Below are 72,089 nucleotides of genomic sequence, written 5' to 3'. Positions count from 1 at the left end.
ACAGCATGAGGCGATGCTAAGGCAAGGCAGGACCAGACACTTGATTAAAGGAGTCCTGTGAGGCGCATAAGTGCAAAGTATGCTGTTTATTTATCAACCAGGCAGTCAAACTTTATATGTTACAGTCAAAGTGCATCACAGGAAGGTTGATACAGTGATGGGAGAAAATGGGGGAAAGGGACTATTAAATACCGAGCAAGAGAAGGAATTCAAAAGGTAAACCGAGATTGATTATTAGGAAATGACAGACAAGTGGATTAAAATAAACTTTTAGATCAAGTAAAATATGAAAGAAGCACCAAAACTGATGTTAAAAGCCAGATACAAATAAATACTAAAAGTCACATTAGACCAATCTACTCTTGTACAGCTACTGTTTAATTACCTTTGTTGTTCTCAGTCACAAGTTTAAGGTCCCATTGACCTGCCGTCTGAAGTGAAAACGCAGACTTCGTGTGTTTTCGCTTCAGAAACGTCTCACGTTTACATGTCATACTTTTGAAAATGATGTCCGTTTACACGAAAACTGTGTTGTTCATTGTTCATCTACTCGGTGCAACGTTTCAAAGAGTTGTGTTTTCGGTGACTTTGAGCACCATTGTCGGGTAGCCCCAAAACACAATGGAAGTTTTCTCTTGAAAACGTTGTTTTGTAAAAAGGGACCTCAGTACAATGAACAAACCATTGAATTTTCATTATTTGGCTCATTTTAAGCAACTGTGTGCCGGTACTGATTGACAGCATGGCTGAGTGGCCTTGCCCCGAGCGGGCGCCTTTAACTCTTTTCCCTCTCAGTGTGCTAATGTCTGAGTGAATAATCGTGTACCTGCGCGGTGACTGAATGACAGAATGAGTGAGAGTGAGCCATCTCTTCATGCATATGCCGCTTCTGCGTGTTTCTTTTTTTTCTGTGCGTGCGTGCGTGTGGTCAACCCACTGGTGAATACCCCTGCATTAGCTAGGCCATTAGCGCATTTAGCTGTCTGTAATGCCCGAACGTTAGTGACACGTTTGGGTCCCCTCTCCACTTAAGGACTGCATTTGGTAGACGGGTCTGACATGCCAGGTGACAGTAATACCACTATGTGGCAGGGGTGCACAAGAGGTTTGGTGGTCTTAGATCTCGGAAAAAAAAACAAAAACAAAACAGCAACCTTCTCGGTTACTGTCGAATATAGTATCGTTCCAGGCCAATTTTCTCTCAATATTTCCACTGTGTACTTTCCCTAGCAAATCTTGCTTTATATGTAGATATACTCTGTTGTTTATGTGCTGCCTCCTCAGTAGTAGTTAATGTTGTACCAGAGAATTTGAAAGGCCAAGAAGTAGACATGCAGGTAGGAGTACGTGCCGGTGTCCTTTGTTAACCTCTGCCATGATTTGTGTTTTTCTTCTTTCGCAACGCTTTTGTTTTTGAAATTTTGTAGCAATTACTTTTTAATAGGTGCAGCATTAACCTTTAGCTTCAGTAACCGTCACTTTCTGATGCCAGCAAATGCCAAATTTCAGATTCGCCTCTAAGAGCTGCTTTCTTGAAACTTTTAGGAATTATGTGTCACGGGTAAACTGGAACTGAAATTGTGAGATCTCGGCGTCTGCTGACATGTGATGTAGATTTGTGTTCAATTTTTAACTCAAGCACCTCAAGTCTACATGTGGAGCAGAACATCAGAAGACGTCTTCTATAATGATGGAAGTTCTGTTCGGAATGGAGTCATTTCCACGCTATTCTTGGTGTTTAGAGGCAAACTGCTCAATCTTAAAATCATATTGTGTGTATGATTTAATATTTTTAAAGGATTCTTGATTTTAGGAGTCAAGAACAGTAAAGCAAAGTCAGTAAACCTACCGGTATATGAGTAAACCGTCACATAAAAGCCAGACTTGATGGTTTCTGGTATTTTTTACATATTTCTTTATTTTTATAACTGTAGACATTTTATAAATGGACTGTAGGTGTAGGGTGACTGGGTGTTAGAGTTGCGATCTTCTGGATAGATGAATGGGCTACTGGGTTTCAGGATAGTGCTACTGCATCACATTACATTGTGGCTATTATCAAACCATGATCATCTTTGCGCGGCTCTCTTCCGGGGTCGCCACAGCAGATGGTGAGCTGCGTGTTGGACTTGGCACAAGTTTCATGCAAAATGCTTTTCCTGACACAACCCTCAGTGGGATTCAGACCTCAACCTTTCTGCTCGCAAGCTTGCTGCTCCAACCTCTTGCCCACTATTATCGAACTCTCCATCCAGCCTTCATACTGCTTTTATCCAACCTAAGATCTCAGGGTTCCGGAGCCAATCCCACATGACAGTAAGATTAAAACTATTTCATTAAATAGGTTCAGGGTGGTACAGCAGTGCAGTGTTTAAGGTTGTTTTCTCAGAGTAGTAGAATGTTGCCAAGTCAAACCTGTCGTACATTTGTATGGTAGTTATCGTCTCAGATCAACATTTTTGTTGGTTTATAGTTTGTTAATGTTAAAAAAAAAAAAAAAAGAGAGAGACAAAAACAGGTTTTTTTTAGGCTTAGGCAGGTGTACTTTTCCTTTCTTCAGTGTGCCCATTTACAATTTAACTACGTTGGTTTTATCGGTTGTTAGTGAAGATTTGCTGTACGAGCTTGAAAGCTACAAATAATCGGCGATAAGACATAAATCGAGCCGTCTGCATTGTACTAAATCAACAGTTTACGATCATTTCAGACGAGATCAGCAGGTAAGTGGAGAGGGTTTTTTTTGCCTCTCTGCTTCTTTTTTTTTTTTTTTTTTACTTTGCTGAGCTGTTTCTCTGAAGACACTGCAAATGCACTTGTGGTTTGAGTGTTTCATTTCTTGGGAAAGTTTCACACACATGTGATCGCTATGGCGCTTTGTTTCCGGCATGAATCGATAAGTTTAAATCTTGGAGATAGCTGGAGACTCACCTGCTTTTTTTTTCCTTTCGTCAGCATGTTTCTGGCGGCAAACGTGTAATTCAAGTACCTGGGAAATGAGCAAGGCAGCGGCATACATTTTAAGCTTATTCAATTGAGCTCGATTTAATGGTAAGAATAGGCAATAATCTGCAGTAAGAGTACTACAGTTTGAGTGACTGAGAGGATAATTACATTTGTTACATGTCCAATTCCAAAGGCGCATTAGAAATAAAAAAACACATTTTCCTCTGTCTGACCACATGCTGTCACTGACACTGTCAGATTAATTCGTAAGTATAAATTCAAGTGAGGATGATGTGAAGTGCTCCTCAGTCTGAGCTCAATATACTGCAGACTGCCAGTTCACCATAAATGAGGCCATTTGATGAGCTAAGTTTGGACACAAGAGCCTAATGGCAGCATTAAAGAGGAGACCTGAGAGAATAGATGGCCGGACATCAGTCACTTTAATCACCTATTTCATTATTCAGTGGATGGGTGCCACCTGGTCATACATGAAGGGTGTCAATGGGATCTGGAGTCTAAAGAGGAGTGAGACATCCTAACAGAGAGCAACAGAGAGTCCAGTTCACACAAGCCCCCCCTTTTTTTTTTCTTCTTCTCCTTTTTTTTTTTCCCAGCAGAGGCGGGAATACATTTGTCTTGCTCGCCGGCTGTGTGTGCGCCTTTTGAAAGATAGGAAATAAAAGAAATTGATTGTATCTGTGTTGGTCCAATTCATCTTTAGAAATGAGGTCATTTTTTTAAATCTAATTCACTGGAGATTGCATCATTATGATGAAAATCCAAAGAAAGTGTGTTCACAGTGGTTGGAAGATGCGGCAGGATTACAATCTGTTACTGCAAGTCCTGCTTTGCTCTGTGCGCTCGGCTGATAGGAGGACCGGGGGCAGCCGCATGCAAACCTGAGTCCGGATTTTAATCAGTTAACACTACATCACCACTAAATGCTCAGAATCAGATTCAACAACTTTATTTTATCCACAAAGGAAATTCACTTTCAGTCGGCAGTCGTGTTGAATAAAATATATTATAAACATCCATACACCTTGTTAGAGACAACAAATCAGCTTGAGCGACCACAGCATCACTTCAGCAAACATATTTACCATCCATAGAAACTAAATGAGGGGCGACTTCAGCTCAGCGAGTCCAGCGGGTCATCTTCTAATCCCAGAGTTGACGGTTCGATCGCCCTTCATGGATCAAAGTGTCCTCAGGCAACACACTGAACCCCAAGTTGTTTCCAATAAGGTGCGAGCAGCTTGCGGTGTACAATGTGACCACACACTAAATTAAATATGGAACACGGATGCAGGCCACCAGCAGTGAGTCCTCAGATTCCGTTGAATAAAAGATTGCAGGTGAAGAGTTCTGTAGTCCAGGTCATTGGACTTAAGTGGGCAAGCCAAGGAATAAACACACATATGTTCAGTGATCTAAACAAATTTAGTACAGATGACTGGTTCATTAACACTGATGAGAAGAGAAACCATGACTGTATGACTGATTTTCATCCAACTATCCAACATATTATCTTTTTTGAGTACAGAAGTGAAGCAACGACATTAAATATTCATGTAAAGAAAAAAGAAGTGGCCCTGGCTTTCTGTTTTTATGGATTATAAGAAGGAGACGAAAGATTGACCGAAGCCCCAGATTTAACATTTGATTTCATGGTAAAGGCAGCAAAACAGGAAAGGTAACCCATGCCTATAGGATGATTCACGCCTTCACATCTTAATGCAGTCCCACCGTCCACTTTTCACAGACGCGCACCACAGAGGAGATAAGAGAGAGAATAAGCTGTCAGCAGGCCGAGTTCACCAGTCCCCTCTATATTCTTCACATTACTACAGAGGGAACAATGTGTCTGCGGTGGCAGGTGGCCATAGTTCATAATGTGCTGATGCTGACCAAGTGTCAGTTTGATCCATGGGATCGGTGAGTGGGACGGGGCTGTGGCTCCTGAATCCTTAAGCAAGCAACTGTGTGGCGCTCCTGTGGGGACGGTCGGAGACATGATACAGATGAGAGCGGCAACTATCTGCCTAATGGCAGACAGATACAAGGCAGAGAGTAAGAGGGAAAGAGAGATGAAGAGGGAGGAAGACAGTGCGCGGGACAGATGAAGTGTTGAGCATCACATTTGAAAAAGGCAGATACTGCACTCGTCTCTCCGTGTTATTTGTCATCACAGTCCAGTAAGTCCAACATTGACACTCTGAATCCGTCCTCGTGAAAGTAGAGGCCATGGGAAGGTGCTGTATTTGTATGGGCGTCTAAAAAAGAAGGGGGTAAAAGAAAGTCTTTAGCATTTTGTATATTGGAGAAATCTGTCCAATAATGATCCAAACATTCTTTTTTTCTCCAAATCTGCTCTTACCCTTCTGTTTTGGATTTAAAAAAAAATAAAAAATCGAATTTGGCCTCGAAGTGGACGTGCTTGCCCAAACGAAACCAGTTTTACTTTACATTATACGAGAGACTGCCAAGTTCTACAACACAAGAGCTTCTGTGATTTTTAGAAGATAAAAGAAGAAAAGAAATAAGTGAATCCTACATGTATATTTTGATGGAAACACTTTGTCTTTGGCCACTTCAAATGACAAAACTCTTAAGATAATACCGCAAAAGCAAACATGTTCACACAACATTGAAAGATCCCGACATTATGACATCACGCAGCACACTTGGTTGAATAAAGACAGGAATGCAAATTATAGCAGCTCGAAGTAAAAAGTAAAAAGTTGACTGTTTAAGTTATTATCACAGTCCAGTTTTTTACCTGCAAGTTCTTCAATGCACAAGTTTCCACGAGGGGAGGTGCGAGTCTCAGCACTCGGGTGAACTCACTTCTCCAACCTTCTCCAACCTAAACCCACATTAAGCTCTCTCTCTTTACAGGCAGTGACGGTAAATAAAGTAAAAAAATCACTTTGTCAAGTTAGGTATACATTTAACAATAACACTTTGTTTAAAGTAGCTTTGGCATCAAAGGGGTGTGAATGTGTGTTTAACATACCACCTGATGGTAAATTTATCATTTGTTGCCTTCAGTGCAAAAGTCTGAAAGAAACATACAAGATGCAAAAGGAATACATCTTTTTTTGATATTTCACTGTGTGTTGTATTATATAAGATAGTTTCTACCACTTGAGATCAATTCAAGTCTCATGGGGCCCAATTATAGTTTTGTACTCTCATAATTGTAACGTGTTTCATTATATTTACATTGCGAGTCAGTCCTAAAATGTGTTTCGCTCAAAATAAATGTTCTAATCTGATCTTCCCCGTTTTGTTTGTGTCAGAGATTACATGACTGTTGTTGTGTGCAGACCCTGAGAGCATTGTTTAGTTTTTGAAGTGGATTTAGTACAAACCACAGCAGCCTTGGTGAAGAAAGGTTCTCTCAGTCTTCAGTAGATACAAAAAAAACAAAAATTAAAAATGAACTTCATGAAGAGGACACAGTTAGGACACGACTGTTTACACAAACACGCACACTCCTTTAAGCAGGTTTTTGCACTGAGCGATGAGCTGAGTGAGCATGATCAAAGCTACAAAGCGCGGCAGATGAGACACACACACACACACACACACACACACACACACACACACACACATACACACACGCACACACACACTCAGGCAGAAAGAGTGTAACTCATGCACACATTGACAGAGCTACTTTATCAGTCCCGGGATCTGACTCAACCACATTTACATATTCAACAAACTGTCACATCCGCAAATGCACACAGGAGCCCAAGGCATTTGTTTGAAATAGATTAATATATTAAGTGATGCGTGAAGTGCGTACAATCGTGACAATATATTTGTTGGTGAGGTGTTTGGTAAGCTGTATCCTGCTCATGGGGTACCATAAAAGTGGATCGATAAAGACTTGTTAACGTCAATATTTCTCCAAATTTTGATGTGGTGGCCAAATTGGGAAATATAAGTTGTTTTGAATTTTTTTTTAAAAAGGTTGGGGGGGGGGATAGTTTCTCCTTGTGTTTTTAAATGTAATGTTTTCTGTGGGTTTACCCACTACAGCGCTCCTGACCTCAGCTCGTCCCCTCCTATCGTGGCCCCCGCACCCTCACTCCTCTCTCTCTCTCTCTCTCTCTCTCTCTCTCTCGCTCTCTCTCTCCCTCTCTTTTGGTCTCCCTGTGCGATTTATTGCGCGGGGCAGGCAGACAGCAGAGAAACCTCCCTGTATGGAACGATCTGTCATCTCAACATTATCAGCCAAACACACCGCCTTCCATATTGTGCTACAAGGGCTTGGGCAAATTGCTATTTTTATGGGACATGATAAAGGAAATGCTACCTTATGTTCACATTTTTTACTGCCCGATGTTAGAGCCGGACATGCAATGATTCACTATATTGGAAACTAGTTTGTGTAGTTTTGTGATGTGTGTTTGGAGGAGGAGGAGGAGGAGGAGACGGAGGTGAGGGAGAAAGAAAAATGTCTGTGAATATAGCTGTAAAATTATCAGCCATTAGACAGTTATACAGAGGTTTGATTCAATAGATCTCCAAGCGGTGTCAGTCATAACAGCAATGAGGCACACGAGTCTTGCACGGCTGGTTTTAATTAAAGAAAAAAAAAAGAAAAAACCAAGAGTGATAGATTAATCTCATTTACAAATGGAAACACCACTGTATTCCCAGCGTTTAATCTCGGCCGCACATGTAGAAATTATCACTCATTGATTTGATGCTGGCTGTCACGCATCAAGACATCCACAAGTCAGGGGAAAAAAGGCTAAAAGGGCAGAATGAAATGAGGACTAAAGAGAGGGTGAAAAAAAAAAAAGAAAAGCATTGAAGGCCAGACCATTACCATGTTCTGTGGGCAAGATGAGTGTATGTTGACTTCATCTGTCTGCTCTTTTTCCCTCCTCTCCTCTCGCTCTTCCCTTCTCCTGTCTTTTCCTCTCCTTCAATCCTTCTCTCCGCGAGCCCTCGGCGTGCCTGACAGCCAGCGCTGCACCAAACTGACAGGCCCTCAAACCGTGGCCAAGAAAGCGAGCATTAATTAAGTCATTGCCGGACTGTAATTTCCCGGAGAAGTAAAAAAAAATTTCTTCACACGCGAAAAGGTTACCAAGACCTTTTCTGTGTCAAAATTACCATGCGTCATGAATATTAATGCGCTTAATGAAGACAACCTTTGGTTCATCAAGAATGTTCCAGTAGCAGGTGCCAAGCTGATAAACTCACTCGGTGAAGGCTGTTTCTTTTTTTTTCTTTTTTTTTCCCCTCCTCACTTTTTCCTCTATCTCTTTCTTCTTCTTGCAGTTTTATGTCAGATCCTTAGAGAGTCAGTTATTTAAATCAGCATCTTCCTATCAGGATTTACGGGCTCACATGAAACACACACACACACACGCGCACACAGCAGCTAAACAGCCTTTGCTTTTGTTCACTTTCCGCTGTCCTTGGGCTCGTCTCTCAGGCCTGGTCTTCATATTCCCAGTAGAAGAGCTGGTTTACAAAATGTTGATTTCTCTCAATTTCTGTAAAAGGAACAAACACTTTTCACTCGAGTCACCAACAGTTCAAATGAATCAGTGGATAAACAACATCTGAGCAACATCTTTTGAGCCCATTTGAAAGAAAACGGCATGAATGATTGGTGAAACGTGTCAAAATGCACATGAAATTCATTAATTAATGAGGATTGGTTGTGTTTTCAGTTGAGGGATTTCTGACAATGAGTCCGAGGACACCATTTTTTTCCTATAAGCAAAATTGTGGTGAATGCAAGCCTCACAAGGTGATGTATGTTTGTATGAAGTAGATGTAGATGTAGCATGTCAGCCCCTCTCGCTGCGGCATGGCTTGAATGAGCCTTTTAGCATGTGAGCTCATTTAAAGGACTCCCTGAGTCTAACGTAGGGGACAAGTGAACTATTTGATTGGGAGTGATCCGGGTTCCAATCTATGGAACAGGTTGCCATCATTTGCTGCAGTGATCCCTCTGATAACGGGATCAAGTGAGTAGAACTTGCATATAATAAGGAAACATTGGAATTGCATTAAATTGGTGATACTATCAACAGAAATCAAATCATTGAGTCGGTGTGTCATTTCTATACGATTGTACTTCGTTCTCAGGACTTTTAAAAAAACACGACGCTGGACTAAAATCCTTTTTGTTGTTTTCTTTCTTTCTGTTTATTTATTTTATTTTTTTTAAGCAATCACTGGTGTTGCTGCTGCTCTTCCGTGAATATCGGCTCAACACCACTGAAACAGCAGATGTTGGGTAATTTTGAACTATTTCTCGAATGTGACGAGGGGAAAAACACATTTTCTCATATGTCTTGTCTTACAGTACTTTTTAATGGCGATCCTGTTAGTGCGGCCAAAGTTTCTCTGTCGTTCACATGTTTCTAGTGATACTGGCTAAGATAACATTCACACTAAGCATCACATGAATTTGTCATGTTGAGAAAGATTATTTGACACTTCGGAGGAGCTTTCTCGCCACTTACTAGTTTATCTTCGGACAGAAACACAGAAGATGTCCATCGACCTCCACGTTTGTGCTGTTAAACCAACATTACTTTTAACCTGCACATTCAGTGCAGTGAACAAGTGAGACTGATTCCACGAAAGGACGTGAAGTAACACAACAAGTATTTTCCGCGTCAATAACTGATTTGATTCTGTCCACAATGAAGAAATGAAGGTTTTATACAAAAATTGTGTCACACTGTGTTCACGACTAATCCTAAAGGCGAATAGTTGCCAAACAATATTTTGGGTCATCAAAGACTTCGTGTACACAGTTTGATGTAAAGGTTTGTGTATATGAGTCTATTTAGCTGATAAATCCTTTTTCTTTTCCCCTTAACCCTCTGTAACTGATCATTCTGGTGTCTCTCCTCTGGCTGAAGAGGGTTACTTGACCTCTGAGGAAATACAGTCATTTGCATGATTTGTTGATCCATTCCATTTCAGATAAATAGATATCTTCTTTGCGCACCCGCACACGTGAACGCATGAGCAAAAACATTCCGCGACAATGTGCAATGAGGTGTCGCCGTGCATCCGTCAACTCTCACTCTACCACTGAGTGGCCGCAGCAGCAACGCACATTCATTTCCACTTCTTACTCTGTGATTTGGAAAATACAGATGATTTATGGATTGAAGATGGCCACGCTGCATTTCACCAAGCAAAAAGAAGTCGGAGTGTCATCGATGGAGCATTTGATCTTTCAGCTCTGTAGATGAGCCGGCCTGCACTCCTCCTCCTCCTCCTCCTCCTCCTCCTCCTCCTCCTCCTCCTCCTCCTCCTCCTCCTCCTCTTTCTCTGCCACGCTGCTGCCTATTATTCCTGTTGTGTAATTGAGATGCAGAAACATTGACAGAACTCATTTACTGCGATGGAGAACTGTGTAATGTGGAAGGGAACACAGATTATTACATCAACACACACACACACACACACACACACACACACACACACACACACACACACACACACACACACACACACACACACACACACACACACACACACACACACACACACACACACAAACCAGCAGACAGACACACATGTTAGTGAAAGGGAATGTAATTTGGCACCATGTTTGAAGAGCTTCTTCAATTGTTCTGTGAGGATTTGCTCCCGTGGTCTCGTGCTGTGGGGGAGCCAGAGGTGTGGTCTGAATGTGTGCACAGGTGTTTATTATGAGAATCACACATCGGTATGAAAGGTGAGGGACTGCTTGTTTAAGTGGGACTGCTCAGTTTGGCTGATGCTCTCATTATACCAACAAATCTTGCAATGGGATGAGGGAATACCAAAAACAAGAAGCAGCCAATTTAAAGGTTTATGTGACCTAACAACTGAAACAATCTCTCCAATCTTTTTTGTCTTCAGCTCGAGTCATTTTCTGTCCCTTTTCCCCCTATCAGGGTGACAAAGAAGGTGGTTCATCCTCTTGAGACAAAGGGCCTCACTCACACACATGTGGACGCACTTACTAACACACACACACACACACACACACACACACACACACACACACACACACACACACACACACACATACACAAGAGCACTGAGGTCTCCTGTCATACACCTCTCATTAATTCCTACCTGTCAGCCGGCTCCCCCTACCGTATCGGCCCCCCGAAAGGTGACAGCTTTCCAATGACTGACAAAGGCTCTTTAGGTGATACAGAAGATCCCTAGCAACCGCTGGCTTCTGTAAAGTGCCCCTCAAATGTCACTTTTGCTGCTCTGAGACGTGCGCACTCACACACCCACACACAGTATTTTTAAAACAGAGGCCTGCTCTCAAGTCTTCAACCATCTTTGACATCTAGAGGCTATGGATGTCACAGAGGCCTCAGCTCTTAAAGCTTTTAACATCCGAGAGAGATGGCGTTGTTTGACAGCGCTATTGGTGGATGCTATTGTTGCGTGTCGTTCTTCTCCCACAAGTGCATGGGATTTGCTTGGGTGGGGGGGGTTTGTGTGTTTTGTTTTTTTTTTTTGCTTGTAAGAGGCAGATAAGGAAGAGCGAGAAACAGAACCAAACTTTCCCTCCGTGTCCATTCAGCTGTCATGAGTTGAGTGGCAACAGCGAGCAATATTGGTGTCCGCTCGCAATGGTTTGGGAAGGGGTCAAGTACAGAGAAACGCCGGCTCCTTCTCCTGACGTCATTCAGCTGTCGGGGCCGATTTCACCGTGCAGCCGTTTTCAGGGTCTTCTGTGCTGCACAGCTGATAATAGTCGTCGTAGTGGAGGCATGTAACACTTTGGACTCTGGTTAAACTTCACAACTGAAACAGCAGCAGGAGGAGGAGGAGGAGACAAACTAATACTGTCACTGAGTGAAAGAAAGCAAATCATGATCACTTGAGGGTTTTTTGTATTGTTTTTTTTATATTCTGTCGAATATATTTTCCTTTGTGGTTCTGACAGCCTGATGTTTGAAAACTAATCCCTTCCTTCAGATGAGAGAGCTCTCCATGAAGTCTCTCATAAGGACCAATCTATTAAAAACAACCTATTGAGAAATAATTGCCACTGTTGCCACGACCACTTTCTAATATATAACTATTAAGTCCCAGGGGACTATGGACTGGCAGTCATGCAACTCTGGAGGCCGTCATTCTTCTTATTGTCCGTATACTTGCAGTATCAGTGTTTCAGAAAAGTTGCATTTCCCCCCAGTTCCACTGGAGACCGTGTTGGAGCATTTTCCCCCAAAATTTGTGTTTTCGGGAGTCATTTTCAAAAGTTTTGTCTCCAGTGGGCCTGAGCGCCGAGGTTGAGTAGCCTCTACGTGTTTAATGTGTTGTGATTCAACAGTTCAAGTCAAGCCGCCTATACGTTTTAGCCAAAAGTCATTTAAAGAATAAAGTTTGATAGAAATCAGACACATAGCGGTACATGGCTTTTCCTCCTCCACACATTAAAGCGTGTGGGCTGGAACACATCTGGAATGGAAATTTGAAGAGATTTGTTATCATGCAGATAAGACCGAGTTCAGCTTTACACCGGTTGCTTCTGCTTAACGATAGAAAGGTGTGAGGGGGGGGGGGGGGGGGGGGGGTGAATGAGGGAGAGGCTGAGCTTATCAAATTAACAACTCTTACACACTGAGGCTCAAATGAAAATCACAACAGGGCGTCACTACTTAGGAACAAAAGCCTTTGCTGTGTTGATACATGCTTTTTTTTTTAACTAAACCAAACTGGATGGTTTGGTTCAGAGCTTATGGGTGATTCAGAAGGTGCTGTATGATGTTTACTGACTTATATATCTATAGATATATAAGTTCACATGACTTGATAAAGATCGACACACCAGATTACATAAATCAGATGAATAATCAGCTTGTTAGTTCTTAACTCATTTCAGAGCTTGTTTGAACAACTCGACTGAGTCGTCAGCCTGAAGTTGCTCCACAGAAAAAACCTCGGCAAGAAAAACACAGGGAAAGCAGGCGATGTTAACGTGGGAAAAGTGCCCCAGAAAGCAATTATCACACGAAATGGAGCAAAATGATTTTGCATTCTTATTCTCGCAGGGGGGATGTCATGCAGGTTGAAATTTACCCCATCAATAAACCAGATGATTACGTTCAAGTACAACCACAACCACAATGTGACAAGAGCTCAGAGCTAACAACCACCCGCTCCACCCGTTCAGTGGGATTCATCACGTGGTCGCGTGCGCTACTTCTGAATGCTGATAGTGACCGATAAGTGCAGGATCAACTACACCATGGTTTGTGAAAATAACAACATGAGAACTGTTTCCAGGCCTCAGCTGGACTTCTGGCTGTTCGATCAGATACGGTATTTGCATTAATTGTATCTCATGATTACATTAAATATTTCATTTTGAATTTGTGTTTCTCTCTATATCTGCAATTTTATCTACTAATGCATGAACTGATTCAAATGTAACCTTTTTTTTTTTTTCCAATTTAAAATGTAACTTTAAGGTGGAAGTAATAAGACTGATCGTTTAATGACAGAATGAATCAAACAGTTCTGACTTTCATTGCAATTATTCTTTAGGTTTTCTGCCTCGTGTTTTCATACGTGGGTGATGGAGTTTGTTCAAGTTACCGAAGCGCCCATCAGAATTTGTGTAGAAGGTTCGTTTAGACTCGTTTGCGACGGTGCAACTTATTGTGATTGTTAAGGAATTCAAAAAGTGTATGAACACTTCCAGTATCAAATGTTGTGCTTATAGGTGCTTCGTATAACATTTTTAGTCACGAGCCAAAACATTCTTATTGTAATGTAATGCCAAAGTCTCCCAGACTATATAACCAGCTCGCCGAATCCCAATCTTTTCTGTGATCCTACTTTGTGCCACAAGGTGGTGCAGTGAGTCATATTAGCTCTTCTCCTGGAGAAAAGGACATTTGACAAGCGTTGAAGCACTCGGCAACAACTAGTGACTCACTACTGCCACCTAGTGCACAAAAACAGCCAATAACCCATTAAAAACCCCACACACATAGATCAAGACACATGTTCTTGTCAGGTTTGTCGAGCTTTGGCAACCTCAGAAAAACTAATAATAATGCCATCACTACTGTTTTGGGGCATCGAGTCATTTCCTCTTATCTGGCTTGTGTTTTAGTATGTCTTACCAAAAATATTGATACGTTCCCAAATTCCGGCTGTTTGTAATTTACTGCTACGAGGGGAATAATGTTGAATTTTACACCTTGCTCGGAGCCGATAGTGGTGCTTCCCGTGGCGTTACAATATCCAAGCTCTCACCCTTTGAGAACCGGAGAAAGCGTTGAAAATATATGGCTCAGGGTTCCCTGCAGAAATTAATTATGTAACCTATTGTAGCATACCTCCAAAGTTCACGGTGCATGAAAAACTTAATATGCATGGCCTTCACCTTTACAGGCTCATAAAATTGTAGAGTTGTGCTTAATTCTTTCTTCTTCTTTTTTTTTATAATGTGACAGAAATAATTTATTAAGAGCGGCATATGTTAATAACACTCTACATGAGAGAGACTTTAAAAAGTTGGGTTTGATGTCCACTCCCACAACCACAGAAAGGTCAATAATACTTTTTAATACACCCCCTAATGATATTCATACTCTTAGTCATCACCTTTAAATTGGATTTTGTGGATAACAGTGGAATTAAATGTCTTTTGGTGCTTGTCTGTTTTTTATTGTAAGAAACCTTGTCATTATTCAGATATTTCTGTTCAGTAGACAGATCGAGGAAAGCGTCACAGACAACTATTCTCAGATATTGTTTACACTGTTTTGGTAAAAGCTAATTAGATTTTTTATTTTTTTTTTCTGTCACCTGCTGTTTTTCTCTCTTTGGGAACCCGTGAAATGTAAGATGGCATCTTTCATATAAAGCTGTGTTGACACATTTTTTAACAAACAGTTTGTAAGCATCCTCGTGACCATACAAGACAGGATAATGGTTTTAAAATGTAAAAAATGCCGCCAGAAATACAAAGCCGGTGGCCTTTAACCCTCTTATCACGAGACGAAATGTGCCATGAGTGATTGCTTAAACTTCTACTTTTAATAACTTGTAGGTATTCAGTACAATTTAGTACTTTTAATGGTGTTGAGAAGTTTTATTGGCTCAAGTCTCTGTTTGCTTCCTGGTAGATTTAGGATTTCGTCTAATAAGCAGCAATTGTCTAATATTTTTGATTAATATTAACTGACTTTAAAGCCGGCTAAAACGAAACAAAAATGTGTTCTTATACCAGAATTCGTGGACTTAATTCTCAGTTAGTATATTTGTCTGGAGCTGAACAGATCGCTCATGCTTCACTTTACTGCTTGACCTATATCTCCGCTGTGCTGTCCGTGTGAGGGGAGCATAAAGCGAACATGGAGGAAAGGTGAAACGGCCACTCTTTATGCACATGTATCACCTGGACTGATGAAGTCAGGGCCGTGCGTGTTCTCAGACCAGGGCAGGTCTGGCAGCCCTGACTACTACTTGATTAGGCCTCTTTGACAACCCGGCAGCCTGGTAAGGTCAAGCCCTACAGAGTGTCAGAGAGGTGGGATGATGATGTATCTCTCTGATGCCTCCATTTTTAACCTCTTGACTTTGTTGTTTTTCTCTTTTCTCTTTTTGCCCATCTGCCGGGGACACGTCTCCCATCAGAGTCCGACAGTTGGACTGTTAACCCTGCGTGCCGCCTGCTCCATTTTGTCTCCTTCAGAGTGTGTCTGCCTGCTCATCTTGCTGCTGCGAGCTCACTTTTATAGCGCTTGGGGAATTTTCGCAACTGCTTCAATCATCTCATACAACAGTTGTCATGTTAGCCACAGTATAGACAGTTATTTTAGCTGTGAAAGCACTTTTTTACCATTAATTTATCCAAATACAGAGCGGCTGCTAATGTGAGAAAATATCTGGACAATGTTTTCGTGTTTTTTAGCTGTCAGGTATTCAACGATAAAGCCTGATATTTTGTGTCATAAATGAATGGACTGTACTACTGTACTGTACTTATCATAAAGAAATGACATTAAAACCTTCTCAGATTTTTTTAAAAAAAATTCAAGTTGACCAAAGCAAGTTTGAAGCATAAAAAAATCCATTAGGCCAGTTTTATTATTAAACCTCACAATAGGCGCGCATAGTTCATGTGGTATTGAGAAAAATAAGCTCAACAGTTCACTCTAATATTGCAATAGAAGGCTTTAAATATTTAACTCATCTGTCACTCATTTTTGCAATTCATCTAAAACGTTTGAGGTCTGAACATTGCCATATAAAATGTCTATTTACCAGATTTTTCCAAACTTAGGGAGAAAGAGGCGACGTTTTTAAGCTGAAATCTGTGGGCTTATTGATTAAAAAGAGAACTATTTGACTAAAAGAGTAATAATTGACTGTCTATTACATAGTTTGTTTATTCCTACTTAGATTGTATTGCTAAAGTATTTCAGTGGATTTTTTTATTAGGTATCGCACCACTGGCCTCACTTGGTGCTTCTGAAGTGCTTCTGCTTTTGTGGGAAATGGGAAACAGCCAATTAGAGAAGTTCAAACCAGGCTAACTTTGCTGCCTCTGAACAGCTGAACACTTCCTGTGTGAAGTAAGTGTAAATATCGCTGAAACCGTTAAAATTGTAGATTTCTTATTCCCAGCATTTGAAACATGGAAAAGGAATGTTTGGACGATAAGTGACAAAACTGCAACTCTTTCTTCATCATTCAGAAGACAGACTGTTTATTCTCCATCAGAAAAGGTTCGCTCATCCTCAGTAACACATTTTAACAAGTTGAGAGCATCGTTCTGTGAGAGCAACTCTTCAGCAACATCTTCATCATTGTACTTCTTGACAATCTGTGTTCATGGCTTTGCAGCTTTAACATCTTACACACACACACACACACACACACACACACACACACACACACACACACACAGTATGCTCACATTGTTTATTTACTGTGTACATGCTTAACTTTTATCACAGAACAAAGAGGTGCACTGCTCTCCAGGTTGATTACAAGTGGCTTGTAGGTGACAACAGCTGCTGAGATCCAGATGTGCTCTTGCTGCTGCTGCCGCTGCGGCTGCCGCTGCCGCTGCCGCCGCTGCTGCCACTGCGGCTGCAGGCCCGTCTCTTCTTGTTAGCATGCAATAGTGGATATTTTAGCTGATAATGTTGCCGACGAGCAGAGGTCAGGAAGCCCGCGATTCTCAGTGTTGTACGTCTACATCATGTCTGAAAGAAAAAGGGGATGAATCCAGCGACAAAATGAGAATATAAGCTGTTTTTTGTGCTGCTAAATTGTGTGTGTGTGTTTCACAGGATGTGATTCGGAGCAGTACAATAGGATGCAGCTCTGTGCCAGACCTCGGTGTGTTGGTGTCTTTTCGTCTCCATATGAACAACAGGGGTGGGAGGAGGGGGAGAAGAAGTTTGTGTATGTGTGTGTGTGTGTGTGTTTGTGTGCTCAGGTGGCAGATACCCTCGGTAAATCATTTCAGATCCATTTATTCAGAAGCTGGTGTGCGGACGACACCTGCACAACGCTGCCAAAGAAGTGCCACAATGTCAGCGACTTCGTTTGCTGCTCTGACCCCCCTGCAGCTGTGCATGCTTGTGTGTGTGTGTGTGTGTGTGTGTGTGTGTGTGTGTGTGTGTTTGTACATATATGTGTGTGTGTGTGAGAGAGAGAGGATATATACAGTGTGCTGTGTCTTTATTTGTGTCTAGTAGTGTTCAGTGTTTGGTAGCTCAGTCAAATGTGGCTCATGCGGGGAGAGAAGTACCAGCCGAGGCAGGTCTTCTGTTCTGTGACTGTCTTTGTTGTTGCTCGGTGTTGCTTTCAATAACTCCTACTTTAAATCTGGCGTCACTCTTGAGGACGAGTAGTTAATTTAATTACTTTAATGAACAAACCGATGCTAAAAAAGAGCGATCTTTGGTTTTCTAAATAGCATATTAATTTTTCAAAACGCCTGAGATCAAATTAATGGTATTTTTAGTCGGGATTTATACTTTTTTTTTTTTTTTTTTGTTGATATGACAGCTGTCCTAATCTGTGTTCAAAATGAGCTCGTTTGCGTGCGTCATTTGCGCGCTGACAGTCAGTTGTGACAGTTGTAAAGTGTTCTTGAAAAAGCGCCCGACGTGGACACTCAAGGCAGCCAGACGAAAGATTTGCAGGCTGTGATGTCTGTGTGTCAAATTACTTATCTCGCTAAGCATATGCTGGCACTTCAGAATCATATACTTCAAACCCGGATCCTTCAAAAGCGTCAAAACGGACTGTCTTATTCAACACATCAGTCATGTAGCCACCAGCAAAATGAGCGAGATGTCATTTGCACTCAACCAAAAGCTTCGGGAGACATTTAAAGACGCTCTCGATGACTGTTTCAATTTGGGAAGACTGTTAATGATATCGTCTCCGCCGCCTTTTGTGCTTTTTCTATTTATTTTTTTATTTATTTTTTTGAAGATACAAGTGAACGACAAAGAGTACTTAGATGTGCACTTCAGCTAAAGCTTTGCCAATTATTAATTTGAGTCCCCGAGACAATTAGTAAATCACTGCGGCACCCATTATCCAGCTGTTGCCTTGGGTTTCAGCTGGGGTTTTTTTTTCCGACGAGGGAGCCAATCTCAGGGTCAATTTAGCCTGCCACTAACGACGAAACATAAAATAATGATTCGCCTCTATCTCGCTATCGCACATGTTTTTGTGCCAATAACAAAGCCATCTTTTGTTTGATGAGCCTGAAATAAAAATTCCACAAATAATATTGACCTAATAACGGGGGTAAAAAAAAAAAACAACAACAGAAATATCTTCACTAAACACCCGCCGAGCTACCTCATTCACTGATTTCTTTTCGTTTGAACCCCCCACCCCCCCACCCCCTCCCTCCTCATCCTCACACCTCGCACGCTCACGCACATGGCCGCAACACACCAGTCCTTGAGCTCCGAGCAAATATCCCACTTGGTTTGTGCTGTTCCAAGTGTTACAGAGGGCTCAACTATTTCATTGCGTTAATTGGCCAGTGTCATTCCTGACGTTCGGATAAACAGAGGAAAAGAGGGAAAGCCGAGACAAATGGTGGCTAATTAAACGTGTGTGTGTGTGTGTGTGTGTGTGTGTGTGTGTGTGTGTGTGTGTGTGTGTGTGTGTGTGTGTGTGTGTGTGTGTGTGTGTGTGTGTGTGTGTGTGTGTGTGTGTGTGTGTTGCAGAGAGGGGAAACCAGCTGACAAAAAAATGGAGTGACGAAACACCCCGCCTGACAAAAGCAACGACTACTTTTCGCGATGGAAACTTGAGATGAAGAGGGGTAGGAAGAAAAAAAATAAAAAAATCCTCCACTTTCTGCTTTCTTTGAAATCCTCAACTTCTCTAATTGGGTTTTGTTCATCGCTGACACAGAGGGAAGGAAAAGCAAATGATTGGCCACGGTTTGCTGTTTCGGAAAAAAACGTGTGCAATTTTACGAGTATTTTTGAAGTCGGTGTTCTCCAAAATCAGACGTGGTGGACAACTCGAGCCTAAATCCCTAATTTACTGGTCTCTCTATTTCACTCTTAATAGGAAATTGACTTTAACCTTATTTGGGATCAGATTTTGAATTATAAAACATTTTTTTATGAAATCTGTCGAATGGCTTTCTGTAAAATACACATGCAGTTTGCTATAATCGTTATATGAATCTAAATTTCCTCATATACACAGTAATTCGGTCTGATTTTGGGATAGGGGGCGGGGCTAGTTTCGGTTAAGGCTGGAATCGCATTCAGCTTAAAAACGGGAAAATCTGAACCAACTTTCATCTTATACATCCTTGTAGGAGAATCGTTCAATGATAAATAGAATTGTTATATAGTATCATCAACCCCTAATAGATCACACATTGAAGTACTTAAGAATTCCCAGCCTTTAATAATCTCATGTGCCAACTATATACAATAACGCCTGTTACAAATTGGTGCAGAAATCCACCAGTATTGCAAATATTTCACCATTTGTACTGTGAAGAAAATGGGATGATTTCATCCTGGATTTCTGTGAAAGAAAGATTATCCACCATGCAACATTGTTAGCAAAGGGGCCTTGACTTACCGATGCCCTGGGTGTGTGTTTCACCATGTAAACTGGAAGAATTGCCCGATGGTCACTCTCCTGATGAAGGGCTAAAATCCGCACAATGCAAAGAGAAGAAGGTAGAAGGGAAAGAGGAAGCTTGGGCTTAAAATGAGCTGAGCCATGTTTGAACTCCGACCCGCCGGGGACATTTAGTTACAGAGTTGGTGCGTCGGCCTCAACACATTTATCCCCCCCGGGGGGGTATTTTCCTCTACACCTTGTGTTGCAGTCTCTCGCTCACGCGTGTGGATGCACATACACACAAACATGCGTACGTACAATCCCTCAAATCCCCTCGCCCAGCCCCCAACGCTCCTCTCTCGCATTTGACCACTTGTCAAGGGATGTTTATGGGCCATTGTTTGCAGCGCTGATGATCATTGTCACCGGTTGATTCCATTACACATTGCCCCCTGATGGATGGGGCCTACCCTGACGTCCACTGATATGGGTGTCCTTGACCACTGGGGCAGACACAATGAACAGAGGGGGCAGTGGGGCAGGGAGCCGGAGCTTCTATTTTTTTCATATTATTTCATGGAGAGGTCTATCTGATTTCATTAAGGTGCATCATTTGCAGGTGAGGCCAAACTAGAGTACTATAAAGTACATGTTTACTACAGTTTTCTCAAATATGGGTAAAAAAAAAGTCTTATTTTATTTCTTATTTGTTAAGCCTCAGGATACAAAATGTTCTCATTTCTCAAGTCTTCATAAAGCACCCATAAAAATCTGTTAAAGGTTTTAAACTTAAGAAGATAAAGGATATTTCTATAGTTCAAAACATGTATAGTTCAAGCTCACAATTTCTAGTTAAAAAATTTTCTCAAGGGGCTTTATCACCCTTAAATATCGCCCGTACATTTTTGAGTACTTTAGGGTATGTGTTATCTACAAAAAAAAAAAAACGTACCTGAACAAGCATAGACCTGCAGCCACAAACAAGACATGACTAAGTTTTATGACGCTATACTGCGTAACATTACTTTCAGTACTTGCCGGAAGGAGTTGCTATTAAAATTCAGAAGTTGACTTGAAACTCAAAACACTTTTTTTTTTTTTTTTTTTAGAGGGTGAAGAATCATTGATTACTGAGAATGTACTTTATGTAATCCATAAAGACGAAAGGTAAACAAAACAACATTTTATTTACACATTAAATTGCACCAGACATACTTGGGAGAAAAAAAAAAGCTTGAAGTACAAACGTTGGCATTAAAGATCAGGACATTTAATAAGCTGATCATTATTATATACAAACATTATATACATACATTTCATATTATAGAGATTTCTGCGTGTATGGAAAAGTGTTGTTGGTGCAGATGTCTGTAAATACTGGACAGGCATGTATCGAAGGTGTGTTTGAGAAAGTGCCTTTTTTTCTTAATTTGATGGTTTTGGGTTTGTTTGTTTTTTAGGTCTCCTCAACTGAGATTTTTATTTTTTTTTTGTGGCATTTCTGCTTGTGAAAGACACCAAAGGAAAGACGTATTGACAGTTTAACACACTCATCCAATCTCTAAATGTGCACCTGATGAAAGGTTTTTACTCTCTCTGAGGAATACAGAACTATTTTAAGGAACATCAGTAGTTTGAGTAAGTTGTCCCTAACTTATGCTACTCAAGTTTGAATTGTTCTAAAAAAAAAACAACAACAGCTCTTTACAAAAACCCTTTACAAAAAGTCTTCTATTAGAGTCTCGCGGACTCTGATCATGTTCTTAATTTCTATAATACAACTTGGCTCCAGAGTTCCCGCGGTAGTTGCAGTAATTTGCGTTGCCTTACTTTCCTCTTAATGACATTATCACAGTGTGTGTAAACACACAGTCTGCGGTCTGGGCTCTTGCAGGGGCTCTCGTGTCACAGAATTACTCGAACATTTCGGCACCATCTCATTGAATTAGAGCCCTCAACTGAGTAAAACAGATGAGCCCGAAGTGAAGGAATCGTTCAGAAGTCACACATCACTGGCTGACAACTGCAATTACTGATGGGAGAAGATGGGCCTGGATTTAACCAGGCTGAGGCCAGGAAGTGGTGGCAGTGAGGGATTGGCCGTGGCGCCGGCTGACGGAGGATGAAGCAGTGTTGATAGCTAAAACATTTACCGGGGATCCAGCTATCGTCATTTCTCACCGAGCTGCGGCCTCATTGATCAGGATGATATCTGGCGAAGTGGAACATGTAGTTAAAGGCACATGTTTAACAAGCTTCTCCAGCATTTTGCAAAAAAAAAAAATGTCACATTAAAAACTCTCCATTATCACTCTGAACAAAGACGGAGGCGTTTTGTGTTTCTCAGATCTGTCTTTTGTCGGACCACTTTTCTCTTCGGAAGTGGCTTCTCCCAGATCTGACAAAATAATGTTTGGAGTTGGAAGCAAGACCAGATTCCGGCGTTTGATGTCGAAATTAGCTCCATGTTGTGCGCTAATGACTGTTGAGTCAAACTATCTTCTGGACGACTCCGTGTGGTAGCCATGTTTCTTTAAGACAATGCCAACAAAAGCAGGAAAACCCAAGCCTCCAATAAAACATAACATTAATGGCATTGCGATATGCAAAACTATGCAAATGTTATGCATACTGTCAACCTACATAGTGGCCGTTCTTCCTCCGTTTCAAAAGCTACGGCTGCAATTAGACGACAATTGATTGAAATCATTTGCGTTTTATGATTCTGTTACTTTTCAGAGCTGACATGTCGCGGCACGATCCAGTGACAAGTGTGTTTTCACCGCACTCGGAGATTAACTGCTATTATTGACCCCGATGCAAACCAACGGGTGCCACATTTCAAACAAACTACTCACTATCTGGGTGATTTGCATGCGGTTGTGTCATTTACCATATTCCCTGATTACCTCATGATTTATGCTTTAATATAACGCACGGAGTGCATTCAAAGCGACGTGTTCGCCGCACCTTTAGAGTGACTTAACACGTCTGGGATGGAGAAATTGAAATGATAGTTTAAGGGCTGCGGGGAAAAGAGAAGTCTTATCAGTTAAGACTTGCTTTGTATGTTGGATTTCTTTTTTTTCTTCCCTTTCTCTCCTTGGAAGGCAGGGGTGCAGTTGATGAATTCTTAAGCAGATCTTGCTGATAATTGTATTTCATAACTGTCATACGGAGAGGGACTGTCCGCTGAGAAGCTATTTGTGTCACTGCATCTCTCTCCCTCTCTCTCTCTTTCTCTCTCTCTCCCTCTCTCTCTCCCTCTGCAGCCTCTTCAATAAAACTCAAATCACGACAGAGATTGTTAAGTCTACCTCCAAGATTATTAAATCCAAATGGAGAATTTATGGGTGACACTTCATAACAATTAATCTGAGATGCTTGATTAATAAAGTTCGCTCACCCCCGCTGCTCTTCCCTCTCCTCCTCCTCCTCCTCCCCCCCCTCACCCCCCTCTCGTTCTCTTCTTCTTCTTCTTCGTCGTTGTCGTCGTCTTCACCCTCCCCGTCACTAAAGTTGTCCTGTTTGAGTGGGATGGAGGAGGAGGGGAATAGACGTATGGGTGGCAGGATGGCTGTCAGGGACGACATGAGTGTCATTCTTTTTGATTAATGGAGCATTGTGACCCCGCCCCTAACCCCCTCCCTTATTTCCCAGCATGCCCAATCTCACCTCTGTGGAGCCTCCACCCCTCCCCACCCCGCTCCCCCCAATATCAGGTAAAAATAGATGTGGGCCAAGTTATGCTCCCTATTTGAATCCATGTGAAAGGAAGCGCTGATCAGAAGGAGGGATGGAAGGAAAAGGGGAGGCTAGAAGAAATCGAACGGAGAGGAAGAGATAAATGTAAGAAGATGAGGAGGAATAATTAAAGTGAATGAATGAAAGGAAGGGGCGACTTGAGACGAATGTGGATAAGGCAGCAACAACAGCACACCAAAGCAAAAACATGAAGAAGGCGAAAGAGGAGAAAAGCAAAGTAATTTTTTTTTTGGGGGGGGGGGGGGGGGGGAGAATGTCACCTACCTAACCTTGTCACCATGTTAAGTCAGCTGTGATTAATTAGTTGAGTGAGACTGAGCAATTAGGTCAGGAGTGTGTGTGTGTGTGTGTGTGTGTGTGTGTGTGTGTGTGTGTGTGTGTGTGTGTGTGTGTGTGTGTGTGTGTGTGTGTGTGTGTGTGTGTGTGTGTGTGTGTGTGTGTGTGTGTGTGTGTGTGTGTGTGTGGGTGTGTGTGGGTGTGTGTGTGTGTGTGTGTGTGTGTGTTCTCGTGCGAAACATTCTTTTCCATCTAGATCCTTTGAATAACAATACATGAAATGATCCAATCTATAAAGCAAATACTATTCCTCGATGCCTGGTTTACAACCTCATAAGGACAAAACCGCTTCAGTCCAGCAATATAAAACAAACAAATCGAATCTAATCCAGCACATAATAAAGCAGTAACGTAATTTTCGGGGGGGGGGTTATAAGAAGCCGAGGACCTTTTTACATGAAAATATATAACATCAATTCACAGAACTTAACAAGAACTATTTTAAGATCCGGCTGATCTGCTTTTCCGTAAGTTTAAATATACAGAAAAATACTGGGATAGAAAACTGTTTAAAAAAAAAAAAAGTGTTCAAACTGATTTTTTTGATTTTTTTTTTAAGAAAAAGGCTTCATATTACAAAGACTCGGTGGTATATTATCGTGGAAATGTGGCCCGAGATTCATTTAAAGGAGCACGAGGATAAGAAACCCTTAGACAAATCCTTGAACCAGTAAAGGCTTACAAAAAATCATATTTAACAATGATGGCTATATATTTTCCTTTTTGCAATTAAAGAGTCCCTCTGTGTAATTTAATGCTTCTTTTCAAGTGTCGGGTCCCCTGAGACTTGGCCTGTAGCTATGCCATCGCTCTTGGTGATTATCATTAATGAATGTCGGCGAGGACCATCCCTCAATGTGACTAGGGAGGAAACACAAGCCCTAATTAAAGGTTCCTATTCATAAATATATGCCTCAAACTGCACAGTTCGACTGGCGCTATGCACACAAGTCATGTTAATGTCAGAAAAGCACCTTTTTAAGAGCATTTCCTCCCTTAATGCACGGCACAGCAGCGGCAGTGACAGATCCTAGCAGCCAAAGCCCACAGCGAGGGATCTGTGCAATTTGAGATTCGCCGATTTAAATTTGAGAGTAAAGCCGAAGATTAGGAAGCTCTAATTTGACACACCAGAGGGGCGATGACAAAAAGACGCGACTTCTAACTGTGGCCTCACCGTCGTGATTGAGCGCCACAGTACAGTTTTGCGTGTTATCCTAAACAGACTGCAGTGTTTTTCATCACAGGGAGGTCGCTGCAAGCTCACCGAGTTGTTGTTTTTTTTGGGTTTTTTTTTTTTTGCAGACTGAATCAGATTCCTTGGAGCAGTGATAATGTTAAACAGGTTTACAGGCTGCCACTAAAGGCTGAAATAATCCTAATTTCTCATGTTTTCTCCTAAACACTCGTTTTAATTGCGCTAAATGTGGAACTGACAACTGCTCCCATAAACACAATCGGTTGCGTTGTCACATCGCTTTCCCCACACAAAGCCATTGGTAATTGTTATGTGTAGACGATAATGTTAACATTGGGGATGATATTCCACATTCTGCATCCTGTCTGATTGTTTTTCTTTTCCCTTTTTCCATCAACGCAAAAAAGAAAAAGGAGAAGAAGGAAAAAAAAACTCTTGCCGGAAAAAGAGCTTGGAGAGACAAACATTTGGCTGCTTCTCTTCCCCCCCCCCCCCCCCCCCCCCCCCGCCCCCCTCCCCTCCTTTTAATGGCTGAAAAATGCTAATTGGAGTGCACGTGTCAAAGAAAACAAAAGGCAAGGGAGGAGGAGAGGGAAAGGAGTGTGCATGTCAGAAAGGCTGGTATTTTGAAACGTTAAATATGTCACGTTATCCAGCCCAGTTGTGAGGTTGTTCCAGTGAGCCGGAAATCTCTTGCTGGCTGTATTTGTCCGGGTGAAGTTTGGCCCGCGGTGGCATGCGATGGAGCCCAAAGGTATTTGTCGTTATAGCCCTTTCTGATGCTCTGTAACTGTATATACTCGGCTGAACAATCACTCCGTCGTTCGTGTAAACAAGCTGAAGTTGCTTCCTCCCCGCGCCGTTTTTTTTGAGCTGTAAAATAACACCTCTACGTCCCCGCGAGACTCTAATCCTTTAATAAACTTGCATCTGTCGCCGCCGCACCACGTCTCATCACATCCTTCGTCCAAACTGACAAAATGAAAAATAATTTTAAGAAAAAACGCCCAGGTAGGGATTACAAACCTTTAATTGCATTGTCAAAACTACAGCAACATATCTGGGGTTTTTTCTTTTTTTTTTTGTCTGTTTTTTTTAAGTCTACACGTTAAACAAGCCATGGAAAAGTAAATCTCTATAAAATATCAAAACCCCTCACTCTCTTTTCTATCCCTCTCCCTCTCCATACTCACACTTGGCATTTTAATTATGCAGTCTTATCTGATAGATGTGGAGATATAGCTCATGTCAAAGTTAGAGCCTGGTCTTTATTAATTTTTTATTATATATTCTTATATTCCGGCTGTCAATGAGTGTCTGGAATCTGATAGGACCCATCATTGATTGAAGATTACTCAAGATTATTCGGAGAGGTATTATCATAAGCTGTAAGCTTTCATCATTTCCAGTGTTCACTTATTTGAGTGACACTAAGAGAAAAAGATTACACACTATTTCAGGTCCGCTGAGTATAAGTTTGTGAGTCCAGCTCTGTTCACTGCGGACGTTAAAACTGCACGCGAAAGCCTGACAGCAAATATGTTCTGCAGAGGAGCCCCCGACTGTTTGACATCAGAGGGTAAAATGCTTGGGTGGTTAGCCACAGGCCAAAAGTATGCAACAAGACATTAATTATTCATGAAAAGTACCAGGAAGGTGTTAAATTCAGGGTTTAATTTACTTTTGGTGTTTTGTAAACTTTGTCATCGTCACAAAGAAAGAAAAAAAAAAAACTCCAAACATCAAGAAATGCCTCTACTTTGCTGCGCTATTCAACACGTTGTTTTTTTTTGTTTGTTTGTTTGTTTGTTTTTTAAAACAGAAAAGCAAGAAAGGTTGCTCATTTGCTTCGAGACTGAATTTCCGGAAGATGTAAACCTGAGACGTCTCAAAGTAAATTCTCTTGATTATTAAAAAAAAAATTTAAAAAGATGTGTAAACTTGAGTGACTTGACTGTAGATTTGTTACTCTTGAAATGTGTAAGAGGATTGTGGGATACTCTCTGTGGCCGTGATGTTGATGACGGTGATAATGATGATGATGATCATAACGAGGGGAGGAGGAGAGCTTAAATACTATTAGAGATGATGAGACGATAAAGAGAAAGAAATGGGGAAAAAAGAGAGTTATGTGGGGGTTTTTTTTTTTTTCAAGCTGAATACTTTGTAGTATGTTTTACCACCAAGTAACACACCGTGACTCAGAGCTAATTATAAGTGCGCAAACCTCAAGGCGTAACTTTTTTTTTTTTTTTTTTTTAACAGTTGTAGAAAAAAAATAATTGTTTGCATACAAGGAAAAATATCCCAGTAAGAAATATCATATTAGTTTAAAAATTTGTGGCAAAATGTGGAAAACAGTTGATCAGCGTGTCGCTCAAAAAGCAGAATATTATAATAATCTCCGTCACACAACACAAAGCCCATGCAGTCATTCATCACCTTGTATGTGCCTCAAATTACACGTCAGCGCATCATTCTCACTATATATATATTTTTTCTTTTTTTTCAATTCCTCTGGGAAACACACAGTGTTATTAAAAACAACAATGTTTACATGGGGAAATCGTTCTGTTTGCCATCGTTTGGTCACGATATTTTAACGATTACAAACTTTTCCATGCGGAGTACCTCACCCGATCTGACAGCCCGCAGGACTTCTTGGCAACGCGACTTCGCTAGATCTTACAAACGGCTCCTCTTTAGACGGCGGTGTCAGGCCTGGGAGGAAACAGGAGAGACACAAAAGGAAGTGGAGTATAATGTATGTAGATGCACATGACGACTACATGGATGTTCTCGCCCCCTCTGAGGGGAGCATGCTCGCGCAGAAGAGAAGGAAACAGGATGGCATGTCATCCTGCTGTCACTGCACCCGCAGTTACGTGGAAGAAGAAGAAGGGTGTCGTGTATACAAGTCGGGGGTGGCGGGGGGGGGGGGGAAACAACCGTTTGTGTGTTCGGCTTTTGTCATTCATGGACACGGGTGGTTGGATCAAGGACGGGGGGGGGGGGGGGGGGGGGGACTACTGTAGCAAGCAATTTGGAGCATGATCTCCAGATCGTATGAGCGGCCTGCTGTTTGAAAGTCTCTCGTACACTGAGGAGTCTTTACTTGTTAGGTCAGAGGTCAACGTGTCCAGTCAGTACGAACGTCTTTTTTAGAATTAAGAGATTGTTTCAAATCAGCTCTGGGCTCACAAATATGCGTGTGTATGGTTGTGGTGGGGGGTGGGAGTGGGGGGTGGGGGGGAGAAGAATACCGTGAGGGATTAGATTATGCTATAAAGACAAAAAAAAATAAAAAATCTATAAGTATGAAACAAAACAGGCTGAATACCCCAGACACTGATAATATAGTGCAGCGATGTTACAACCCTAGCCTCTTGAATCTCACTGCCCTCCCCACCCCCCCCTGCTGGCCCAGTAATATAAGATCCTACGAGTCTTTTGCTGAAAACATGTAACCTTTAGAACCAGGGATGAACCACTTTCATCAAGGCGCCGGCCAAACAAAGTACACCAAGGCCAAGTTGTAACCAAAACGGTAATCACATATTAGGGTTGGAGATAACAAGTGACAAAGTGCCGACTGAACGACTTAGTAAAACTTATTGAATCAATAAACATGCGTTTGATAGTTTCCAACATAAAATACACATTTAAGGAATGATTGTAAATGATACTGGGTTTAAATGTAGCTGAACAATATTTTTAAATTCGGGTTGAATTCGGGTTTGGAATTCCTGCTGGTCAACACGAAGGCAGATGGGGGCTGCATGTGGACCTCCACTTTATATTTGCTTCACACCAAGGAGAAGATGTCTTTTTTTACTCAACTGACATCCAAAGATATAGTACAACAAAGCCACGCGTGTCTGCTTTATGTTTTAATAAATTTGTTGTTCACTATTATTATTCTGAGAAATATTAAATTACCTTGATAAGGATTGACTTGTTAATGACAACTTAGTTCTATAATTATTTGAAAGAGTGAAAGTATTTTCCTTATTGTGCTGCAGGATTCTTCAGTCCCACTAGAATCACTGAGAACTCCTGAATCTTGTAATTACATATAGCCTTCAATCTTTTATTTTTCATTACGTGGTGCATTAATAAATACATTACCTTTCTAAACACCGTCTCACAAACTGCAGACTCAAGAAGAATCAAGACTCATTTAAGTGACTTGAGTAAGATTTTCAAGCAAATATGGCTTCATTTGAATTAAGGCATTGTGCATTTAAAAAAAAAAGAAAGAAAAGCAGTTAATCCTGAATCTGCAGCCATGCATTTGAAGTAGTCGTGTCTCTCCTGTGCTGAGCTGAAATGCGCAGCTCTCCTGTCTGCCTGCGCACTTTCAGATGGAAATATCAGTGACGTAAGAGCGCTCCATCAATCAGCGGGCCGGCCGCATTGACAGACAACGACAGACAGATGTTGGGGCGGTACTTGGTATTTCTTTTACCACATAATAAGCGACCTGCGACAGCTCCCCTGCGCATATGATCAGCTTTGCGCTCAGGCGGTGATTCCCAGAAGAGGCTACGGACCGTCGAGGAAGCAGAAAAACTTCAGATGGGCTCCTCTGCTCTGCGTAATGCTCATTACCTGTCCACTGTGAGAGAAATACGGAGACTTACCACAGTCAGGGAGTTCCCCTCTTCTTTTTTAAATCCAGTCCCCTCTATAATCCGGTCCAAAGGCTTCATCGTAAATAATAAGTCCGGTGGCTTGTTGTGAACACAAGAGCGCACAAAGTCTGAACTGTGCCAGATTTCATGCCATCCACGCTCTGTGATTATCAGTGCACCTCAGGAGGGAAACAAAATAAAAATATATACAAATTTAAGACTTTTCCCCCCCCAATCGCTTCTTCGCCATCGTCCCCTGCAGTAAACGGATATATCACGCTGTCTCTTTTGAGATAACATTAGCCCAGTTGTGCGCTCTTTATAAACACTTTATGGTGGATAATAGTTAGGATGGAGTGTAGGCTATTAATGGAGCCTCTTGTGGATTCAGAGCCCCTCCCCTTCACCAGAAGCCTCACTAAAAAGGTGTAACGAATCGATCTGCAGCCTCCTTTGTCCCACTAAAGAGGTCGCCGAGAAATATCCACTTTTTTCTTTTTTCTTTTTTTTTTTTTGCAAACTTTGAGACGGAGAGAAATCTGCACTGCACATTAAAACACCGTGTAAATAGATCAGCAGCATCTAATTAGAGCTGAAAACTCAAGATGCTTTAAATATTGTTGGCATGGTGCAAAATAAGTTTAGGTCTTTGTGGGAACTTGGATTCCTAAATATTGATGTTTTCTAAATGTATTCTCTAAAGGCAGACAGGCCTCATTGTGCTGCGGTTGATGCAAATATGCTACTTGTGCAGGATCAACTTTGTCTAATTTGGATATTTGTGCTTTTTTTTTTTTTTTTTTAGTTAAAATGTATTTATTGTAGTAGTGATGCATGTAAATAGTGGCATCAAAACCCTAATTAAATACGCTGCAGCTGTGATTTCTACATTCAATTTGTTTTTATTCTGTTAAAAAAAAAATAATAATAATCTTTCCAATCATCAACTTTTTGAGGCACCTCTCCTTCTATTGTTTGAATGCAAGGTTACAAATCGCCCCCCTCCTCCCCTCCGCCCTATCAGGACGCACCTTCTCCGAACGCGCAGGGACGGAGGAGGCGTAGAAATGAAAGCCATCCCAGTGAACAATTAGAGCCGCAGATTGACAGGTGGGCTCTGACTGTCAGGGTGACGCTTGTGGAGGGGTGGAGTAAAGGAGAGGCCGGAAAGGCAGCTGGATGTGTCTGTCTATCAGTGGGAGCTGTCTGAACGCACCGCGCATCACCAATGTGCGCACATTTCACTGCGGAGAACATCCGGGGGACGCTCCTTGCGCTTTACAAATAAACAATTATCAACGTAAACAACAACAAAAGAGAGGAAACAATCGGCAGAGAGATCCGGGCTCAGCAGGAGGGCCTGCTCGCTGTTTTTTTGTGTTTTTTTTGTGATGAGTTTGTGAGGAAGAGACCAAAAAAAAAAAAAATCGTCAAGTGTCCATGTTGACAATCGGACGGTAAGCGCATAGTGTGACTGCTTCATGTTTCCGGAGAGAAGGGATGCGTGATGATTGCTGCCGGTGGTTACTCCTGACTGATTGACATACACTCAGCCCGCCTAACGTGTCACTCTTTCCTCTCTTTTTTTTTTCCTCCTGAAGAGTGTAGCGGAGTGCTGGAGACCGGAGCTGGTACCTGGAGCTGCGGAGGAGCGAAGCGCCGCGTCGCACCGCACCGCGCCGCAGTTTGGACTCGTCTCCCACCGGCCGAGTGAGTTAAAACCGCGAGAAGAGGAACCCCGTTTACAACACTTTAATTTTTTTGCTGTGATCAGAGGTATGAAATAGTCCGGTGAGGGGTGTAAACATTTTTTTTTTTTTTTTTTTTTTTAATGGAAACGCAGGGACCGGCTCAGGCTGCCTTTCCGTGTCCGTGCCCGATAGACTTGAGCTCCGACAGCTTTTAACCACACCAGCCTGCGATGACTTTTTCTGATCGGCAGAAGTTAACACGGGAACCCTTTGTTTTTGCTCTAAATCGCTGCTGATCGCGAAGCTTTTTATACCGGACTGTGCGCTACTAAAAAAAAAAGAAAAAAAACGCTCACATCCGCGTAAAGACCGAAGCTCCGATCAGGAAAAGACTTCTCCACCCTGCGAGGGATCTACACTTTCAAATCAAACCACCCCACAGAAGAAGTGAAGAAGAAAAGAAATCCGCTGCTGGCTCTGATTTCCTCTCTCCTTGCACCGGTTTCCTCCCCGAGCTCGTTCGCGATTTTGATCTCTGCATGAAAAGTCAAGCGGAAAGTCTCGCAGCAGCATGCCGAGGAGAAAGCAGCAAGCACCGCGGCGGTCAGCAGGTAAGCCCCGGCTCTGCAATCCAACCCTCCATACACACTCCCACCCGCATCGGAAAACACGGGCAAAAACACGCACACTGTCCGACCGCCACATATATTCTGTTCCCAAGCTCACAGGCCTGATCAGAGACTCTGTATTTAAATGTCTTTATGTTAAATTGTTCGATTTTCACCACATCTGGCTGGGAAACAGCAGGGTTTCATTCAGCCATTCTTGGAACTTTCCCTGAGCTGCACTTCACTTTCATTGCTTTTAAAGCTGATCCCAGACTATAGGTTCACCAGCTATCCAAGTATTCCAAACAAAGCTCGTCTTATCTCCTTTGCCTGCTGTTTGATGTGTTGGTGTCAGTAACTGGAAAAAGAAAAAAAGAGAGAGAGAGAAAGAAAAGTAGCGTATTTTCAGCTTGTGTTCCGCTCTGGGATTGCCATCCTTGATTTGATGCTTGATTGATCGCCTGTCATGCGACTGCCTTTGATCTATTCATTCCTGATAAACATCAGTAAATCATTCACACACGGAGACACGCATGCGCCCTCCCTCAAAGGAGAACTTTTTAGCCCCCGCAGAGGAGCGCAGAACAGACAAATTGAAAGAAAAGTTCTCAACCGGGATAAATACTTTGCGATTAAAACCCAAGGGGGAGGGAACATGGGAGGGAGGAGAGGAGGGAGGGAGGGAGGGAGGGGTGTTGGGGCGTATCGAGATCACAGAGGGGGCATTTCATGCAGAAATAGTCCCAAAACACTGCAGGGCAAACTGGGGAGGTCACCTCTGTGATGGTCGGTCTGTTGACCTGACCTCTGTTCATCCTTCTGTACAGGAAGAGGTGTGAATCGCTCATCAGTGCCGGAGAAAATAATATGTGCTGCAACATAGTGCGGAAACACAATTGGGCATCACAAAACTCCATATTGTAAGACCAGGATGTGCAATAGTACAGTGGGTATTTCTGAGTTTCCGTCAAAATATTTAAAACATCTTTTTTTATCTCACTTTCAATGTAAACATATAAAAAGCAAGAGCGTTTTAAATGGATTTCACCCGTTCCCACACCAGTGGCGACGGCTGCCATGCAAGGCGTTCAACCTTCATCCGGACCATTTTGGAGTTCAGTGTCTTGCTCAAGGACACTTGGACTGGACAAGATGTGGCTGTTGAACCTTTCAGCTTCCACCAGTCAAACCACAGCCACGTCATCGTACACACACACACACACACACAATGCACTTTACATGCATATTTTCAGAGTTTCACGCCACTAAGTTCCCGCCAGCGCCGTCCTTCCCCCCCCGTTTGACGGTCCGGCCTGCATGTTTCCGTTAAGCTGACCAGACGTGAACCGCTGCGCGAGAGAATCGCGTGTTTGACCGAGTCCATTTGATGTCCCTGGGAGATGTGTGTGATTGACATGCATTTCCAAATGACGGGGAAAAGAGGAGGCCTTTGAAGTTCATGCAGTAATGACCAAAGCCGAATAAAACAGCTGTAGAATGTTAAGCAGGCGGTGGAAATGTGAGGTTAAGCAGACTTAATCAAGGTTGTGACGGAAAGACTTTGAACTCTGTGGGGCTGTAATTTCTAATTGACGCGAGGCTTTAGTGATGGATAGAGAGAAATGTGTTTGAAGAACAAGCCTTCACACTGAAAATGAATAGTCAGTTTATAAGTCTGCCACAAATTGTGGTTTAAAAAAAAAAAAAACTTCATAAAAGAGCATGTGATATTTTGTCTCTTTCTCTCTTGTCCTTTTTCCTGTTTTCCAGCCTCTTCTGGTCGTTTGGCTGGGCTCTGAAGTGGCCCCATTCTCGCTCAGCTTTTGAATATTGATTTGTCTGTATTTCTGACAGACACATGCATCACAGGCAGAAATGGTCAATCCGGGCTTGGCAGGCTTTGTCTCTACATTATTTCCAGCTCTTGACATATGGTCAATCCAAAAAAACTTGAACACTTCGACTGATGTGTGCGAGGGAGAGGAAAAGCAAAGGACTGCTTCCTTTAGTGAAACACACACACACACACACACACACACACCTACCTATGAGCGCAGGCTATTTTTACAATGCACTAGCAGATATTTCCACAACCCAGATTTGTCACTTTGGAGTTGCAGTAAAACAAAATGTTGCATATGCTCCTGAGAGAGAAAAGGAAGGGGTGTGTGGGGGGGGGGTTTCAATAGCTCTTTGTATGCCATTTGAAATGGGCTCTGTTTCATCAGTCACAGTGATGATTTTAGACCCTGTAATGGCGCTGTACCCTATCTAGTTTATGACCAGTGACAATACATCAGTGTTCTTTCATTTGGAACCGCATTACTGCATCTGTTAGTTTTGGCAGTTGACTTCAGTGCAGTGCAATTTGAGCAGCAGAGACTTTTGCTGCAGTCATTTGTCGTCATTTTCAGGTATTTTTTTTTTTTTTTGCTTTTTTTTTTTTGCTTTTATTTCTTGTCTCCTTCCTCTCACTGAAGTGCGGCGGTGGTGATGCATTTCTCCAGTAATTAATGAAAGGACAACAATGCAGCAACAATAATTAGTACGGTAAACCGCGAGATGAAAAGTTGAAATGCATTTATAAGGCATTGAAAGAGCAACTTAGATTGGGTGTTCCTTGTGTCTTAAACTGCACGCTTTACATCCGAATAACAAGCGTTGAACTCGCCATGCTAAGCTACGACACGACAAACGGAATGTCGCCAGTGCCAGCTTTTGCTTTTGATTACACGCAATCAAACTTAGTTGTGAAATAATGAGCTGATTAATCAATTAGCCGATTTACATATTGCCAACAATTGTGATAATAGATTAAGTTGTTTATCGAGCAGAGAGTTTGACATTGATTGGGTCTGGCTCGCGGGTCCTGAGGCCGAGCTGCTTTTTTTTTTTTTTTTTTTTCAGCAAATGGAGCTTCTGTGGCTTTTGACCAGGAGGTTGGACAAAACCAAACGCATGCAGACGCCACAGCGGCATGCAGGATTGTTTGATTGTTGTTGTTTTTACAAATGGCCTCATTGATCACGATCATCAGTTGGAGTTGGCTGCAACCATAATTTGAGTGATTTATCGGATAAAATAAAATAAGCTTTTTTTTTTTTTTTTTTTTTTTTTTCCCAGTCATTTGTTTACATCAGCGTTCATTTCATGTTTAAATTGTCCAACTTCCATCACTTATTACAGCTGGGTAACCAGTGATGAGCTTAATACGTAGATTGCTGTTGCTGTATATAACACATCCGGAGAAGCCATAACTCAATCTTTGCCGGGATGGGGAGGTCACTGTTTTGATTGCTGGTAGAGAATTAATGGCATTGCTGCACGTCTGCTCTTGCTTTTACTTTGCCAACTGCGATATCTTAAATCAAACACTGTCACTCTAAGTAATGAATCTGTCAACTAATCATTCAACACGTCAGCGTGATTACTGTGTGACACCGTGTTTAAATTTATTCCGCAGGAGTTAAAAAGGTCTGGCTTCAGAAGAAAAAGAAGGGGGAAAAAAACAAAACAAAACCTGTCATATTTATTACCAAACCGGCGTTGGCATTCAGCTTGAGTTGACAGTGACCCCCGTGACGAAGAGCAAACTGTTAGTGACCAATCCACAGGGAGGAGGATGAGGGTGTGTCGTGTTCGTACTCTTGGTTTCTGTTCTTTCTCCAAGTGCGAGTCTGTATTCTGCAAATTAGCAGAACAATCAGTTCCTGCAGTGACAGAATTAGTTCATGAAGGGACAGAAAACGTGCCTGAGTGGAAATCTGGTTCTTCATACCTGTAAACAATAATTAGATTTCCTTTCTCTCTTTTCCTCATAAAGACGGAAGCTCACCGTGTAGCATTGACCAGGCATTTCATTCCCAGTTTAGCTCGGTAATCATGTTACTGTCGTACACTGTGTGTATTTGTTAGTGTCCTTTAATAGGTATCACTCAGTGTCTCCTAGAAACCACATTTTAATGACTTGTTTGTAGCTTAGCTCAACACATGTTTAATTAAAGAACTCTGCAACATTTGTCCACACTGAAGCACAATGAGTCCCACACAGATTAAACAGGACGCACTGACATCAGCTACTGAACTTCCTCCCCCCCCCCGAACAGATCGCCCTTTACTGCCACTATCGCTACCTCAAAGGAAGTCTCTTAATTATGACTTGAGTGGGCGGGGCCTGGCTTCTTCTGGATGGCATCATTAGCCGTGGTCCCTAATTATCCAGGTAGCTGACAGATCAGTGACGGGTCCACCGATTACTGCTGACAAATTCAGCAAGACGTCAAGTTTGCAAGCTGCCTTGATGAAATCAGCTCACAGTCGACCCCCCCCCCCCAATGCCCCCGCCTCGCTCGCTCCAGCGTAAACTCCACAACACAGGTTGCTTGCGAGTGTCATGTGACAGCTCAGCAATGTGCCGGACACAATGAAATAGTTGTGCCGTCGCGGTTAGCATGAGCTCGGCGCGAGCAGCTGTGCGACGAAAGGTAGTCTTTTGATAGTTTCATGAGTGTGTCTTTCCGTCAATATGAAAGAATTTAATACTTTTGAATTTGAATTTGTTGCTACTTTCCCTCTGATCTTTCCGCTAACTGCTTTCTTACTTTGTTTGACAGAACAGGAACAAAGTTCTAAGCTGCATTAATACATTTTGTTGTCGTTACTTGGCATTGTGTTCCTCTGCAGGAATTTGGCTCACGGCACCTGTCAACTAAGACGCGAGCACCGAAAGACGACTATTAAAACCTTGTGTTAGTTTTATCGGGATGCTTCTGATAAAGGATTTAATGACATTTGTCAGACGCTGCGAGTAAAAAAAAAAAATATATATATATATTATTTGAAGTCAAAGCAGATGAGAACAGTGTGTTTATGTTGGTGCATGGCATTCTGCATCACTGAGCACAACAAGGAGTTCCTGCGCGTGTATGTGTGTGTGTGTGCGCATTAATGTGACTTATTCTGATCCTGTGATAATGCAGTGTATGTAAAGTGTCATTAACGGGTGACATTGACTGAAGGAGTCGGTGGATATATTTGCTATCCCACACTCTGCTACACCCGCAGTTTCATTTGCATGTGGTGTCAGAGCCAGTAGGCCTTGAGGAAATCAAAGACACACACTAATGCGCACACTCGCACAACTCCGCTCTCTGTCCTCATCTTCCTGGAGGTTAAGTGACAAATGAAGATCGATGACTGCTCTTATGGAAAAGAGAGGGTCGAATTGAAAATATGTGGGAATTAGACTCACCAGCCGAGTGAAGATGTAAAGGCATTCAGAGCTCGCAGGCGCGAGGTAAAACTATCCCCGAGCTTAATGAGGTTCAGAGGAAGCAGGAAAACCTGGATTTTCACTCAAGCACGACACGAGAGGCCTCGACGTGGAAATAAAAGAAAACAAGGTCATTTTTACGGGAATAAAACTCACTAGCATCCTTCCCCCTAAATACTTCCTGCACTTATTTATTGTCTCTGATCCGTGTGTGTGTGTGTGTGTGTGTGTGTGTGCCTGTTTCTGATTCACAAAGATTTCTTGGCTGCAATTCAAAACAGCTGCAAAACAAAAGCCACAATGTACAGTGGGGATGTAAAATAATAGCAGGAATAATAACAAGGATGAAATCATTCACATGGCTGTCCCTGGGGGGTTTTGGGGCACCAGTTGCTAATTACTGTGCAGCATGCACATGGAGGAAAAGATTTCCTGCTAACGGCAACAAAGAAAAAGCCAGTTGATTGAAAAGTGAAGAGAGTGAAAGAAGAGGCAGTAATCCTGAATTAAACGTGGTTTGTTCCTTTTTAAAAGGGCCACCAGCATGTTAGAGTAGGTTAACACTGGGATAACAGTGGCCCACATCTGATTTATTTTGACAGTCTCAATATTGCAAATCCTTTTCATCTTCTTTTTAAAAAACAAAATGTATTCGAACACAGGCCTCAAATCTCAGTACAAATAATCATGTTGCATTTCTTCCGACTTTTGCGGCACTGTTGCAGGACAACATCACAATTGTAGTCTATAGAAAATGTAGAATATTTATCAACATGCATTACTCCGTAGCAGACATCTTGGATGAGGACCCGCTTCTCCTCCACTGGGTTCTCTCCAATTTAAAAAAAAAAAAAAAAAAAAAAAAAAAAAAAAAATAGGTTTGTAGCCAGCAATTGCATAATAATGGTCAATAATGTCATAACTTTGGCTATTCTCAATGTAATAAAGCCAATAACGGTCTAACTTGCCAATAAGTTAGTAATGACTATACCTAATTTTGATAAGCAAATTGCATAAAAGTGGCAAAAATGTAATGCAGCTCTGATTATGTATCTTTACAGTAATTGGCGGCAGTTATTGTACAAATTTAATCTCAATGTGAATAAAATAAAGACAATTTATCTTTCTAATTAGTGCTATTTTACAGCTTTTTGTTGAAGATGGTTCTGAAAATCTTCACGATACACATGTACTAGATAGCCTGCTCACTAGCGCCCCCTTAAAGATTTTGTATGCTACTGCAATCATATACGATTAGAATAACACAACTCGGCACATTCCCAACACATTTTCAATTTGGGTTTTTGTCAAACATCAGATGTGTACTCGTATTCGGGATGATTTTGTACTTTGAAAATACAGCATCTCATACTGAAATACTTTCTGCCTATAGTAGTGATACTAGTTGAATTAGTTATTCAGGCCACAACACCACTTGATTTGTGTGGCATAAATGTGGTTTACACAGCACGCTGTCTGTGACGTCACGTCTTTTTCTACACATGCGGTTCAGTTCAGGGACATGAACTGTTCACACTGGGGTCTGATGACGGTCACATTAAAATAATAATAACCACGCAAAAAAAATCGGATCTCCGCAAAGAATTGGAATCAAGCATTTAAGACCAGCTTGGTGTTAACTTGGTACACAAACACACAATCTGGGTGTTATTTAGAGCGTCTGTGCTTCATCGTTCAGATTTTCTGCGTTGGAAATACAACCCTCGTGTTGGTAAACAAATGTTTTGTTTTTTTTAATTTGTCAGTTTTCCCCTTAATGTGAGGGAGATGTTCATGTTTAGTTGAAGCAACAATTCAAACTCTGAAGTAGCAGAACAAAAAGCATCATCTGGTTACTTTTATTTAACTGGCTTTACATGACTTACTGTAATTCCCTCTTGCAAAGAAACAAAGAGCTCAGTTTATTAATCGTTGAATCAAACCTTCCGTCGACGTGCAGACCCTGTAATCTTCTTACTCCCTGGAGGAAAGCAGCGGTGAACTGTTGGTTGCCGGACCCCCAAAGTGGACCAGCTGCATTTGTTTTTCCAGGCAGCGTCTCTAATAACTCTTTCGTTTTAAGAAAGAAGGAGAATTACGCTGAAAGTGGAAGAAGCAAAACAATGATGCAGGAAGGATGGAGAGAAGTGACAAGTCATGATTTAAGACGAGACGATGGGAGGTCTGGAGTACACTCAGAGGTCAGTGTGTACTCAAGGGACCGGCTGTCTCGCTCCTCTGTAGTATGCACATGCAGGGTTCTGTGGCTGCTTCATTGTTTTTCCCCATTTTATTTATTTATTTTTATTTTTTCTTGTCTTTGTTGCACCACAGTCTCGTATGTCTGAGTCATCTGCGTGCATGCTCCATCAGTGTATCAGCTTGTGTTCATCCCCGCATGATTGATACCGTAAGCCAGGCGGACACTGTCGTCGGGATTATAGCGTTGAGGGCTGCGATCACATTTGTCCAAAGCAAAGACGCTGATTCCTTTCTCCCTCTTTTTAACCATTGAACTCGGGATTTACTCTGGAAACGTGTTTCTCCCCCTGCGCTCTAAATGATTAGAAATTGGTGACTTTCGCAGTAATTACAGTGTTCATACCAGAGATGAAACACAGAGCCAACCGCTCAAGTCAGTTCAAGAGGAGTAACACTTGTGATGCACAAATGTAACGATGACGCCCGGGTGGCGATGAAGTGCGCTGGCACCGGATGCCCTGCGCTGCGTGGCCTTGAAGTCGTGCTGCCTCTGTTAACCAGCTTTGAGCATCTGGCCTGAAGCAGGGCGGGTAAGAGCAGGTGTGGGTGAGGGGAAGAAGATAACAGAGGGAGAGAAAGAGGGGCTGTGAAGGAAAGGTATTAAAAGTGACAGATGAACAAGACTTTGGTAGATGCTCTCCTGCAGCAGCTGTGACTGCTGCCATCTCTCTGACAGGTGTCAATTAAGAATTACTGCCGAGGCCCTGTAGTCATTTTTTCCCCTGCCCAGCTGTCTCTCTGTGTGCCTTTTTGAGAAATAGCGCTTTACCCTTGTCACTGCCTTAACGCTTAGCCACGGTCGCCCCAGAAAACGAGAGCACGGCGGGCACGCTAATCGATAACCAGTGTATTAGCAATTATTTTGTCCATTGATTTACGCTGGGGCAGCGACTCCCAGCGTGTTGTTATTAGCTGCTGATTATATGCGACTCTGCTCCAGTGCAAGATGCACTTCAGCACTTAAACTTGTTTTGCGAGATGATACATACTATATCTTTTAACCTTGTGAGCTAAGTATAGATCTAAGTATGGAAATGTGTACTTTGTAAAGTTCTTTTTTTTATTTTGAGACATATCACAATCGGGTGAATGTGATAATATGGAGACGCTGCTCTGGATGTATGAAAACCTAATGGGCTTTCAGTTCTGCTGAGTCAGGATGCAGCTGGAGTTGTGTGATTTTTTTTTTAGGGGGGGGGGGGGGCATTCTAGTCTCTTTATTTCAAGGTTCTGTTGTATTTATCACAATCTGAACATGCACAAATACAAGTTGCAAAAATCTGATTGAACTGCTATAAATTTAGATTATATGTCTACATGCTCTCGAGATTCAAAATGAAAGGATTTTAAATGTGAAAACTAAATTCGCAAATATTACCTGATTGACTAATTCAAAAATGCCCTGATTATTTCATACCTGGTGTCCAGCCAGGCAGAAGTGACAAACTGATTCACTTCTGAGAGACTGCTGGAGTGAACAACAGACAGTCCCAACTATGTCAAAGCACAATGAAATGATCCCCTAAATAAGCGTGTTTACGAATCCTACATAGTCGTCACAATATTCAACACTATCACATGCCCACCTGATATCTTGCAGCAATAACTTAATTATGCTATATTAGCAAGACAGTAAGTGCATCTTGACGTTCGAGTGACTAAACCAATAAAGATGCTGAACATATTGAAGTCGGGCTCAGTGTTTTCCCCTCACAGCTCAAAACAGAGGCTGTATTGTATGCAGAGTGCTAAAACCGTCCGGGGCCTGTACTGTATATCACAAAGAGACAGCGTTTTGTTGTCGTTACGTAGCCATTGTCGCTGGTTTCAGCATACCCGACCAGCAGAGTGGACAAAAGTCAGGGGGTGGACGTTTCTATCCTCTGAGGAGTGTTTATTTAACTGATAAGGTGGGTGGAGAGGCAATGAATATCATCTTTTTGGACACTACTTTAGCGCAGATAAGCCATCTGGGAGTGGATACAGCTAACAGATGACACTTTGTCCTTGAGAGTGGACGCTGGGGAAGGTCACTCTGCAGACTGGTGTACACTGGTGCCGCGATCACCTCCCCTTCCTCCCCTCACCTCTCTTGCTCGTTTTTTTTGGGGGGGGATTACTGGTTTCTCTCTATCTCTCTCTCTCCCGTAAGCCTTTTCTCATCTTCCTATCTGTCATCAATCTCTATCTTACTGACTCAATTCTCCTCTACCCTGCTCATATTTTCTTTCATCTTCCTCCCTGTCTCTCACCCTCATCTATCGCTCTCTCACCGGATGCTCAAGAGTCAGTGAACTAGTTACAAGAACATGAACCCAACATCTGAAAAAGGAAAGCATAATGCTCCTCTCTTTCGGGCCCACTGGCCTTGCACTCATATTTCATGAATCTCTTTCCTTTTTTTTTTTTTTTTTTTTTTTTTTTTTTATGTAGACTTATTTCTGTATTATCCTGCAGTTACACTTTCGAGTGGTTAAAAACCCAAAAGGTCACAGCCTAGTAAAGTCTTGTGTCGTCTTCTTTGAGGTCTCAACACATGACTGTCACGTTTTTTCCTGGCGCTCTTGCCATTCCCATCAAGCAGACAGTTTATCCATAAAGGATGTTAAGCAGGAAGAGAATCAAAGCATATTTTGTTTGTGGGAAGCTATTCAGTTTTGTCTTTCGTTTCAAAAGACACCATTGACCACAATTTGCTTGGGGTCAAAAAGTAATCACTTAGCCGCCGTCAGCTTCAGCACAGCGCTTGACGGGCACTTGAAAGGGGATATATAGTGGCGAGGAATCCTAGTCAATTCAACAACACCACATGTTACCCCTCAAATTCCTCCCAAATCTTTCCAGAGCCGCAGCGGCGTCTCAGACAGTGACAGTCACGCGGGGGGTATAAGCTCAGCTCTGTCCCTTTAAGTCGTCTGTCTCTGTAAGAACAGCGGGAGGCCTCTTGTACCGCCTCGTCTCTTTCGTCACTCAAGTCCTTCTCACGGCGAACCAACTGTCTTGTCTAAGTCGCTGGCTGGAAGTCCACCTGAGCATCTGTTTCTGATCACCTGTCTCTGCTCGCATGGCGACCCACATGTCGGCCTGTTTACGTGTCGATCTCCGGCCCATCTGCCTCTCGCCTCTTTCATCACGAGAGGCGCACGATGACAGAGCGGCCGCTAAGTCAAGCCGACTGCCCAGAAAACAGGCTGACGGTGAATAATGATTATGTAATGCGTCTCCCTCAACATTCAAATTTGATGTAAATACAGTAAAAGTTGGGACGTTTAACCGAATAACAGACGAGTTACCTCATCCCTGATAAGGATTACTGGATTACTGAGAGTATTTGTTGCTTATTTACAACAATTTAGACAATTAGATTGTCTCCAAGATACCATACTGAACTCAATAAACTCACTTTATCACAACAACTCAACAGGGAACAAATGACACGTTTTCTACTCCATATTGTTCATATTTGAATACAACAGAGGAATCTACTGCACTTGGCCAAGAAAAGCTCATAAAACTAGTTTTGATTATATGTCAAAATGATTAGATTTCAGACTTCCTTTATAGGTTTTATCACAAATAGTCACCTGACACATATTTAAAAAAAAAAAAAAGAAATGTTTTGTGTTATGTTTTTAAATGGGCTGCTGGTCAGCAAACACTGCTCAGTAAAGAACTACTATTTGTCATCACCTTTGAAGGATTTATGTTAGGGATTATTTGTCTTCTTTTAGACATATTCCTAAAACTCCAAATAGTTGACATCAGCTTGCTAAAATTATGTCTTAATAAACATATTTGCATGTAACACATACTTTCTTAACCACAAGGTGGATATCAGAAGAAAAGAGAATATTCTGACAAATAACATACAGACAATAATGATTTTCAGAACATTGCAAACACATATGATCCACAAATGGCAAAATCTTTAATGGACAAAGTTTCTGCAAACTAAAACTGGTACAGAATAGAAATAAGTTTTAAAAAAAAAGGATGTGGCGTATTTGCAGCTTAATCTGTTTTATGTAGTTGAAATGAACAGCCAACTTATTCTCTAAAAGCTAACATGCCTCAAATGGTCACAACATGAGTACTTTAACGTGCAGAGTTAAATTCCAGGGGCTTTTTTGTAACATTTTGATTTAAAAGAATATGAGAAAAACAGTATTTGATGGTCAGGTCCACACCCTTTAAACGGCTGTCCTTGAAAGTCTTCCCGATCCTGTCTATTAATTCAGCTTAGATGTCTCTATTTACCTCACACGATACCTTCTACCTCAGGCAGCACTGGCTGCTTCACCTTTGCGAAGGTCTGTTCAATACATTTGTCATCCTGCTGAATGATTAGTGTTTGAAGTTTGTCTGGCCCGAAACTTTAAGGTCCACAAATGGCCACATCCCCGGTTTCACTGTGTCTGAGAGTCATTTCTAGGTAAGTGTGATGCACTCTCCTCTTTTCTTTTTTTTTTTTTCCCCTCTGCTAATCTGTTTTCCTCTCAATCTTCTAAGTCTGTCACTTCATTCCTTCCCTGCCGTGCCACAGAGTTGGAGCCCTGCTCATTCTTCAAGTCCTCTGGTTCAACAATAACTGCTGACAGATTTCAGAAAATAGACAAAGCGCACTAAGAAAGCAGCGCCACACAAGCCGGACTGGAAGTCCCAAGTGATTACTCAGTCCCAATTTTTTTTCCATCTCACTGGACAACCGTCGGCTCAAAAGTACTTTGTTTACCAAAAGTGCTCATATTTCTTGTTTATTGACAATGTCTAATGCCGCAAAGCTTTCTGCTAATTTTCCTCCAGTTTGAGAAATTTGGCTTGCTGCAGTTTATTATTTTGATAAATCATCTAACTATTTTCTGGATGATTCAATTTAGCTTATTAATGTTGAGCAATTTCAAAAGAAAAAATTACAAATGTCCGCTGTGACATAACGTCGACCTGCAATTTTGATAAACTGACCAAAACGTGACGGCAATAATCCATCATGAGAAAGGTCAGAACAGTTCACCTACATGAATATTTATAAACGAATAGAATAAGAAAATAAAATCCTAAAAAAAAAGAGAGAGAGAGTTATGTGCGGTGTTGATTGCTCGAGGTTGACGACTTCGTCCCGGTCATAAAAAGCAGCTGTTGTGTGGGCTGTGCTCTGCTTTAAGAAAAACATCTTTGCTCCTCGGTGTGAGAAACGGCCGCGGTAACGTCATTTTCTGAGCTCAGTCAGTCACCAAACTTAATCACTGACGATCTCCAGAGGTTGCCTGTAAAACGACCGCAGTGCAGGTGCTGGACGAATAATGTTAATTAAACGTTGGAGCATATTATTTGTCAGTCGAGGGAATAAAGATGCTTTCTTTAGTGGAGGGCATTGTGCATGTCAGGGATGTTTAATTAAACTTTGTCAAACTAAACAAGATCAAGCAGCAGAGTAGCTCGCGCTGATTAACATCACGTTTATCGAGTTCAGACAATTACCCCGTCACCTTGTTAGACCCTTCCTTTAGTATAGGAACTTAACAGGCGAGATGGAAGGAGAAGCTGGCGATGAAGAAACCCTCCTGAGGTTTTTTCTTTTTTTTTTTTTTAAATTATGCTACTGACTCTTTAAGAGAACATTATGTACCTGAGAAAGATCCTTTCTTCCTCCAGTGTGCTACGCTTCACTTACAAAGTATTCAACTTTGTATTCTTCACATCGTTTTTCTTTTTTACTTGTTTTATAAAGTGACTCACTGGTTGCAACGTTTTGATTGTCATTAGTTCTAGGATTTGTCAGCCAGTTATTTTATAGGTCGAAACTGCCTAAATGTAACCGATATGTCAGTAATGGAGAAATGGAGCTGCCATTACCCGTCTGCTATAGGACTTGGACTACAAATACAATATTGATGTTTTCACAAGCATCGGTTTCAGCTCGCAGCATAGTAAAGACACATATAGTCAAGATAAGCAAAACCTGTCCGTGCTAGAAGAAGCTATTTCATTTGGCTTTTGGTATATTTAGTATATAGGCGTAAAGATTGCCACCAAACTATTAACGTTTGGAAGTATAATGAGACGGCGACTGAGCACAGCGTCAGAATCTTGAACGCGACAGTCATGTGGTTTAAGCAGTAACTGAAAATCTCAAGAACTGTTTAACAAACGTTTGTTTATGGTAGAAGAGGTAGAATTTTGTGGCATTACTTTGCATCGACGTGCTGTAAAGTATTGTTAGTTTTGTCACTGTACAGTTTGGTCCAGACAGTAGAGCTACTGTGGAAACAGTGCTGATGGCACAGTCCTGAGCGGTGAGAATGTACACCCCTCCTCTGGTTATTTGGGATCTATTATGTATGGAGGAGCTGAGTGTCTACAAGACCGGGGCCAGAGAGCTAGAAAGGACCGAGCAATTCAATGTATTGTGTGTGGGTGTGTGTTGGGGAGAAAGACAGAAGAAGGGGGGGGGGGGCAGAAAAGAAGCAATGGCAGGAGGGGCATAAAGGGGTGAAAAAAAAAGGAGAAAAAGAGACTGACAGCAGACAAAAAGAAGCAGGGAGAAAATAGGGAGGGGGGGGCCGAGGGAGGGAGGGATGAGGGAGTGGAAAAAGAGGAGGCAAAGCAACAGAGGAGTAAAAGAGAAATGACTTGAGGGGTTGAGGGATGGAGAGAGAGGTGAATACAGCGAGTGAGAGAAAAGTATCAAGCCAGTGAAGAAGAAAAACAGAGAGAGAGAACAAGAGAGAGAGAGAGAGAGAGAGAGAGAGGGGGAGAGAGGGGAGGATGTCACCCATGGCTGCCACTCATCACTCACAGCTTAATGACGCTGTTTTTTTCCCTCCTCCTCCTCCTCCCACTTCTTTTCCATGGGAGAGGGAGGAGGAGGAGGAAGGAGGAGGGACAGCAGCCCGCACCCAATCAAACGGGGTCATCCAGAGTTCACAACCTCCAGGTGGGACTGTCCTCCACCGAGGAAACGTCTGTGCGCTGGGTGGTTATGAAGCTTAAGATGAGGAGACCAATCAATACCCATCCATTTATTGAAATTTTAGGACAAAATGCAGCGAGATTTGGAGCAACAGTGAAAGGTGATGTAACATGAGGGAATCGGTGAAACATGTGTCTTACATATATATATATATATATATATATATATATATATATATATACAAAATAAAACTTGCGCGACATTCTTGGATTTTGCAGACTTTCCTGTGTGACAGTTGTGTAAACATGACTCTGAGACCTGTCAGCCTTTCTGCACAGTGATGGCCAAAGTTTGTGTTCACGTGTTTGTATATGCCTAAATTGTGTTTGAATGCACCCCCCACCCCCCCCACCCCCCCACGGCTGTCCGCTACTTCCCCTTTGCAACCGTCTGGGGTTTTGATCCGGTTTATGTGTGTGTGTGTGTGTGTGTGTGTGTGTGTGTGTGTGTGTGTGTGTGTGTGTGTGTGTGTTTCACGTGTTTATGTGTGCTCCACTTGTCCTCTCACTCACTCATTCCTGTTTCTGGGAAGCATCAGCCATTTAAAACTCAAATGGCAGGATTCTTTTTTCTTTCTTTTTTTTCCCCCTCGCTCTCCTCATCACACCAAATTTGGGGAACAGCTGGGGCGGCCATGACGATGATTTGTCTCCCTCTGCCCGTCCGTCTGACAGGTTGAGCGCATGAACACATACACACACACACACACACACACACCTACTTGGGGAGACACAGACACTGGCTAATAGGCACATACACACACAATTAAACATGCTCTCAGTATCGCAGACAGACAGGCACAAACACACACTTGCAGCAGACACATAACGGGTTCGAAGAGGCCGTGTTCTCAGGGCGCTGCCAAAACACTCTGATTTCCTTTAGCCTGGGCGGCCATACATCAGCTTGGGGCCTCCCAGCCCGGATGGCAGGGGCTGACAGAATGACATGTGTCATTTATCAAACGAGGGGCGCCAGGCCTCAGGAAAAGAACAGACCGCCGCGTGACAAAGCCCCCCGAGAGCTCTCCTCCACTCACAGCGAAGGGAGTGTGTCATGGGATAGACACTGACAAATCTACAGAGATAGAACACACATGGATACACGCCGACACGCAAGCGGAGGAAACGCACACCGAGAGCCTCTTCCAGCTTGGATGCAAACCCGCCGATCACACGATGCGTCCCGGCTGCTGCTCGACTGGGTTTTTACAACATTTTGTTTGCTTGTGTTTCAAGAATTCTGTTTTTTTTTTTTTTTTTTTTTTTTTTTTCTTAAACACAAGGCAAGAAAAACAAAAACTGTGCTAGATTTTAACTCGCTGGCAGCAGACCTGCAAACAGTCATCCCCACACTCAAACACCCACATATATGTTTCCCTTGAAGCCAGAGAAGCCACAGCCAAAGCTTCTCGTGTTGCCAGCAGCAGACCCGTCCTTCTTAATGAACGGCCATTGGCTGCCGAAAGGAACTCTCCTAGTTGGCAACACCACTTCATCTCCTTCCTTTTATATCCATGCCACCACATGCACACAGTAACCCTTTTTTTCTCCTTCATTATGTCTCCCTCCTCTTCATTCCTTCCCTCTCCCTGTCCTGACCCCCCCCACACACACACACCCTCCCTCCCTCCTTTCCACCCCTTTTTAGTCTTTCCATAGCCCGTTCATTTGTCTTCATAAGCCTAATTTATTTTCTCTGCCAGATGCAAGCTGACAGCCATCAGTCACTCTCCCACACGTTCTGACGCACACACATGACCCCCTGACACGCAGACAAATAACACTAACATGCACGCACAAATGCACACAGCTCTTTTCTCACTTTTTATTCATTTAGCCTGTCTCTATTACGCGCACGCACACACACAGAGGCCATATTACCTCACACGGCTCTGAGGTAAGCTCTGCAGTCACATACCCTCTGCTTTACCCCGGTCCCCCACCCCCTCCAACCCCCAAAACCCTCCCATTAACATTACTGAAGATGGATGTGTCTTCATAGCGGAGATTGATTGCGGATATGGAGTTATGGTGCCGTGTGTGTGTGTGTGTGTGTGTGTGTGTGTGTGTGTGTGTGTGTGTGTGTGTGTGTGTGTGTGTGTGTGTGTGTGTGTGTGTGTGTGTGTGTGTGTGTGTGTGTGTGTGTGTGTGTGTGTGTGTGTGTGTGTGTGTGTGTGTGTGTGTGTGTGTGTGTGTGTGTGTGTGAGATGGAGGGCACTTTGGGAGGTGGTGTTAGGAGCTGAAATGCGAGGGAGGCAGGCTTTTCTCTTGTTTCCAGAACCTTCCAGCCGTTGGTTGTCTGTCCACAGACTGATATTGTGCTCTGTTGAAGGATGGCTTCCTCTCTTCCTGCCTCTCTCGCTCTGACTGTGAAGCTGTTCATAACCGTGATCTCACACACACACACACACACAAACTCGCACAAGCATGCATACTCTCACAGACACAATTAGGGTGAGATGGCCACTGATACTAGTCCACTTTGAGGGTCCAATACATAATTTACTGACTTTCTCCAAGGACCCTTTTTTGAGCCTTAATCCCTCCTCCCTGCTATCATTTCTTCTTTTGTCACTTTATTGCCATGGTCATCAGGAGGGAAGAGAAGGAAAAAAAAAAAGTCCACACAAGCACACATCCACACTTCAAACTGCTGTGCGGTTCAGCCTTTTCTTTTGTTATAGTGTGTGTGTGTGTGTGTATGTGTGTGTATGTGTGTGTGTGTGTGTGTGCGTGACGCCCCTGTGCTATTCATCATGCTTAAATCCTAAACCAGTTTTGAAATGAAACACTGGAACTTTGTTTAATGGAGCGCCAGACTTCCGTGCTAACTCGTCACTTGAGCGGGCAGAATGAAAAAGAAAATGTGGCGATGCATAAAGGATAACGGTTCTGATGGTGCACAATTGCTGGAATTTCCCCAGTGACACATGCAGTTAAAAGCACTAAAATGTTTGGGGACGTTTGCTTGTCCCGAGCAGCCTCCTGCCCTGAGGGTTTGCACTTCTAATTAATTTCCCTGAAGTGACTTTATGGTTTTTAAAGTTCTAATTTCTTCGTCTGTCTGAGTGTACGCTGGGAAAAGGATGTAAGTGGGCTCTCTGAGGTCTGGCTCTCTGTATTGTGCTTCGGCTTGTGATGTGTGTGGTTTTCGGGTTTTTGGTAATAGATGCAGAGTTTAAAAAAAACAAAAAAAACAGCTGTTGCCTTGTCTTGCGACAGGTAAATATAATGTGTGTGTGTGTGTGGGGGGGGGGGGGGGGGGGGGGCTGGGTTTATGAGGTGCTAAATGTGTTTACTTGGGTGCTTCAAGGAGACGTATTAAGTGTCTACTGTGGAAAAGTTAAAGTGAAGACAGGAAATAGGTGTGTTCGGTCATGGTGAGTTAAAAGTCTGTATAGACTAATCATTTGAAACTAAAGCCACCCAATCATGAGACGACAAAAACCCTCTTTTCCAGTTCAGTTGCATAAAAATTAGAGAATTTGATTGGAGGGATTCTAAAGAAAGCAAATACTAACGTAAACCTAATGGTGCATGTTACATCAACCTCGCAAGATCAGGAGATAGTTGTAGTTTGTGCTTATTATCTTTAAGGACACCAAGCTAACATTTTGATCTTCAGCAAGATAGCCAATGAATTGGAACATGTCACACATTTATTTTGAAAGTACAAAGAAATTTGGAAAACTGTTGAAAACCTCAGTCGGTTCAGGCGGCAGCAATTCTTTCTTTAATTTCTCATTTTCGACGAGTCAAGTGTTTCTCTGTCTTAATCACATTGTGTGAAGAAAGAATGAAACATGTTGAACATGTTGTGAAAGAAAGGATAAAAAAAGAATCTGTCTGAAATAACATTTAAAATTACAGATGATCAATTGAAAACTCGACTGGTTCCTAGACTCAGATGTGACTTTGACTGTAATTGAACAGTTATTGTCAAATTTCTCTGTCGGCTCAAGCTTTTGACAGTATTTGCTAACTTATGTGTCTCTTCATGTTTTCTTCGAAATGAAAAAGTTCGTACAATAAGTGTAGAAAGTCATGTTTAGTACATTACATGCAGTTTGTAGGACAGTAATGTAAAGTCGATCTTTAAGAGGGAATAAAGCCCATTAAAATGCGTCTTTTAACAAAGAAATTGTGAAATATGTGTGATTTTGATTGTTTTTATATGACTTTGATTGTACAATTGCATTGATTACGTTGGAGTCTTGAAGGTCTGGAGGTTTAAGTCCGAGCGGAGAGAGTTGTTTGAGCGTCTTTTGTGTCGACTGGGCTACGCTTGCTGCCCGTGCTGATGCTGCGTTCGCTGACATCCGACCACGGGAGAGACTTTCTGTTTATTCGCTCTCAAAATGCTTTCGGGAGTTAAGCTCTGTTTTGATACTTTTATTCCCACAATCTATTCTCACAAGCGTCGATTCTATTTTTATATTTCGTACTATCAGACATGTTCTTCCCGTCACTCAAATCATCTGGCCCTTATTGTTATTGTTAAATGACTGGTGTGTTTCAAGCTGCTTGGCTTTATTGTGGTTAGCTTGTCAACTACACCCTGCCAGCTCTCAGCTATATTTAAAAATAAATAAATAAATAAATCCCGCTTTGTGAAGACAAGTGGATGAATTTTGCCGTGCTACTTTTCTGGAGTTATTTGGCCATTAGGGTGCTTATTTCCTGCAGAGAGTAAAGGATCAGATTCATGGAAGTGTGTTTCCCGTACACGTGTGTGTGTGTGTGTGTGTGTGTGTGTGTGTGTGTGTGTGTGTGTGTGTGTGTGTGTGTGTGTGTGTGTGTGTGTGTGTGTGTGTGTGTGTGTGTGTGTGTGTGTGTGTGTGTGTGTGTGTGTGTGTGTGTGTGTGTGTGTGTGTGTGTGTGTGTGTGTGTGTGTGTGTGTGTGTGTGTGTGTGTGTGTGTGTGTGTGTGTGTGTGTGTGTGTGTGTGTGTGTGTGTGTGTGTGTGTGTGTGTGTGTGTGTGTGTGTGTGTGTGTGTGTGTGTGTGTGTGTGTGTGTTTTTTCCTCTCCCTCTCTCTTTCTTCTCGATGTTTTTGTTCCTCAGCAGTGTACAAAGTGGACGGCCTCTGTGAATTGAGGGGAGGGCTGACAGCGCACAGAAGGTTGATTGATGGCTTATTGTGCAACTGGACTCAGCTAGACCGAACTGGTTAGGTGGCGACCCTGTTTTGGCCCTGCGCCCTCCGCGTTTCTCGATACATTCATTTTTGCTTTCTTTTTTCCCTTCTGCTCACCGTCGACGTCTATCCACGGCATCCACACAACGCTTAAATATACATGTCCATGCAGGCTGTGTGCTCACTTCCTCCTCTTCTCCTCCGCGTCGTCTTTGTTGCGCTAAACTCATCAGAGTGGCAATCATTCATCGTCCGCTGTTTCCTTTCTTCCTTCCTCGGCACAGTTTGTTTGTCAGTGCTCCTTCAGGACAGGTTTTTGTCTCTTGAGTCAGTTTGTCAGTGTTCATTTTGCTGCCCAGATTCATAAAATCATTGTCCAAAACAAAACAAAAGAACCCAGTTCCAGTTCTACGTTTGATTTTGAGTAACCTCCCAGTCACCGGACAGTTTTTGGCCACAGGAGAAACCGTCAACGACCATGTTTGGCAAGTTTAGGAGAGATAAAGTTAATCCAAACACTCCAGTCAGGAGTTTAAACTGTGTTTCATCCTGTATTTTTTTTTTCCCCTTGCAATGATTTTCTGCCTCTGTTCTCCACACAACCATAGTGATTTATGGTAATTATCCATCTTTGGGGTCATCCATCAACCGGTTGTTGCTAGGCGATGGGAGCAGCTGTTGTTTAGTCGGGGGGGAAGCTCCACTGTCAGGGGTGATGCAGGTGAATTCAAAAGACGGCATCTACGAAGCGAGGATGAAGCCGGGCTGTTTTGTTAACGTGTTAGTTTTCTGATTAATGCATTTCGGATTCAGAATCTTAGTCGCGCGGCGGCCACTCATGAATAGACGGAAATAGAAGAACTTAATCGACCTGCTTGTTGAATCATTAACAGAGAAGTGTACACCGGATGATTAATATTAATCATTTCTCACCGCGGCCAAACGCTGAGTTGTTCATAACAAAAGAAGATAAAGATGGTAAAGAAAACGAATGTTTTCTCTTTCAGAATCTATTTTCCAAATGACATCTGTCTGATGCAGCCTACACTGAATCACTGCTTGGCATAGGTTGAGTAAATCTCACTCGTATCATCTTCAATTAGCATACGTCATGCTTTATCGAGAGCTCGTCCGAAAACAAACCAGATGGTTGAAAATGCCTTTGTGGCTCCGGTGCTGCGTCCGATTGTTGGGATCTTGAGTGTGTGTGCCGGTGGAGGTGTGTTGGCTGAAAAGTAGCACTATAAAAAGCTGAAATGGGTTGTGCTGATGATTCTATGGCTGCAGTTTTGTGGAAGAACAGCAAGACTTAAACCAATTTATTGGAAAAAATGTTTTTTTTTTAGTCTACACTCACTCTTGTGGCATGTTAACGGCAGCTCGGAGGAGAATTGGCCAAATGGGGGCTATTGAGAGAAAATCTGTTGTATCCTTTCTGTTTATCTCCATGAATTTGACTTGCCAATGAGTCCAAGTAGACAAAATGTGAAAAGTATCATCTACGTCAGTCATGGATAACTTGTATTACAGTGAGAGCCAGCAAACCGATATCCACCAACTCGCCTACGTCTGATTTAGACGACTCGTTTGAAAAGGCTTTCAGCATATTGACAACGTTGTTTGGAACATGCAGCAGTATGTATTAGGTAGTGGGCAAAGAGTGGTCTGTTAGTTACGTCCTCACAGCTCCTGCATAATGTTTCCTTATCATTGTCTGGAAAATACAAGCAGACTAGTAAAGTGCTCTCCTCAGAAAGTCCTTTAACAGATGGTTAACCCGCTCTGATGATTGATGACATCATAGTGCCGGTCGGAGATTATATGTTAAAAAAAGAGAGAGAGAGAGAAATTGGTGGTCAGAACAACTGACCCGTCAATAATCTAGAAAAGCTCTTTTCTACATTTTGGATGAAATTATTTGCTGAATGAATTTAGATGCAGTAGAATGTTGCGATTGAACAAAGAAGGTGGGCGCCAATGTCCTGACTGTTCAGTTCTTCCAAACCGGAAGAACTGTAGAGGCTGAGGAGGTGCATTTGTTTGACACACAGCAGCTTTGTTTTTTTCCCCGCAGCCCTGGAGCTATTGTGCCATATGGTGGACCATTCTTCATGGATTATGGGAGGGTGGAACTGAAGGGGGTGCTGTTAGGTGAGGCTGCTTAAATGACTGGTCCAGGAAGCCGAGGGTTAAATGATGGGTAATGCATGGTATTAATGGCACTGTGGCATTGTAATGTATTGCAAGCTGGCAGCAATGTAAAACATGCCCTTGAATTTCACCCTGTAACGTTGCTTTAATCACATCAAGCTACACCCAATGTCGGAAATTGTCGTAAAACAGCCTACAGGGAAGAGAGGAAGGATTTGCAGATCTCTAAAGAGGTTATTTATATGAAGGTTTTTACCTAATTAACATTGTTTTTAATTATTTGGTTGCCAGTTTGAATTTTAAAACCTTTTGTCTGGTGTCGTCCACAGAGCAGTCCAAAGAGTGTCACCTCCTATGAAACCACAGCCACGACTTTCCACAGACTGGGACGAGAAAAAAAAAAGAGAGAGAGAGAGAGAATGAATGAGCAGGATGGGGGAGAGCAGGGAGAAAGAGAGAGAGAGAGAGACAGAGATTGCCTGACATACTAAGCATTACCATAATTGGCTTTTCTACATGATAGGACAGAGGAAATAATAATGTCATTTTATTTACAGCCTTCTCTCCGCTGAAACACACACACACTCATGCACACTGTACAGGTCAATGACACACACTGATCAGGCCTGTCCAAAGCCATCAGAGGTGAGTGGCAGGGAATGAAGGGGCCGGTGACAAAGCGAAACGGGGGAGAGAAATAAGACTGCCATGCCGGAGCTCCCATTTTGAAGGGCCGCTAAACGCTGTGAGGGAGCGGCGCCGGCCGCCCCGCCACAGATGCAGCGCCTCGACACGCAGGGTAAATCAGCAGGGTGAAAGCTGGCGGAATTGGACATTAGCACTGCAAATGAGAGCCGGGATTGCCCTCTTCTCTCAGACAACATGTATAAATGAAGACGGTTTAGAGGGGAAAGTGCTTGTGTGTGTGTGCGTGTGAATGAAAGAAAGAGAGAGGCGGAAAAGGAGGAATGTTGATCCTCCATGTTGTGTTCAGAATATCCCAAACCGCCTCATTTTGTTTCTCAAACGCAATCAAGACACAGCCGGCAAGATAGTTCTCTCAAAAAGCAAAGATTTTCACAAAAGAAAATTGATCAAAGTGATTCATTAATTATCACCTTAAAGAAACCCGGACACAAAACACAGCCTTCGGCAACTCAAAACTATCTAGAGTAGCAGTTTCTCCGACAGATCCCCCTACAGCTCAAACTAAAAGTTCCAGAAAAGTGCAGCGCATCCAAGCACACACACACACACACACACACACACACACACACACACACACACACACACACACACACACACACACACACACACACACACACACACACACACACACACACACACGTTTTCCCCAGTTCCTGTGGTGAGAATGCAGGATGTTGAGGGAGCTTTGGAGAGGAAAACCACAGACACAACGATCCCCCATGATCTGTTGAATGGTCCTCCATAGTTACGATCAACCTGTCTGTGAGAGAAAGCTTCCATTTGCTTCGCTTTGACTCCAGCTGGTTGAAACTGGGGTCTTCAAGAATTGGCGAATACTACAGGCAACTCTAATTTAAAGAAAATAGTCATGTTGAGGATCAGTTCAACATTTTGACTCCGAGTTAGACTAATGGCTTCAACAGTCTGTTGCGTCCATTATGAGCAGTGACATTACTGAGGGAATCGGTTTCTGTAGTTCAATTAAGCCTCCATCTCCCTGAGCTGTGGCAGCGCACTAACTGAAGACAAACGCCAGAAAATGGGCAAATTAGTTACAATTTTCTTTCAATTTTCAATCCTACTGCATTGATTCTTTGCACATGTTGGTAAGAAGTTGGACAAAATCAGTTAAGTATGTTTGATTCTTCCGACTCAATAAACACATTGCTTGCTCAAAAGATTATACATCATTAAGAAGTGCAGTCACAAAACTACAAATATTTTGGCATCTACGTCTTACAATGGACACACAAAAGTGCAAGAGACTATTTAGAATTCCTGACCAAATAAATGTGGAATCTCTCTCAAGTCCAGCAATCATTTTGTCATCAGATATCGCAAAAATTGAGTTTATTAAAAGCTGCTGGACGAACGTCAAACTGACATATTGAAGGCACATTCCTCATATCTGGCACTTTTTCATTCGAGTTTGAATCGGGTAACTTGCGATGACTATGAGACTATTTTGCAACAACAACAAAAAAAAAAAAGGTTTGAATGTGTTTAAGATTCCAGTGACAGGTTTGCGAGGTCCTGCGCTTTGAGGTTTCAAGGCACATTTGTTCGCGTTTGTGTCGAGCGTGCATGAAATCAAGGTGCTGTGAGTGCTTCTGCATGTGTGGACCTCACACAGTTCTGTGCCTTTGGGGAAGAGATGAGCGTGTGTGGATGTGCGTGCATGCTTGTGTGCGTGCGTGCGTGTGTGCGTGCATGCATGTGTGTGAGGCTGGGGGATGTCCTACTGTGGTGTCACCTGTCTGCAGCAGGAAATCCTGGACTTTGGGCACAACAATAGTGACAGGCTCCTCTCCAGACACAGATGGCTTCGCTTTCCCCCCACTAGCCACATTGCATCCCTGCTTGCACCTGACACACTGTGAAACTCCAGACACACACACACACACACACACACACACACACACACACACACACACACACACACACACACACACACACAGCCAATCAGCCCCACCTAGCTTACATCGACGCACACACAAATTTGTGCACACTTAGCAGCAAAGTAACTGGATTCTCTGGCTCATGTCTCATACTCTATTGTTCAACTTGTTTCCTTGTCTTTTTTTTTTCTTTCTTCCATCAGATCTGCATGCACATACCCAAACATATCCACGGACACATGCACGCACACACCTCTTGTTCACTTGCCTTAACACATTTCTTTTTTCCCTCTTCTCTTTTCAAAACTTCCCCTCTTTTCCCCTATCCTCCCTGACAGCACAAAGTGGGCTTACGTTTTTGACTGACAACCACAACAGACACTTCGCTCCCTCCTCTCCCTCCCCTGCACCCCCGTTTTAATCCCCTCCCCATCCCTCCCGCCCTCCCTCCCTCTCCTTCTTCCTCTTTTGTTCTGAGTGACGCTCGAAAGCCGCCGTGTCAGCATCTTTTCCATCTCTGATTGCCTTATTAGCCGGCGGTGGCACCCGCAGCTTTTCTGACACAGATGGTGAAGGAGGAGGCTAGAGCAGAAGGAGGAGGGGGGGGGCGGGGGGGAGGGAAAAAAAATGGCTGACTTGTGTTTGTTGTTGTTACTTACCCCTCCCACCTCCTCTCGGGCTTGTTTGTGTGGACACTGACACCTCGGGCTGACACTGACACACTCCTAACACTGATGCCTGTCAAGGCAACATACGGAGGATGGCAGGGAAAGAGTAGAATTTAGTGTTGCTCCGCTTTCCCTGGGTGAATGTGTGTTTGTACTGCTGTCAGGTTTCTCTCACTTTGTCAGCGAGCCTGTTTTGTCTCGAACCACTCTCACCACATCGACTGTGAATAGGTTCAGTTTTGCATTTATTTCAATACAGGGGGCTGCGGTCTTTGATGGGGAGGATGAGACAGGTTGAAAGAAGGCTGTACAGCTGCTTTGGCGAAAGGTTAAAATCCCCCTAACGTGGAGACAGACTCATTAAAGGTTTTCGCGATGGCCCGGGTGTAATTAAGAGCAAACCTGGCACAGAAATAGTTTAATTAAGGACAGGAAGGACGCATGTTGATCATGTGGATTTCTCACACACACACACACACACACACCCCCACACACACACACGAGGCAGCTGTAGGACTTCTAGCTTTTCCCAGGCTGCGGTAATGGGCACCTCGCAAACATCAGGTATTATGTCCATTCCGATTATGGGATGGAGAGCTACATGCTGTTTGAAGCTGACAGCACATCTGCCTCCTCACTGGAGACTGACTCTGGCACCTCAGACAAGCATTTTATGAGGGATGGATTGGGAAAGCTGTCTTGGCATATTTAACCCTCTTATTTTCCTCTTCTTGCCTCCTGTATAAACGTCTTTCTAAATCTACCTCCTTTGGTATCTTGCTGTTAAATAGCAAAGTCTTTCTGTTTTTCAGTAATTTGAGAAAAGTTACATGGCAAATAAGAAAGGCAGCCATTTTCCATTTACACTATAAATTTCTCTGTGTTCTTTTTAAAATGGCACACTCAATGCTGCGAGTACTCAGGGAGCACAGGCGGTAACAACACGGCTTGTCATGTCCACTGGCCGTTTCCTAGCATCACGCTGTGAGGACTTCCACAGCCGATGCCAAGTTGACTCCAGCCAACCATGGCTTGGCAAGCCCGATGCAGCTGGCATTTTCCTCTACTATCTCTTACTCGTGAACCCATAGTATGTGTGGCATGTTGGAAAAATCAAGCAAATCAAAGTCAGGAACAGAACTTTGGCTGCTGTATATCAGCAAAACAGACAATTGGGTATTGTAGAAAGAATATCTTACTCGAAGGTGCTACTTTACTTAAAAATGGGCTGTAAAACTAACAATAAGGAATATAATAAGATTGGTATACACCAGGAGAATCTTTTCTTCCTCATCTCTGCTCTTTACCCTTGCCTTAGTTATAGTGTTCAATAGCGCCATTAGACAGTGCATTGAGGAGGACATTTGTCATTGTCAGGCTGTGGATGTTTGCCACTTTGTTGCAATCCTTTGTCCTCTCCTCGGACCATTGACAAAAAACGTCTTTGGATTATTGGACTCACCGCCTCCATATAGTGAAAGCACATTCTCGCATCACAAGTGTCACAAAATTTAATTAATATCTAACGTCACTTTTATTCTCTTTGCAGCTTATGGACCTGAAGATGAATTGATGGTGGGCAAGACCGATGAGGAGGAACATCTACAAGACGATGGCCTTTCCCTTGATGGTCAAGATGCAGACTACCTTTTCAATGATGATGAGGACGCAAGAGAACACTACAGCTGCCAAAACTCTCCACTCAGCAATGGCACTAACCCAGACGCTGGGTACGCTTCCCCACTCAGCACCACCAGTGATCAGCTGGTTGAGCTCAAGACCACTTCCTCACTCAGTGATCAGGAAAGAGTGGAAGACAAAGTGGGGGAAAGCACCGAGGCAGTCAACGGGTTGTCTCTGCAGGACAGTCTGGAGAAAATGAAAGCCGTCTATGCAAACCTGATCTCAGATGCATCCTGGTCAAGCATTGCTCTGGACATGCTGAAAAGTAAACACGAGAAACATTTTGCAGCCAGCAACAGCAGTGGAGCGAATCACAAAGGGAGCAATGGGTTTCTGAACAGTCACCACAACCCAGGCACTGTCCATGTGAAGAACAAATGTAGCAGTACCAACACCTCAGCCACTACTAATATCACCACCAGCAATGCCACTGCAAGAACAGTGTCGAGCAACAGTGGCAACAATGTAGGTTCTGGCGGCACCGGAGGATTAGCCTATGACTGGCATCAGGCAGCTTTGGCTAAAACCCTGCAGCATACCCCGTACCAACTCCTTCCTGAGCCCAGCCTTTTTAGCACCGTGCAGCTTTACAGGCAAAACAATAAGCTCTATGGTCCGGTTTTCACTGGAGCCAGCAAGTTTAGGTGTAAGGACTGCAGCGCAGCCTATGACACTTTGGTTGGCCTAACTGTACATATGAATGAGACGGGCCACTACCGTGATGACAACAAAGACACGGAAGACGATCGAAGCAAGAAGTGGTCCAAGCCACGCAAACGTTCTTTGTTGGAGATGGAAGGAAAAGAAGATGCCCAGAAAGTTCTCAAATGCATGTATTGTGGTCACTCTTTTGAGTCCTTGCAAGATCTCAGCGTTCACATGATCAAAACAAAACACTATCAGAAAGTGCCTCTAAAAGAACCCATGCCAGCCCTTACCTCAAAGCTGGTACCCCCAACCAAAAAAAGAGCATTTCAAGACTTGATGTCTCCCAGCTCGCCAGAATCTGTCTCATCTGGCATAGTCATGGGCGAGTCTCTCAAAGACCAAAAAGTGGCCAATCCCTACGTCACGCCTAACAATCGATATGGTTACCAAAATGGTGCCAGTTATACTTGGCAGTTTGAGGCACGAAAGGCACAAATTCTCAAATGCATGGAGTGCGGCAGCTCACATGACACCTTGCAGCAACTGACAGCCCACATGATGGTCACGGGACACTTTCTTAAAGTCACAAATTCAGCTTCCAAAAAGGGCAAACAGTTAGTGTTTGATCCAGTAATTGAAGAAAAAATTCAGTCGATTCCGTTGCCTCCCACTACCACTCGCCTCCCAGCACCCAATGGGAAATCTCAGTCTGACTCTCCATTGCCCCCCTCCAGCCCTGAGGAGAAAAATGAAGAAAGGCGAGATGAAGAGATAGAGGAGGAGAAAATGGAGGTCCGGGAAACAGAGAAAAAAATCAAAGAGGAGAAAGAAGACTCCCCTGAAAAAGCCGATAAACCTGGTAAAGGCAGATCTTACCAGTACCTCACGGAGGAAGACTTAGAAGAGTCGCCTAAAGGTGGGCTGGATATCCTGAAGTCTTTAGAGAACACAGTTTCAAGTGCAATCAGCAAGGCTCAAACAGGAACACCAACCTGGGGTGGATACCCCAGCATTCATGCTGCCTACCAGCTCCATGGAGCGTTAAAATCTTCATTGGCCTCAAGTCCACAGGTACAACCCTTGTTCAGTAGCAGCAATTTGAAGGCAATATCGACTGATTTAGGCTCTTTGATCCATTCGCCAAATAGTCCTTCTCCACCGCCAAGTCAAAGGAGTAATGTGTTAGCTATGGAGGAGCTTGTAGAAAAAGTGACAGGAAAAAATTCAGTCAAGAATGAAAAAGAAGAAAAGCCCATTGAGAACAAGTGTAGATCTGCAAAGTCTCCACTGGCAAATCCTAAAGACAAAGATGTTTCACCCAACCTAGAAACCCTCTCAAAAGTAGTGAAAAGCACAGTCGAGGATCAGGCTGAGATGAGAAGCCACGAAGGGGAGAAGTCAGAGAGCAAAGTAGCTATCCAGATAAAGAGCGAGGTTGATTCACCAAAAAAGACTGTGAGCAATGGCTGCAGTAACCTGAGCATCATCACAGATCACTCACCTGAGCAGCCTCTTGTCAATCCTCTCAGTGCTTTGCAATCGATCATGAACAACCACTTAGGGAAAGCTTCAAAAGTGTCTACGTCCTTCGTAGATCCCTTTTCCATGCTTTATAAGGTCAGCAACTCCCCTCAGATGAAGCAAGCAGACCCCGCAAATCAGTACCACAATGAAGAGGATGATCAGCCCATGGACTTGACAAAATCCAAAAACAAAGATGGAGCTACAGCAAAGAGTACTCCAGCCATGCCAAACAACAACATGAACAACACCAAGCCAGTTTTCAAAACCTTCTCTCAAGCATCATCTCCACCGTTGAGGGAGAATGCGTTGATGGATATATCAGACATGGTGAAAAACCTGACAGGCCGCTTGACTCCAAAGTCCACAACCCCGTCGTCAGTCTCTGAGAAGTCGGACCTCGACGGTTGTACTCTTGAAGATGGAATGGAGGAGCTGTCTCCTATCCAAAGACGGAAAGGCCGACAGTCAAACTGGAACCCCCAGCACCTCCTGATTCTCCAGGCTCAGTTTGTTTCCAGTCTGAGGGAGACTCCTGATGGAAAGTTCCTAATTAATGACTTGGGACCCCAAGAACGGGTCCACATCTGTAAATTCACAGGTCTCTCTATGACCACTATCTCACATTGGCTGGCCAATGTAAAATACCAGCTAAAGCGGACAGGAGGCACAAAGTTCCTGAAAAATATTGACTCTGGCCAACCTATGTTTTTGTGCAGTGACTGTGCCTCCCAGTTCAGGACTCCCACATCCTACATACACCATTTGGAGTCCCACCTTGGGTTTACCCTGAAGGACCTCTCCAAGCTGTCCATAGATTTATTAGAGCAGCAGCCGGTCACCAGAATAGAGGACAAGACTTTCACGTCGTCCGGACTTACTGAAGAAGACACTGGCTCAGTTTATCAGTGCAAGATGTGCAATCGGACATTCGTGAGCAAACATGCAATCAAATTGCACCTTTGCAAAACGCACGGAAAGTCGCCAGAGGACCATATCATGTTTGTGAAAGAGCTAGAAAAATTTGATAAACAATGAAGTCGGACAACCTTGATAGCATGACGGGTTACTGTTGCACTATAACTCTTAAGCTACAATCTGTCATAACACGTAGTGCCACAACCGTATTGATCATTGTTATGACACATGCAAATGTGGGAGCTTTAATGCCACAAACTTTAATTACTCAGTTGATTATTAGCCACATTGCTATGGTTGAATATTTCGGTGATAAAACTGTACCAAATTGGTGCAGCAGCCATGGCACTATATAGTCATTGACTGATTGTTGCTTTTCCAATGCACTGCATCTTAACTGAGCCTTTAGGAATAGTCTGTTGTTTAAAAACTGGACCATGCTCTTACTTTGTTCACTGCTTTTGAAATTTGTTTTGTTTTGTTTTGTTTTTTTAAGATGAATATATTTCAACACAACTTGCATATTATTTATGAGATTGTTTGTGCATGTTTTTTTTTATGTCAAGCAGTGAATATATAATGTCTAAGGAAATTTCAAACATGACCAAACCGATATCCCTGTTTTAGCAAATAAAAATTTCGGATACAACTGTCTATAGCAAAGTCTCTGATAAAAGATGGTATTCTAAAATGTTAAGGTGATCACAGCACTTTAAGTAAGTGTAAACTAATGAAGAAATGTATGAGTAAAATGGGCGACACATGACTTCTGTGATAATTCCCTTTGATCGACATAACGGGAGCTCGTTTCTGTTCGTCCATAAATCCCACAAATTTCTATAAAATGTTAAGAATCTTTGTTTCTCTAAAAATATAATTTTGTGGTGGTTCAACGTGTACAGTATTTGCTTTAGTAGGCTACCAATTTTGTTATTGTGAAGATACAGTTGTAAAGTTAATGAAGTTTAAAACTTATTGTATGAATAATCAGCAAGTATGTATACATGTATGTCAGCATATCTTGCTCTTTACAGTTCACCATTATTTGTACTGTGTGCATTTTTACAATGTTATTTTCTAGACAAATGTGGTTGGGTTGGGGATGTATATAGCTACAGAATAATGTCGGACCGCAGAGTCCTTTTTTTTTTTTTTCCAGTAAAGAGTAGGTCCCTCTGTGTGGTTTACATAAAAATGACTGAACTTACTGGCATCTGCTCGGATGCTTGGCACTGTACATAACATTAAAAAAAAAAAAAAAAAAAAAAAAAAAATCATTCTCTAATGACAAATCTCCAGGTTTTGTCATCAACCCAGTTATTCAGAATGGCATTCTTTTATCTTCAGTTGTAAAAATAAACTCCATGTCCTGGATTAAATGGTGGTGTTTGTGTGATTTCACTGCGATGTCACTTCCAGACAGTATTTTATTTATTGTTTATTCCCTTCCTTTTCTTTAATGGTCGATAGTATGTTTTCATGGGCCACACTCTTCATGGGTCACGATTCAAAAACAGCTTCTGTGAGTCACCTCATGACATTCCTTGAAGCTGAAACATGTAAAACAAGCCTGCACATAATCATGTAGTTATACTTTCAATATTTTGTATTTAAACAAACACAGGCTCGATTTCAGCTTCTTTTTTTTTTCTGGGTCATTGACTGTCAAATTAGTCATCTGTGAAGCTATGAGATTTGCAGTAACATTGTGCTGTTGGACTTTTAATTTACACTAAACTTCCCCTAAAGCTTTCTATAATCTGGTAAGATGCAGTCGTATGAGGCAGCCCAGGTCCTGACAGCACTTCAACGTTCCCGAAGCAGACAAACAGCTGCCCAGATTTCCTCTGGATGATTGAACCAAACTGTGTCCTTCCCAGATTGACGGCTGAAATGAGGTCGAATCTGAACAACTCAGAAAACTTTCAGGGAGGGAACACTGGGTACAAACCAGCATTCACTCAACTATTTTCCAGGCAGGCTTCTCTGTTATAAAGAGCCACCTTCTTAGTGACAGCCACATCAAATCCTTTTTTTTTTTTTTTTTCCCTTTCTCGAAGGGGGGGGGGGTTTGCTGCAGAACAAAACCTGGACAGTTTCCAGGTGCCACTGAGGGAGCGGCAGCTTTCCTGCTGCGACCCACAGCTCCTCCAGCTCGGACCAATATTTTACACACTCTGCAACAAGTATCAAGGGTCCACTGCTGTCAATCAATCCGCTGGATCAATACGTCTGACTGACACGGCTGCAGGTTCATGTCCTCAGGTGGCAGGCGGTGCTTTGGGTCCCAACGGGTGAGAGTAATGGCCGCTCTTTTAAGACTGGGCTTTGTCCTCGCTTTGTTAGGGATAAAGGGGGAAGCTGAGTCCACTGCTGTGCTGCTGAATCAAAACTGAGGAGGGCAGCGGGCCAGAAACGGAGCTCCAAAGAACCTCCCAAGTCCGTCAGCTGAGAGTTAGTCATACACCCAGCGAGCACCAGCACGGTCTGCGAACGTGGGCAATATAAATGGGACACAAAGGGATTTGTTTACCAAATCTCCCAGTTACCTTATTGAGTGATAAACGAAAGCTCAGGTCTGTTTTTAACATGACTCTACTGAACTTTCCTGTTTTGTTTTAAACAATAAATGCAATAAACACTAAAAAAAAACCACTTCTAATTTTGAAGCTTTCGCATTTTGACTCTTATTTTGTTGTTCTGTTTGGCACGAATCCTACAAGCATTTATGAGGCTACAAAAAAGAAAAAAGATTTGCGCTTATCTAATCAAAATGAAAACAGAAACCTAGTCTCAAACTACTCTGGAGACTGGTGCAGCTTGCTTTTAGCCTATAACATTTTTTTTTTATTTTGTCAGTCGGATTTGGTTTTCCCGAAGAGTCTCAATTGTGACCACACAAAACACTTAAGTGTTGTGAACTTCTCCGTCTCAAATCTTTCTGCAACTACAAATAACTCCCCCCAAAAAGCACCACATTTTCTTTTGTCCAAGGGGAACCACAGCGATGATAAAGCGTCCTTCCAGTGGCCTCCAGGCTCTGCAATCTGAGCTTTTTTAGGTGTTGCAGAGAGAAAGTAATGAATGATCCACTGCCGTATGGTTGGGATTAACTAAGGGCAGATTTGAGGACACCCAAGTTTAATTTTCATTGGAGCATGCAGTGTAACGTGTTAACTGCACATTTCAACCAGTAGCTGCAGCTCTGCAACAGTGTTTCCTGTGTGGATGACGTGTTTTCATCTATACTGAGAAACGGCAATCACAGCAGCAACATTATGGCCCACATGCTCTTTTGTGATTTGCAACTCTTTTAGTTTGAGCATTGCTTAAAGCAAAATTAATAAAGGAAAGTTCATGGATTAATAAATGAATTTGATATTGTTTCTCAGGATATTGTTCAAATGTTATAGTTGGTTTTTTTCCAAGGGTTTTCTTTTTGGTTTCGAGTGACCATGGTTGAGATCAGGTCCAGTGAGGAAATTCTGATTACTTCGCCTCATGTTGACCGCATTACTGCATTGTAGTCAAGAGCTTCGGTCCTTATTCTGTTAGCTTTTCCTAAAGCTGTCTGGTTGACTCTATACCCCACCTTGTGGTGTAAGCTCATATTGCAAGACTGAACGGGCTCGGACATGTTGGACGTCACAAAATGTATCTTTCTTTTTTAGCCTTACTCAGCATATTAATGAAGGCAAAAAGCTTAAGATATTACACACTGTATGTTCCAAGATGCCTGGCTCAAACATTAAAAGGTCTTTAAAACTTTGACTTGGCATAACTAAGTAGCATCGTCATTAATTTTTCATAAATTGCAAAGACTTCAAACTCGCATTCACAATCTCTACCGTGAGCTACTTGTTATTTCACGGCCGCTCCAAGAAGCCAAGCAGTATCTTTGATATGCGTAATCACCAAACTGCCAGTGATGGCAGTCGCTAGACAAAGAAATCCAACAGCAAAGTTTATTGAAGTAATTAGTTTGTGTTTGTCAGCGTGATAATACCTGTCACTTTGCAATACAACTTGTTCATGTGTTAAAAAAAAAGTCGCTGTTACTATATCAAACTCAGCCTTGTTTCTTTTGAACATGGCACGTTTTTTTTTCCTTTTCTTACATATCACTACATTGATGTGACACGTTTATATGCACAGTTAGATAAATATTATACTCCTTGTTTTTCTTTCCTTTTTTTTTTTGGGATGAGTCCCAGGTCACTAAATGTGCATGAGTAATTTCAAATGAAGACATAATCCCCCTCCTGGAAACGAGAGAAATATAAAACATTGTTATAAAAAGTCAGGATTTGACTTAATGGTTTAACGCGGAGCTGAGCTTTATAGTTCAGGCAGTGAGACACCTGATAAAAGAGGCCGTGACATGTCTCCACCGAAGGTATTTAAGTCGACATGCTCCCACCCCACGCAGCTCTTGAACACTAGCCCGAGGCATTTCTCCCAAGAAACAATGGAGTTTCAGTGCCTTGCAGCGTGTTCTCTGTGGCAGGGAAACATAAAAAGCAGCAGTGAGGAATGCAGGAGACGAGTCGCATACAATAAAAGTCACACGTGATGGCGCACTGGGCCGGAGTGTACGCACAGAAAGTTAGACGATGTGTAAAACCAGGCTGGCGGATTCAACGGAAACGCGTGGTGAAATTTATAACAATTGTCTTTAAGTTTCCCCCAGCGGTGAATAATGTCAGAAAAAAAACATGAAATCTAATTTATTTTTTCCTTTTATGTGTTCATTTTGTCACATGAGATGATAAAGTTGATGTTTTTTCATTCGAATATATATAACGACCTCAATAACAACTTGACAGTAAAGAACACATAGACAAGTTATTTTCTACTAAATTGATTAAAATGTTCAATGACCATTGAGCTTTTTAAATTAACCTCATTGAAATGAGCTGGTACACCAAAGTGTTCATCTATTAGGTGGAAGTTGAACTTTTGGGCCACATGACGGTGTAATGGTTTCCATTCTGGCTTCATAGTGACTGAACTTGGTTCCAGTCCATTATCTGACTGTGAAATTAATTGGTGATGCTTAAATGTCCATTTAGTGTGAATGTGAGTGTGGTGGTCAGGCTCTGTGCGTTTGTCCTGCGATGGACTGGTGATCTGTCCAGAGTGTATCCAGGGTTCAGCCATACACAGCTGGGCTCGGCTTCAACTCCCCGCGACAATGTGGTTTGATAAAACAGTGTAGAAGATAAATGGATGGATGGATTAGAATACTCTGAAGGCTGCCGATACTGCTTTTTATTGTTTGGTACAAAATATACAGCAAACTATACAATCTAACACAGTCTAAAATGTTGTTGTTTTTTTTTTAATTCATGCTTTCTTAATGAAGCAAATATACTGCGAGATTGTCAGGATCATTTAGTCAGTACATTAATTCTTGGTTTGTGTGTATGGGCTCTAAAACAAGCCGTCTTTGTCTTGTCACGACAGTTACAAAAGCTCCATGTATGACTCTGTCAGACATTCAGTGTTTCGTTTGTTCTCTCATGATTCTTGTTTGCTTTAAGAAAAAAACAAAAACAACAACATGAAATAAATTGGCTCCATGTCATCGCCATTATCAGGCGAACAGAGCCTCACAAGACAGCGGCGCACATCTGATGTTAAACAAAAGGCTGTTTATGACAAGAGGCGTCGTGAAGCAGCCTGTTATCCATTTATAATAATCAAACTGGAACACTCTGAGCTGGAATGAGAGCTTCTGGTACTGAGAAGGAACATCTGTACATCCATGAAGTATGACATGTCGGCGAGACGCACGCAGAGGCGCAGGCAGTGTTTGAGTCCCCGTGACACGCGTATCCTGTCTACTCATGCCGACAGCGAGGATTCGCCGAATTAACCTCGTCCTCTCCCGTCCCTTCCCGCTGCTTTTCAGTCGCCCTCGCGTTGATCACGGCGCCGCAACGGCAACACCTCGCTTTCTCACATTTCTCTCGCCCGACTCCACACGTGAAGGTATCTGGTAAGTCTCTCTCTCTCTCTGCTGCAGTGCTGTGCACAGGGACAAAGGTGGCTTTCTCTTAAGCTGCTGCAGGAAGGCCTTCACTCACTCACTCACTCTCACACACACACACGTGGTTTAGGTAAGATGAGGACAATCAAATGTGGATGTTGGAGAAAAATAAAAACAAATGTGGAGAAGAGAAAGTCTGTGAACCTTGAGCTTAATTCTGTGACCAAGCTATGAGCTACGACCTGATTTCTTTATTTAACTTGATCATAACCACTACAAATAAGATCCGAATGGCTCAAAGCCGCAATGATGAGCGTATGATCTTGAAGCACAGCCAAATAAATACATATTTGATGTATTTATGGTATTGATAACTATTAATAGAAAAATGATTTAGTAATGACACAGCTATAAATAGTAGTAAACAGAATTTCACTCCTCTCACTTAGACTACTCTGAAGAGCGACTTTAAATCGTCTTCCAAATAGTCATTTGTTTGTTTGATTTCCTCCCGACAGATCCAAGTGTGACCTCCTCGTCAGTGCAGTTGATCACGTCATCCCAAACGACGACCCCTCCTCAAAGGCTTCTGACATCACCAGGCGTCAATCAGAAGTAAACCCACACTCTTCTCACACAACAAATAAATACACCCGAGGTGTCAGACTCATTTCTTTGTGCTGCAGGCGATCTGACAGCAAAAAACAATATAGCACCTTAAATTTTTGTTTAAAAAATAAATAAATAAAAAAAATCAGAGTCGACGCTGGATTTGAAGAGAAAGTGAAGGTTTAAAATCACCCGAGACGCCTCGTCATGGACAGAGAGTTGAATCCGATTTCTTGTTGACACGTTTGTCCCCGCTGAGATCTGCAGGCAGTCAAGAGCGTCTTGTAAAGTGTTGTGTACCTGTCAGCAATGAGCCTTGTTTTGGAAGATACAGACGACATAATTCATCAGGCCGAGCGAGAGCCTCTTGAAGAATGGAGAAGTGACAAAGTGGATTCTTTTGAGAATAATGACGGCTGCCACCGTTCTGAATGGATGGAGAGTCTTTTAGGATCTATCAAAGGCCTTTTCCACCGCTGCCGAGCCCACAGGTGTGAGGCGCCGCGCTGTCGTCGTTGTGTCAAAGTGTCTTGAAATAGTAAGACATTTATGTACAAGTGTGTCATTACGCGCAGGCTCCTATAATTTGTCCATTTTAAAGTAATTAATTGAAAAAGTGCTGTAAAGAAAGCTCTTCAGACACACTGGACATTTTATTGTCGGGCTTTAACCTTCTTTTTTTTACACAAATTCTTCCTGAGCAGAAAAAGTCTGATTCCTGCTTCGTCTTTGTCATTGTGGATGTTTTGTAGTTATTTGAGTGCTTTGGATGTGATGTAATTATCCGATTCAGAGTCTGCTCCTGTGAAGGGTAAATCTGTCTTAATATTTCCGGAGTGAAATCTTGGCGCTGAAGAGTGTGTATGTGTGTGTTTGTGTAATAAATAAGGAACCCTGCGTGTTCCTATCGAAGCTTCAATATGTGCTATTTAGGACGTCAGAAAAAAAGTAAATAGGTTACACTCGTGGTGCTGTGGTTCCCCTCGCAAATTCCTCATTATTTTGAACTATTCCTGGGTTTGGTTGCCAGGTTTGAATGTCAAATGTCGTATTTATTTCATCTTGAGCTGTGCGGGAAACCACTGTCATGCGGTCGGGTTTAGACCCTTGGACAGTGTGACGAGTCTCATTCACATTCTGTCCAAACCTGACATCATTTGCATGAGAATAAGCCCAAACTCTGCAAACGTGACACGTCCCAGACAAGGGATCACAACTTGGCTGTCATATTAGGCCGGTAAATTCAGGTGACACGGATCCTGTGTCCTCATCTGGGCCAACCTGACAGTGGTTCATGTTCCCTGCTGTCTTTCTCTGAGGGGCTTTGCGAGGAAGTGTGTGTGTGTGCGTGTGTGGGTGTGTGTGTGTGGGGGGGGGGGGGGGGGGGTGCTTTTAATCAGCATGACGAACCCTGCCACCCCCTGTGCACACACACACACACAGTGAGAGACACACACATTTGTGAGAGGAGTGGGCATATGCTGAGGGGCAGTGGGCTGGCCGTTGTGCCATCATTAGTCCAAGCCTACACGGCGAGCTTCTGACACATGTCGAAGGAGCTTCATTCGACCTACAGAAGGCGCATCCGCATTATGCAAAGGCAGCAGTGTCTATATGTGCCGCGCTACTGTCAGAGGCGCCAAGAAGAACTGAGGAAGGAAGTGCAGCAGCCTGGGGGAGAGAGAGAGAGAGAGAGAGAGAGAGAGAGGGAGGGAGGGAGACGTGCAGGGAAGCCGCAAATCAATAACAGAAGTGGAGGAATCCTTTTTAAGTAATGATTATGTGCTGCAAAGCCATATTTATTCTGAATAAATAAGACAGAATGGATAAGATGATTGTGCTTGTCTTGCATGCAAATACAAATAAAAAGCATCCTTCAATACAATAACACAGGAAATCCCAAAGAATGTGTAGTAGAAATTCTAAAAGGAGTTTTAACATTATGAAATTCTTATTTTAAAGTGCTTCAACATTAGGATAAGGTCATGGGTTTATGATACTGCAGAGAGGCTTTGTGCATTTTTTTTGTAGGGACAATAGTGTTTTTCTTTTCACCTGTGCCTTCTGGCATTTTAATGACTCACTCTGAGTTGGACTGCATTCAAGTTAGAGACACAGTGGGGCATGTGTCAGTAATGATCAAGTTCTGCAGGGCTGCAGTGGGCTATGGTGTCACGGACTACATGACGCCCGACTGCTCAGACCACTGAAAACCCTCCCAGTGCTCTGTTTGCATTGGATATTTTCTGTGGTTTTAGTATGTGGTACACACACACACACACACACACACACACACACACACACACACACACACACACACAAGGAAATAGACTGTTGTGCGTGTGGTCAGTTACAGTATTGCGATCAGTTTGGTGGGGGAAAAGAAACTGTAATTTTATACATGTGTGGTTGAGACATTAATATTAATCACTGCCGGGTACTTTTTATAAACAACTTCCCTTTATCATGTCCTGTGATCCCACAATGATTTTCTAGAATCTGAAAAGCTGTGATGTTACCACTTTGCATGACTAATTTTTGGTTTAATGCTGGTGTTTTTTACATTCTAACATTCTTTATAGCTGCTTGGATCCATAGTGCTAGATAGATAGTAATATCTGGTAAGTCTGTATATATAGCCTGCAAATGTTGCAACTTTGGTTTTTGGGCTAAAGTTTATTGTTTTTCTGATTTGGTTTGGCTATTCTTCTTGCTCTGCATCATTATTCGTAGTTAATATATATGTTATATATGTTTGTTAAAAGTTTGTATTTGTTCTCCCTTTAAAAGCATTTTTTCTTTTAGACAAGTTTAAAAGCAGCTGCGATTTTCAGTTATCATCCTTTTGTTCTCTCAACTTTGTGCACATGAATTAAAAGTCTCCAAAGAGCTTATTAAATGATCCTCTTCCAAGGGTGTATTTTGCAGAAGAACATAACTCCTTTGTATTGCACAAGTGAAGCTGACTCTCACTCAGGTGGACACCGATCATTTCAAACTCTTAATTTTGCTGTGTTTTTAAAAAGAATGGCTGACTTAAAGGTGAACTGCCATCCCGTCTGATATACGCACTCTGCTCTCAAGCCAAAACGGTTCCCCTCTGTGGAGACACGAAGGTAAAAGTTTGAAAGAGTCTCTCTTCGGGGTACGTCATCATAAATTATGCTGTCGTCTTTGTCCCTCTCAGCTGCCCAAAGACTTGCCCGTCATCCAGGGATGTGTGAATAGAAGAACCAACAATCCACTTAAAGCCCAAAGTGAAGGGTGGAGTCATTTTAGCAAGTCCACAGATGAGATTCTGCTCTCATTGCCCACGTCAATACAGTGATTTAGTAGCAGGCCCTGCCAGTCCTTTGTCACTTGGGCACTGC

General features: G+C 42.6%; 1 protein-coding gene across 1 annotated transcript; it reads left to right on the top strand.

Moving 5' to 3' along the window:
- The first annotated feature begins 31,131 nt into the window (after nucleotides 1–31,131).
- LOC308122355 (teashirt homolog 1-like) lies at nucleotides 31,132–63,487 on the top strand. The gene is made up of 3 exons (XM_080484124.1): nucleotides 31,132–31,439; nucleotides 31,584–32,284; nucleotides 58,897–63,487. Exons 2-3 carry the CDS (start codon nucleotides 32,245–32,247, stop codon nucleotides 62,235–62,237), a joined length of 3,381 nt encoding a protein of 1,126 aa, XP_080340250.1. The 5' UTR covers nucleotides 31,132–31,439; nucleotides 31,584–32,244; the 3' UTR covers nucleotides 62,238–63,487.
- The last annotated feature ends 8,602 nt before the right edge of the window (nucleotides 63,488–72,089 follow it).

The sequence above is a fragment of the Lipophrys pholis genome (assembly GCF_963383615.2).
Source record: "Lipophrys pholis genome assembly, chromosome: 17".
In the NCBI taxonomy this organism is placed as follows: Eukaryota; Metazoa; Chordata; class Actinopteri; order Blenniiformes; family Blenniidae; genus Lipophrys; species Lipophrys pholis.
The sequence above is the reverse complement of the archived record's forward strand: the minus strand, read 5'-3'. Positions and strand labels throughout refer to the sequence as shown.

What these genes read in the sequence shown, in the direction of transcription:
- LOC308122355 (XM_080484124.1), top strand. Translation starts at nt 32,245, where the DNA reads ATGCCGAGGAGAAAGCAGCAAGCACCGCGGCGGTCAGCAG. An exon ending in AGCACCGCGGCGGTCAGCAG is followed by an intron (nt 32,285 to 58,896) that starts GTAAGCCCCGGC and finishes TTCTCTTTGCAG; the next exon opens with CTTATGGACCTGAAGATGAA.